We start from the raw sequence: 72,089 nt of genomic DNA, 5'->3' as shown, positions 1-72,089 counted from the left end.
CAAAGCCCTAAAAACAATTACAGGCTGCACAAATACATCACCTACAGACCATTTACACCATGAAACAAAAGTCCTCAAAGTCAAGGACCACCTCGACATGAGAGGCACACAAACACTTGCTGCAGCCACCACAAACACATCACACCCGCTACACTACATAGCAGAACACCCACACACACAAAGAAACATTAAAACTACACCCAAAGACCTTTATTACACACAGATACTCTCTTCTCTTCCTCCACAACCACCAAATACCAGCCTCCGGAAACATATTCATAATCATATCACTCACCGCTCCATTAACACACTGAAAGACAACACACTGCTGCATGCCAGACCCCCTGATATCCACCCTTCTGAATCCTCTCTCCCACGTAAGGACAGAATCCACTTGGCCAGACTGCGATGCGGTCACCACCCAGCACTTCTAAGCTACCAGAAGAGGCTGGACGACCGTGTTGTGAACAGCTGCCCAGGATGTAACACTTCACCCCATACCATACAACACATAATGGAAGACTGCATTATACACAATCATGCACGCAAACAACACAACATTCACTCTATAAAGGATTTGTGGGAAAACCCAGTTTCGGCTGTGGCCTTCCTTGGGGAGACGGGACTGCTCGGACAGACAGTCTAGGGAACGACAACAACAACAACTACCAGTATTGGCACATCATACCTCTCACCAATTCTGATGGCAAGGAAGAAACCACCCTGTAAAACAGTGGTTTAAATATGTCTGGAAAATTGGGACATCAGAGGTAGGTACAGGCTAGCGAGATCGATAATGTCATGCAGCATTGAGCTTTGTGGTGAACAGATATGTTTTGCTCTTCTCAGCAAATCCCCCTTTTTTTTTTCCTTATGCACAACTATGTTCATCATTAAGCAATGGACTTGAAGAAAGACCAACTGGCAAGTATTACTGCCTTGGTAATAGGAGGAAAGTCCAACAAAAATTTCAGTTATCATCTGCACTCTACGGCATTTTGTGTAGAGGTGGACCAAGCATTACTGTGACATTGGTGGTGCTGACCCACAGCTCTCAAGAAAAAGGCCAGGTGTTCATAAAACTACACCCAGGCCCTTGAAACTCCTGCAGCGCCAAGGTAACAGGGAACTTTGCATTTCTGCTATAGAATTAAAACACAAGAACCCTCATCTGCTGGCCAATGTGTCTCAGGACTGTGCAGCACTGCTTCCACAATGACCTTGGGCATAAGCACTGCACACCTAGAAGAAAACCAATTATTACAACCAGGCAAAAGAAGAATCAAATTAGTTTTTACCTGAAATACCTTGCCTAGGATCAAGATAAGTGGAAGAAACTGTTATGGTCTGATGAAGCCACCTTTACCATCACTAGCAATTGAGGAGGGAAAATACGGATATGCAGTGGTCTAGATTCCTCCTCCCCCAGATACAGCAACGGGACTGTCAAACACCCTGACTCAGTCATGGTCAAGGGTGCTTTGGGGTATTTTGGTCTTGGAAAGCTAGTGGTTTCCCCAAGGAATGTTACAGTCAACAAGGAGAGGTACCTGGAGCTCTTGCCAGACCATCTTGAGGACTGCTTTGACATCTGTCAATGTGAAGTGTACCAGCAGGATGGGGCACCAGCTCACATGGCAAAACTGGTAACGGATTGGCTGGATTTTATGGGAATTGAATATATAAAAGATTGGCCAGGCAACAGTCCTGACCTTTCTCCAATACAAAATTTGTGGGCTATGATAAAAACCCAGTGAGCCAAAACTTGTTGCTGCCCTTCAAAACATCTGGGCTAACTTCTCTCTTTCTCTGTTCCCCATCACCTCAGGTCTTGCCTGAAGAATAAGGGAGGGTACACAAAATACAGTCGAACCTCGAAAGCCCGGACCCTCGTATGACCGGTCGAAATGAACAAAGGGCGGACTTTTCAAGCAAAGTTCCCTATTTGTCCGGTAGGTGGCAGCGACAGCCGTACACATGTACTCAAACCCAGCCCAGTCAAGCCGCCACCAGGGCTGCCGTTTCGTAGAATTTTGTACCAAAAACGTAGTAAAATAGCGGCATGTGGCAACTGCACAAGGACATGAGGAATTTTTTTCTACATATCAGCGGGCTGTTAAAAACATTCAAAAACTCAAACTTTTGTTTAAAAATCATAGAACTAGTTATCAAATAATAAATGGTACATAAAAATATGACTTTTATTGGTAATTGTGTTACTTATAAAATGTTATACCCCAAAAGATACATTTTTACCGTGTAGAAAAAAAATCTACGCTAAAGTTTCAGCTTTCTTTTAGCGATAATAATATAAAAAAAAAATTATATCTTACTGAATATGTTAGGGCATGGGGGCCTTATATACATTCAAGAATAAAAAAAACTAGAACCACCATTTTGTCAAAGTTTGACAAGTATATCTTGCTATGAAAGTCTGCACACGCCTGAGAAAAATGTATGCCCCGGTATGGCAACACTCCCAATCTACATGGCAGTGTAGAAAACGCGGCAACTCTGGCCGCCACCGCTGTCCCGCGTGCATGCCTTCCGATATTTACAGTGTACGTAATAAAAAATACAGTACAGTACACTGTATATACAGTACATTTACATGCCTGTATTACAGTTATTATTACAGAATTATTAGTATTATAGCATTATTATTACAGTATTGTTATTATTACAGTGTTAGAATATTATTCTTATGTGTTTCTATGCCATATCATACATTACCTATACGTATACTGCTATGAAAATCTACGGGTGTTAGGGCAATATTTTCGATAACCGGACGTTTGGCATGACCGGACCACCCTTCCCCCCAATTAGTCTGGGCTTTCGAGGTTCGACTGTACTAAAAGTTAGAGAATACCCAACACGGTCTATTTTTGTTGTTTTGTGCACAAATATGATGTGACAGGGGTAGAAAATGATGCATGCCAATTCTGATGGTGCTAACTGTACACAAAAAGCTACCACCATACCATACAATATATCCACATTGAAACACGTTCATATCCAGACTACAAAACAAGCTTTTCAAGACATACCATCAAAACCCCACAGGAATCACCAAAGAAAATTCCCTTTCAAGCAAGAACCATACTAGTATGCTTGTGTTCAGGACATCACCTAGCTCTATGACAGTAACAGCACAAAATAGGCCTGGCCACATAATCAAACTCCCGTAGATTCAACCATCACACAGAGGACACTGAGCACCTAATCCTGCACTGCCCAACACTATTTCTTGACAACACAAAATTTCTTCCCTGAGTGACCTATAGGCCTGTCTAGTGGCTGGTTACCTGGGAATTGAGTCTCCTGCAAGAGACCTGGGTCAACAGATTGATTAATTGATCCCATGTATGTCATAGCAGGCAACCAACTGGTACAGAGTGAGGAGACTAGGGTTTCCCTACTCTATTTTTCTCCAACAAAAAATAATATTGCCGTTGTTGATGTTGTTATAGACTTTAGTTTACCAGCACTTCTATCCTTTTGGACAATTTCATGTCACTCTCATGCATTATCTTATGTTTCATACATTAGTTTAGTTAGTCAAGGGCATTTACTGTTTGATTAATAGTTCTGTTTTCTATGGGAAGATATAGAGATAATAGAGGTATTTGTGTTTTGTTGTAGAGACATTGCTGTGTAAGAGAGTAAATGTCAAAGTAGGTAGTTGTTGCAAGGTGTTGTGCAGCTTAGACAGTCAAACAGTATATACAGTATGTGTGATTTTTAGGCATGCTAGTACCATTTCAATGCATTGGTTAAGTTAATGTGAAAGATAGTCACAGGTATTTATGAGGTTTAATTGTTTTAAGGTGATCTGGAATTGTTTCCAGCATCCTTGCCACATGTTCAACATTGCCAATCAAAGAATTGGATAATAGTATGTTAAGGTCTATGGAGTGGAGGCATCAAAAGGTGGTTAGATGCTACCTTTCAAGCCACATTTTTAGTTTCTTCATTGTTGGGGATGCCTGTTTGTTATTGCATCCAGCAAAAGGATACAAATTTGAAGTAGCTAGTGATTTGGATGATGCATGAATAGATTTTGTGGACTAGTGAGTGGGAGGATTTGAGGGTCAAAATTGCTTTTATAGAACTTTGTGAATCTGATAGGATTATACAGGATGCAGGGGGTCCTATACAATCCAGTGAGGATGGTGAAGGAGTCCAGCAGCGAGATGATTGGAAGGGGGGGGGTTAGTTCAAGATCTTATCTTATGTGGGGACACTACTGCATAACCTGCCCCATGGTTTGAGTGAGAGCCAATGGTGTATATGTTAATATGTGTTGAATACATATTATATGGATATTTGTTGAATTCTTGATAAGTAGCTGAGGTTTCAATGGTGCAGGAAACTGGATTAGTAGAGAGTGCTCTTGATGTGGTCTCTAATAATGAAAAGCATTATGTAAATGTCATATCATGAATAACAGTTTGTGCATGCACAGGCATGCTTTCCCAAAACACAGGAGGGTCCATTAAACTCAATTAAATGTGAATTAATAAAGGTTTTGGCTATATCCTAAGTTGCATAACAATAATACAGGTAAACGTCGACTTACGATGGCATTAGGTTTCGATAGAGACATCGTAAGACGATCTCATCGTAAGTCGATCCCCACTCTGTTCCGTGGTCACTGTACCTAGCCTACCTGTATATTAACCACCAGAGATACTGAATATAGCCTATTAAACATGTACAGTAGTTTATTTAATTATTTTTATCCTTTTTACCATATTCAAACACTATAATATGTATTTTCAGTACGGAACTTAAATCTCGCGGGCAGCAGCCAATGCCAGCCGGACGACGTGACGTAATAATACTCGCATCATAAAATATAGTCACCGCTTATATCGATCGTTCTCTCTTTCACCCGCGAATTTTGAAAACCACAGAGAATGGGATTTAGGGCACATTTGAGAGAATGTAAAAACACAGGGGCGACTACAATAAATATAATCAAGACGCCGATATGGCAGCGTCGCGAATCCACTTGCTCCTCATGACGCCTACGTGTGCGGCACCGTATGGAAGGGGTTAAATTATCATATCGTCGTCGTCGTCGTCGTCATCGTAAAGTCGAACAATCGTAAGTCGCGGCCATCGTAAGTCGACGTTTACCTGTACTGTACAGTCGGTAGCATAAACGCAATTTGATCCAATGTGTGTAGTTTAAGTCATACAATATTCAACTTTTCTTTAAAATCTTGAATAGTGTTTGCACACACGGTTTCCTTATCTAATTTATTCCAGGAATTCAGCACTCTATGTGGGAAGCTATTTCTTTTTATCTCTTCTATAGTTATCCTTTTTTAGTTTCTTTTCATGTCCTCTTGTTTTTCAATTGTCCCATTTTAATAAATCATCCCTATCTCTTGTTCATACAAGTGTGTTCCAAAGACATGTGAGGGTCCATTAAACTTTGCTAAATGTGATTTAAGAAAGATTTTAGCTACATTTTAAGCTATATAATAATTGCACTGTATCGTCAACAGCATAAATACTCTTCAATTCCATATGAGTAGTACAAGAAGTGACATTAAATTTACCTAGTTGTATCTTACAGAAAGGGGAGCTATGCTCGTGGTGTCATGTCTTTGTATTTCACAGTGTCTACCTTGCTCTGAAATTTGAGTATAGTTTTTGCACACACTATTGTTTTATCCAGTTTGTTCCAGATATCCACCACTCTGTGTGGAAAACTGTTTTTTTTCCGGGTCTCTTCTATAACTATCCTTTTTGAGTTTCTTTTCACATCCCCTTGTACTTTTCTTTTCCCAATTTAGTAAGTCCTCTCTATCAAGGACTTCTGTGCCTTTCATGATTCTGTAAATGGTCAGCAGGTCACCTCTTTCTCTTCTTTGCTTGCATGTGTGTGTGTTCCCAAGACAAATGAGGGTCTGTTAAACTCAAATATGAATTAATAAAGATTTTAAATGACAATGTAAACACTTCTCAGGATTCCCCCTAAGTGGCAGCACAGGTATATGAATACAAAACTCATGATTTTTGCCCGTTAATGTGAAAAATTGTGTAAATAGAAAATTTTCCCTCCAATAATAGGCCACATTGAAGTGTAAACACATTAACAGTCAGCCTGTCAGTTTTTCTCCCTATCTTGGCATTGATTTTACTTTCTCATCTTATTAATGGAGGGTGATGGAGTAACATCATTTGACCACTTTGGTAGTGAAGAAATTGATACTGCTTACATCTATGGGGAAATATTTAAAACTGACCAAAGAAATTACTAGTTATAATTGAGGGTAAATCCATTATTCATCCTGCAGGCTTTTATTGCTATATGGAGTACTTTGCATAGATTATGAGGAAAATTCAGTAAATCCGGAGAAGAGTATCATTATCATTTCCTGATTTCAAATGGCCCTTAACTACTAAAATCTATGGAACATAAGTTTGTTTGTTTGCTTTTTATTTTGCAATTGTATACACAGATATAAAAATACACTGTATAAAAATTGTTGAGATTAAATGCAATTCAAAATTTCAGCAACTAAAAATTATACAATAAGCTTTTTCTAGATCCAAAGATATATGCCAGCCAATGCTTCTGGCAATAAACAAGCCACATGTTCACTTCTATTAGGCCACATGTTCACTTCTATTGATAAGTAAATTCTATGATTTTTTAGACTTTCATCAGATTCCTAGGTTAGCTTATTTGTATTTTTAATGTGTGAATATGCTACCTGTTGGAGGGAAGAGGGCTACTTTACTGTCAGGCAATGTTGTGGCAGATCTTCTGCTACAGCAAATAAATGTGGTGTACTATGGCAGTGATTTTCTTGATTTATCATAAATACTTATACAGGTGTAAATATAAAATGAAAAAATAAAATAAAATGAGCTGCTGAATAAATAAAACTACCCTGTTTACCTAATGATGACATGTGGATTAGGTAAATTTCTTGGTATTTTTTCAGAAGTGCATATCTACATGATATAGCATTAGAAAATTAAATATTAATTATGATTGAATGAAATATTCAATCCCTTAGATGTCCAGTGTGCACATGTACAAATGCACACATTAGCTATAGTACGTCAGATCATGACCTGTCCAGAGAACTCCCATGGGACCTCCTATTGTGTTGGACCTCACCGTGGTCATCTGGCCGAGTGCAGGACACTTGTGTCTACCATTGCCAACTGCAAGTCGTCATATGACCAATATAATTTTAATTTCTGTGTTCCATTCTAAACTATGCATACTGTGTGTCCATACTCAGTTCATGTTTTCTACATTGTAGAAATAGATTAAGCAATAGATAGTATAGAATAAATTATATATATATCTTTTTCATTTGGCAACAGCCACCATTTAAATCTATATGTATATAGCACCATTGGTAACTGCCAGTATTTTCCTTGTGAAATTATTTGGGATGTTGTTAAGTTTTGACAGAGATTAAAGAAACAAACCACAACTTTGTTTTTTCAACACCTCCAAATCCAATGTAGACTATAAATAAATCTACACACCCCACAGTCCAATTGGATACTAAAATTGGCCATCAACATCCTTGATGACTACAACCCTGATGACCAATAGGATTACAGGTATACTACTACTAAATGCAAGTTAGACTAGAATAAACAAATCTATCATACTTTAATTTCTTCAACCACCACATCTATCAAAACAAAGATGGTATCTCAAACAGACCCCATGGCTCCGTTCATAAGAGTATCGTTTTTAGGAATATTTTCTGTTATTGATTTCTGCCAAGAAAACCATATGTGGATGTATTATACTATACAAAATTGGTAATTTTCTAATTCTACTTCACACTGGTCTGTACTTCTGAAAACTTACCAAGTTCTTTTTTCTGTCACCACCTTCAGCTTCGAAAATAGTCATGTGATAGAGTATTACATTATTATTGTTGAGTCTATCATATCTTGCTTCAAAACAGGATATGATAGGTACTGTCACAACATACTACAGTAGCCCATTCCACTAATTTACTATTACTAATATACTAAAATAAGTAAACAAAATTGAACGCGAACTGGACGCATCAGATTCATGGGTGATATGGCTACATTCCGGGGCGATAAGTTCAATTATGAAGTGCTAAACAATATTAAGCTTCCCATGTCCGGGAGAAAATAGGTTGATAAACTTGTTTATGTAACTTAAAATTATGTTTAGAGATTCCTTACCTTAATATTTTTACTCGGAAAACTATGTTGCCGAGTTTGACAACCAAATTTCCGTTTAAATCGCTGAAAATTTGTTTCTATTTCAAGAATTAGCCTTACACTTGCAAAACAACAAGATAATTTGAATATCTTTCGCATGCACTAAGCATTAAAATTGAACCAAATAAAAGCTAGTGGGCCGCAACATATGGCCATGAAAACAATACATGGTCGATGGTGGCGCTGCGCGTGGATTCGGGGGTACCTAAATATAGAACTGGGCACATTTGTGACATTACCACTGGACAGGTAATGGGTAACCGAAGAATCTGTGTATATATACTGTGTATGTGTATATACATATACATGTATGCAGTAACAGGGACTGCTCAAATGAAATTAAAATTGGTAACGTATTGACGGAAGTTGCAAATGCATCCCAGATTTTTTGGTAACGCACTACCTGTCTGGCAGTAATGTGCCCAGCCCTGCTAATATTATCATACTAATACTGGAACACTATTGTGACATATGGCATCTTGTTACCTTGATATCATGAGCAAGCATCGTTTTCTTTGCGTTCCCTGGAGGTCTCCATGCCTGACAGCCTTTTGGTCCCGTATAAGTCCGCGTAATCTGACTAAGCTCTTCAAGTGGTTGGGCAACATGCTCTTCTAACATTACCTCCATATCTTTATAAATTGCTTTTCTGGTATCTTCAATTGCACCTGCACGTATCGTATCCAGTGCTTTCCCATTGGATTTGGCAAATGTTGGATAACACTTGGCCAAAGTCGAGTATTTGCAAGTACCCAATATTTTTTCTGTTGCTTGGTTTAATGACAATTTTAATCCTTTTAATCTTGGACCTTCATCTGGACCAGATGATAGTCCTATATCTTCGTTACTCATCGTGACACAAGAAAATTATACGAAGAGTAATAATTCTTTACCCACTCCTCCCGTTCGAAGAAATTTGAATTGTTTACTTTTTCTCTGGTCTATTACATCAAAACAGATGAAAAGAGCTAACTTTAGCATTTTGTTTTCGGCTTCAAAGAGTTCGCAGTTTACAAATGTAATGTGTGTGGGAAATGCTTAGGAAGGGGTGTGGTCATATATAGGCGGGTTACATTTGGTAGGGCCATAAAATGAGGGGCGAAAACCGTTATCTTAATAGAAAATTAGATAATGTGTATCATATCCGTCTGTTCTCTCCTGCCACCCTTTCAGTGTTTTTTTTTTCCTAAACCTCTATTTACACTTAATCTTAAGCTTAAAAACATAAAATTACGATAAGAAAATAGAAAGCGAAAGATGAGGTAGTCCTATTTTTAAATAGAAATGATATTAGTAAACAACGGGTGCCCCGGTCTTTTCTCTCCTGTCTTTCCTTTCAGAATGTGTCTGTCCTAAATCCCTCTCTACCCCTTGCATTAAACTAAAAGATATTCCTTAAACCCGTGTAAAGGAATAACAGAAGTGTTATCCCTATATTTTTTCTCCTGGTTTCCACTCAGGACTTTTTCCTTTAATCCTCTCTCGACCCCATAGCCAGCCCATATATTCATAAAGCTAAATAAATTTTGAAATAGCAAGCGCAAATTGTGACGAGCACTCGCCTTTGGCGTATCTAATGACGATGATTTAGACTTATAATGTCTGCCGGCTATTAAATTTCTACTTGCATTGCTGATGTTTCTCTCCTGACAGTTGGAGAATTCCCTATGTGAAAAAACGATACCAAGAACACCCCTACAGCCCTGAAGACCAATCAAGCAGAATTCTTTCATGGTTGGAGATCACCTAAGAATGCTGGTCGTTTTTAACTTCTTTCCGTTATTCTTGGTAATTCCCAAGAGCATTTATAAGGCGTTGTTTTTATTCGCTTTGAACAAGTTTCTCAATTCGCTGGTGAAAGTCTAAAGACGCAGAGTCTTTTATTGGCTAGCGATTAAATAATGAATTCGCGCGATAAAGCTTAACATGTTCTACATTACCGCTCGCATCTACCGTTTCACTGGCGAGTGGCGAATAGATGGCTAGTCCAGACGACGACGGGAGTGTGTGGAGGTGTTTTTGCTCTGCTACTGGGAAAATTGTCCAGTTTTCTTTTTTTTTATGATGGCACCAACACTAACTCGACTGTAAGGGAATTGAATACTCTCACCTTCCTTAAGATTATGGAAAACTGCCTCATCACATGGAACATTAAATTAAAAGAATATTCAAATAAGCCATTGCGTGATGCACAAATGCTCAACGACTTTGCCCAAGATCTAAGGAATAAGGGCAGCACAATTTAGTTTTCGAAATTACCAGATGAGAGCTATGCAACCAAGAATGAAATATATATATATATATATATATATATATATATATATATATATATATATATATATATATATATATATATATATATTCGAGAAGCAAATTGAATGAAAAAAATTCACATTACGCTTCAAGAGCATTAAGCACACCTGTTGGAACTTACAATAACAAGGTAAAATAAAGCAAGAAAAGTGGAATAAGCCCAGCATCTTGTATGTCGCAAGGCTGTGCTAGCATGATAAAGCGGATTCATTTATACGGCAAATCGAAGGGACTGATAAGAGTCCCCTATGGCTAACAAGCGAAGAGTGATCTTTAGTTTGGTCCGGGATGGAATAGCAGGTTGCATCAAGTGTCCTTTTTTATTTACTTATCTATTTATTTATTTATTGTATAAAAGTGTGTATCTTCATCCATAGCTCCTTTTTTTCGCACGTTAACTTCAGTACATTCCGGTATGCAGTTGAGTCCTCTAATGCCATTTCCTTCAGGGAATTGTCTGAAACCCCCCGAGCCTGCCATACACTTATTTTTCTTGGCTGTTTTCTCATAACAGAATCACGCATTGTGGCTTGGGGCACCCTTGCACAAGGGACAACAGCATCTCGAAGCACATTCTCCTGCAATGCCATGACGTCTGGGATTGCTCAAGAACGCTAGCGAATTCAGTTTTTTTTTTCCAGCATCGTGTAAACGGTTTACCTCTTGCGTCTTTGACAGCTTGAAATTAGCTCTAGGAGGGCGGCAAGACATAAGAAGCTAGCGTCTAGCGTCAAAAGCAGCGCCGCGTAAACAGGACTATACGAAGCTGGACTGCTTAATTTGTAATTTCCGAAATTCAATATACTTGTACAATTCTTTACAAATGTGATTTTTTGTGGTATTGTGAATTTGTGAACTACTAATGTTAAACAAATGCTAATAACTTATGGAACCTATAAACTCTCGCCAAGCTTTATTGCATAAGAGGTCGTACCTAAAAGGTGAAGAAATGTATCTAGTTTATTTATCTTCAGAATATATATTGTTATAGGGGTTTATCTGCAAAACCGTAGCAGTTTGTTGATAATATATTTCCGCCGGCAGTAAATGTATATGAAAATAACCAATATTTCAACATTTGGTAAAATTATACAATCATTTTACATCTACATGCTTTCTTCTTACAAAAACTATCACGGTTTGTGGCAACATTAATTTCACAAATATAAATAATATTTATGGACACATACAATGGTTATTTAATCATATTGATTATTGTGTCAAAAAATGCTACGTGACTTAAGGGGATACTACAGTAGTGGTGTGTTCCCACACCATAAACCACCTAACTTTAACCCTTAACCCTAACCAAAATATTTTTTTTATTGAAATATAGTTATCCAAGTACCTGGAGTGATAGGGTATCAGAATGTATATGATTATGGGGGATGAATTTGTGAACAAACAAACAAACAGACAGACAGACAGAGGCTACTACTTTATTATAGTAGATAAGGGGACCTCATGAATCCCAAAACATCAGAAATAGGATGGGGGCAGATCACAAGGGATTGAAAGCTTAGTCTTAAAGATGTGGAAAACCAAATTATTGAAAGTGTTGGTCTTGTTGGTGCATTACTTAACCGTTTACTCGGCAGCTATACAATAGACCATAATTTCTTCAATTTTCTCAAAGCTATTCAATAGATTCAACTGGCGAAGATTCCCGAAACTGCTTACGAAGTGTAGACAGTTTTCCAGAGTTGAAAAATAACGTTTTTGTTGCCTAAATTCAAGATTAATAGCAAAAATATTTCGTGGGAATGGTCTGTAATACTTTTATATTTACTCTGGAGTTTTGAAAAAGTGTCTCCCTTTGTCACTCTGGCCTTGAAATGACATGACGAAGAGAATGGCAAACTACAATAAACATATCTGCAGAACACGCAAAGAGAATAGAAGATGAAGACTGCAAATTGCTACAGTAATATCTAGACAAAATATGTGATTGGAGCCCAGTGCGGGAAATGGACTTTCATGCTAAGAATACAAAGTATTTGGAAATGGGCAGAAGTATATATATAAATATATAAATATATATACATATATATATATATATGTATATATATATACATATATATATATTTATACATGTATATATATGTATATATATATATGTATATATATATACATATATATATACATATATATATATACATATATATATATATATATATAAATATATATATATATAAATATATATATATATATATATCAACGATTGAAATTAAGCGAAACAGAAACAAAAAAACAACAAGATGTGCGACTGTTGGTTATGGATGTGTCGTCCGATAAATACATGATCTATATTATGAGTGTTGACGTACACAAAGAACCTTTTCACATGTGAGAAAGAACACAAATTTTAGTAACCAGATTGATCCTAAGATTGTGCGAAAAAATATATATATGACGAAAGATAAGAAGTATTGGAGGTGTCATCATGATCACACTATCGTGTACGATAAAGGAAGTAGATTTTATTCATTCATTTATTAATCGTAATTATTTCTATGTATTTATTTACTCATTTATTTGTTGTATTGATTTATTTTTATTTTATTTTATTTTTCTGAGACTGTAGGCATTGTTTCAAAGAGACCAAGAAACAATTTTCCATATATTGTGTCAACTCCTAACAGGCGTAGTCCATAAAGAAACGGAACCCGTCGAGTGTAGACCCTTTTCTATATATCACAATTAGCTCATACACAAACAACCTATGGATAATGCTGTGACCTGACACACACACACACACTTTACTCCCCGCCCACAAGAGTTGGAGTAACGACCCGCAGCGAAACTGAAATTACTTCTGCCCTGAGCGGGAGTCCATCTCGGACCGCTGATTTAGTAGGTTGCGAACGCTACCACTGCGCCGTCGGGCCACGTACAGTTTATGATTGTATATGTGTATATTTATCTAGTTCTACCTAGTCGCAGGAATCTTAACTCCTGTTTTCCAGTGTATGTGAGTGCGTCAGTGTGATTCACCATAGTCTTGGATCACGTGTTGGACTCGTGATCGACAGCTATTTCTCTCCCGTAAGAGAGCTCAGAGCTCACATATGACCGATCTATGGATAATGCTGTGACCTTACACGCACACACACCCTCAACTCCCCGTCCACGAGAGTTGGAGTAACTATTGATTAAGACACTTGCTACCTTGGACAGGCAACCAAATCCTTCCCTGTCGTTGGTGATAATGTATGCATCTTCAACACTTTTCCACATCTTCTTTTCTAGTCCTCTATGTAAGATTTCCACATTGTTCCAATCACGCAGGTGGCAGCATTTTTCTAAAGGATGAATCAGGGAGTTAGAACCTCTGTGGACTATCAGGTCATTCTTATACAAAGGAGATGAAAACAGCAACTGACTTGAAAGGTTGTGTAAGTGGAAACAGTTAAGAATCATTGATTTAATTTAAGTGTATGAGCTCTAGATGCCGAGAAATAAGTTAAATAGGAGTTAGATTCCATATCTGGGCGTTTTTTAAGTGTGTAAGGGTTAATATGATGTAATGTAACGCAATGTGTATTTTAGAACTTTGTTTGATAGATCCAAACAGAAACGATAAGCATCTCAGTGACACAGAAATATTGTAATTTTGTAATAAGCACATTTCGAAAAAAAGAAAGAGAAAATAATTAAAAATTAAGAATTATTCATCCCAGTTTTAAATACTCTAGGTCCCCCAAAATTGCAACTGAATTTGAAGATGACAAACATTTCATTTTAGAATGCCCGTTCATTTCACGCACATGACATATATAGTAGTATGTCATGTGTATGAAATGAACGGGCACTCTAATAGTAATATGCAGAGCAGGGTGCGTTCTTCGGTGCGTTCCGCTTTAGTATGGCAGCGGGTAGCGCTCCCAAATTATTAAAGCTTAAGAGACAGGTTTATACCGAAATAAAAGTCCGGTAGGCTACATACTATACCAAAGAAAAATCTCGTAGGCCACATACTATACCGGCACCTGTATTGCTTTAATAGTTTAGGAGCGCGCCCAGCTCTAGTAATGTGCATGATAAGCCACTGTTTTATAATTATCTTCCGGATAATCTGCCTGACGGTTGCATAAAACAAAGGGCGATATAAACAATTTTATCGCCCTTTTAACTATTTTATTATTATTATTATTATTATTTCGCATACGACCTAGATATGGACCAAAAGGGGCGGGGGAAGGGTTATTCTTTAGTAGGAAATTCGAAGTTTTCTTGTTTTTGTAGTAGATAACGAAGTCCACCCGGTCGACAAATGGTACGACCAAGCTCCAGTCCTCCCCAATTCAGGCCAAAACATCAAATTATTCTACAAATCCCACATGACTACAGAGTACAAAACAGAAGAGAAAATCATCAGGCAAATCATCAAACGTCATGTCAAACCTGCCAATCCTGTCGACCGGGTGGACTTCGTCATCTACTACAAAAACAAGAAAACTTCGAATTTCCTACTAAAGAATAACCCTTCCCCCGCTCCTTCTGAGTTGCAACGCAGCCATCTAGTGTATGAATTCTCCTGTAAACAAGGGAACTGTGAGTCCCTTCATTCTTCATACATAGGATACTGCACTACTAAACTCTCTAGAAGAATTACATTACACTTACAAAATGGTACACCTAAGACACACACAGAATCTCACCACAACACTATTCTTACCAGACAGACCATGGCTGAAAACACTAAAATCATAGGACAGGCTCAAGATACAAGACGGCTACAGATCCTCGAGGCCCTCCTCATTCAAGCCAACATGCCCACCTTAAACCTTCAGTCACAGGAATTCATGGTCATACCGTCCGCCAGGAGAGATGTGCTTCGCCCGAAGCCTAATACGCGACTGATGACCTCTACTCCCTGACGCATCGTTCCAAGCCTCTGATTGGCTGACCCATATACGGCGTTCTGTTCTCCCATTGGTTCCCTCACACCACAATTTCCTATTGGTTCTCTTTATGTTCACTATGATCCTCTCCTTTACTATATAAGTCTATGTATTCTGACCTTTTGTCATTGATTTTGAAAATGTACATAGTGTACGAAACGTCAAGCTCCAGTAAAACGCTACTCTTCTCCCTTCTGAGTTTGAATCATGTCCTTTGGACCTGCGATAGCAAACTTACCTCCTGAAGCCAAGTCTATAGTTAGACGTATTGAAACTCTACACAAGAAGATCATCAATGCATCAATTGCTATTTTCTTCAATGAAACCTGTCTACAGGAAAACCTGCTGCCGAAATATACAAATATATATATATATATACATATATATATATATATATATATATATATATATATATGTTGGTACATTGTGACAAGTTGATGAAGGTGGAAAAAGAAGTAACGGGTCTAGTTCAGAGTTCCTGAGTTTATTCCTGACCGGTTTCGCTCTATGCTAATTTAGAGCGAAACCGGTCAGGAACAAACTCAGGAACTCGGAACTAGACCCGTGACTTCTTTTTCCACCTTCATCGTATATATATATGTATATATATATATATATATATGTATATGTATATATGTATATATATATATATTACAATTAATCACAGTGAACGTGTGACTAAAAGATTTTGCAGAAACCACAGTGAAATCAAAAGATAATATAAATTTGAGTTAAAGTTTGCATAAACTAGGTAATTCATCATTAATAGATAAATCAAACAACACCATGACACTCTACCATAATATCTTGTTGCACCCAAATGTCTCAGAGGGGTTTTTGGTCACATACATGTCATCTTTATCTATTTTTCAATTTATCTATTTTGTTATAATTTTATGTATGCAGTATGTGCATTTCTAACGCTTTTGTATATGTATATATATATATATATATATATATGCATATATATATATATATATATATATATATATATATATATATATATATATATATATATATATATATATATATATATATGGGCACGACAGACATCGAAGTGGATAGATGTTGATGGGACCTTCCCCATTTTCTTGCTTCTGTATTTGTATTGTCTTCTATTGTTCTTCCTTATATTCTGAAGATGCCTTAATAGACGAAAGCGTTTAGTATTCCGGTCTTTTGATTTCCCTGTGGTTTCTGAAAAAAATGTATATATATATATATATATATATATATATATATATCTATATATATATATATATATATATATATATATATATATATATATATATGCTGTATATATGACCCACGCTAACAAACCCTAGACGTCGGTAATTACCTGCGAGTCGGACCAATAGAGAGTTTATGCACAATTTAATAATTCAGAGATTAGTCGAAAATAAATATTGTGAGTAGACATTTGTTTACACCACCCCCCACTGTGTTGACCGACGTTTCTAAGGCGACTGGAGAATGTGTGTGGATGATTATTTTATGTAAGGAAGGGAGGGGCGGGGGATGTGGGGTAGGGGAGAGTCAGTGTGTGAATGATATTTTGACGCAGACCGAAGGGATTTCTCCCTGTCTTCTCTTTTCCTGCATGAGCGGACGGAGAGAGGGGCCGCCGATTAAGTGAAGCGGCCTTGCTGTGGATGTGCTGTCTCGCTACATTGCTTCTGACCTAGGATAGTTAGCGGATGCAGGGATGACCCGTCATCCACGAGGAGCCGAGATGGGGGATGTGGTGGAGGGAAGTGAAATGGGTAGGAATAGCTACGTGCCTCTGCCTTGGCTACCTCCCTCATAAAGGGGGCGGGGGAAACTCTTGGTATATAAATAGATAGATAGAAGATGAAAAGTATAGTTATTTCGCTGCGGGGCTCTTCCTCAACTTCATATAATTTCGGGTGACGTCATATATATATATATATATATATATATATATATATATATATATATATATATATATATATATATATATATATATATATATATATAATGTGGATCCGAAGTCAGAGAAGAGATTTGAATTGGGAGGGGGAAAAACCGTTGGGAAAGTAGTCTATTCGTACGCTGCCAAACATCTCCCTTCTAGAACGTTCTCTTCCCATGTCATTTAGAAAGAGAAACACGAGGTTTCTGTCATTACACAGATTAGGAGTCGAGCAAAAGCCATCGGAAAACTTCAACAGCGATCCGCACAGTTCCTAAAATTTCAAACAAACATTGCTATGACGTCACACTTGATGGCGCAGTGGTAGAGTTCTTGTCAAATATTGTGAATTTGAAAAGCTATAGGACAATTTCGCTTACAGTATTCTAGACTTCACTAAGGACAATTCAACAATGTGTATAATATTCGTATAGGTTTAACTTCTCTTAGTTCATCATTCAACTTCTCAACATATGACGCAAAGTTAATATGACATTTGGAGATTCGAAAAATGAAAATTTGTAAACGAAGTAATTTCTACTCAAACGAAGTTACTTGAATCGTGTATGCGTGACCGGGGATTTACTCGATTGGTTATTTCTAATTCTGCATTGGATTTTTTTCTTTAATGTCACACCAGACTGTTTGAAATAATCTGCAAACTCCAGTAAGTGTCACTTTAACTCACTCAATTCATCTTCGTTCATTGGTTCGTCTTCATTCACTCAACGCCTTATCTTCAATCCCGTTTATTCTCTTAATATTGAATGGATCATTTTTGGTTAGGTAATATCACTTAAGCGTTTAAAACACGATTATCTTTTATCTCTTCAGCCTTGTTCCAATACCATTTATAAGGAAGGGGAAAATATATCAAGTCTTACGATCTGCCAATGACTGGTAGCAGTTATTTCGTGCTGTGTACCTCCCCGTATTGTCATACACTAGGAGACAATAAATCTAGGTCCAGTTGCTCCCCGTCGCGTATAGAATAGGGACGTGTAGGCCTACTTGCTCCGACCATATCCGTCCGCGGCCCCGTGTCCAGCTCCCATCAGGCAGACGAACATGACCTTAATGTATCTCCCCAGAGCTCCTGTTTTCCCCAGGTCACTCTGCTCTTCCTCTTGAGTGTTAGTGCTGTCGTCCTTGTTCTTGGAAGCCATTCTTCTACAATTAAGTTCCAACTCGAGAAAGGCGTGTCAGCTTCGGCCTACGTGTACAATGAGGTCTCTGTCAAATCTACTGCCCAGTGCGCCATAAAGTGTAAAGGTGGGTCACGCGCGCGCGCGCACACACACACACACACACACACACACACACACACACACACACACACACACACACACACACACACACACACACACACACACACACACACACACACACACACACACACACACACACACACACACACACACACACACACACACACACACACCTTGTTATTAGGGACAAGGGGGATTTATTTTGTCCACACCTGACTGATAAAGTATTACTGGCTAGACAGTTAATACTGGCTCGCGACTCAGGGAAATGATGATGTACGCGTGTGGTTGATGACGACTAATGGTAGCTATTCCTCACTAAATATGCAACGACACCAGTAATTCAAAATCCAGAGCATTTTTATGACACATGGCGAACAATTAATAGGATAAAAGTTTGTGATGAACAACTGTCGAAACCATTCTCTTCGAGTGATATTTTAATAATTTAAGGATGCATCTTTCACCCTCTACTCCAGCTTGTCGTTTGTTTATGATGTCGAAGTTTCTAAAGTGCTGCACATTCACAACCTACACATACACTTCTAGTTTCACTTTTGCAAGTCATATGTACGGGTTTGTTTCTGAAAATCAAACTTTGCCCCAAATCAGACCTGATGTTATCCTTAACTTTAGAAAGGAGTGATACATAGCACCTTTACACACTGCATGAACTATGTATGGGAAACAGGTGCACCGAACAATAAGGCACTGGAGAGAAAGGAAGATCCACATAACATATATGGGATGAAAAAAAAAAAAAAAAAAAGGAAGGGAGGTGAAACAAAGAAGAAATGAAAACGAGGACGATTCTTAGAATCTTAGACCGTGTTTTTGCTAACCGAATCTCTTCCTAATATCCTCTTTTCTTCCTCCATGCCCACGACGTTACTAGTTTCGGCGAATTGCCAGGAACTTCTTGAATCAGGATTCACAACCGACGGCATTTATGCCATCGATCTGCAAGGTCTCGTCTTTCAGGTAAAAACTGACACAGCATTTTCAGAAATTTGTAAAGGTATATGGATAATTATCAGGCAAATGAGTACATGAAAATAACAATAATGATTATGATAATAGTGTTGATAATGTATTGATAATGATTGCATTAATGATAACAATAATGATAATGAAAATGATAAGTGATAATAGTAATAATAATAATAATAATAATAATAATAATAATAATAATAATAATGATAATAATGATAATAATGATAATAATGATAATATTGATAATATTGATAATAATGATAATATTAATAATGATAATAATGTTAATAATGATAATAATGATAACAATGATAACAATGATAAAAATGATAACAATGATAACAATTATAACAATGATGACGATAATGATGATAGCAATAATGATAATAATAATAATAATAATAATAATAATAATAATAATAATATTGATAATGATAATAGTAATAATAGTGATGATAATAAAATATATATATATAATAAAAGTTATAACGTTTCTTCTCAATGAAACATAATCCATCTGCTTATTTATTTACTCTTTACTTATATTGGCATGTATAATTTTGTATGTGTTTATATTTTGGTAGGTGCGTATATCTGTATTTTCATTTGTGTAACAGCACCCCACGGAGGTCATAATATAATTGATGTGACTTTTCCTAGTTTCTTATTTCTGTATATATGCTACCTTTACTGATTTTCCTGTATACTCTGAAGATGCCTTAATAGACGAAAACATTTAGTATATCGTTCTTTTGATTTCCTCGTGGTTTCTGAAAAATATGTATGTACGTACTGTATGTATGTATGTACGTATGTATGTGTTTTGTGTGTGTGTATGTTTGTAACAATAATAATAATAATAATAATAATAATAATAATAATAATAATAATAATAATAATAATGATAATAATAATAATAATAATAATAATAATATACGGTTTATTGGGTATTGCAACATTACTGCTGAAAATATATAGCCTACAGAATTAAAAAATTATAAAACTATGACAGTAAAATGATGTTACAAGCATTAAAATACAAAACAAATCAGTGAGCTAAGGAATAGCTGTGTTGTACAACATTGTTATTTCTTGTTGAGTCCACAAATTTCGGTATGAGGTTCTTCTTATCTTCTTATACCGGTCGGTGCGGACTATGATCAACTTGATGGTACTGTGGTGCCGCACCTGTCGCCGTGGTGTTGGTACTGCAGGGAGTAGCAGGTCCCGGTGTCGAAGACATTTCACTAGGGTGACCGCAAATGACCTTAGACGCTGAAGGTAACGGTCAGCAAGTGTTGGAAGTCCGAGTGTGGTGAGAGCGTGCCGATAGGTGATGTATTCATTGCCAAGGATTGTGCGACATACTCGTTTCTGCATTTTCTCCAGCTGTCGCTACTGCGTGACTGTAAGTGAGGAGCCCCAGGAAGGTGACGCATACATCAACTTGGGTAAAATGAAGGAGGTGTAGATGATTTTGATATTTTCAGCCTGTGCCCCTAATGATCTCAGGCGACGCAGCATATACGGCTTGTAGGAGGCTGCCCTGACGGTGTTGGCGTTGTTCTCCTTCCAAGTCAACTTACTGTCGATGGTTATCCCCAGTAGCTTAGTTGACTGGACCACCCGTAGGGGTTGGCTTTCAATTGTCAGCAGGGGGGTGGGCGAGAGCACGTCATTGGAGGTGTGGAAGTGCATTACCATAGTTTTCTTGTGGTTAATGGTGACTGCTGTGCACTGTCCATGTGTGTAGCCTGTACAGCGTGTCCTGCGGTGGGTTATAGTCCAGGTCAGTGTTGGACACAGGGATCCCCACCGTGCAGTCATCAACATATTCCCACCTGTGTGTTGTGCCTCACAGGGCATCTTCGATGAGTATTAGGGAACACTATGGCCCCATTCTTGTTCCCTGTGGTACCCCACAGGACAGGTGCTGGACTGCAGAGACGTGTCCCTGATATCTAACAGCTTGACATCGGTCCATCAGGAAGTCAGATAGCCAAGCCACCAAGGAGGTAGGAAGGCAAAGGTGGATGGCTTTGGTGATGATAGTGGTGTGATCAACAAGGTCGAAGGCTTTCTTGAAGTCAATGAACGCCACTGCAAGTGAAGTCTTGTGCTGTTCGAGATTTTTATAGAGAAAGTCAAAAGCTAATAAGATAGTGAGTGGTGGAGGATGTTTTCACGTTACCAAATTGTTGGGATCAATGAATTTACTGGTTTTTGAGTATGCTCACTCGAAGTCAAAATCCTCACAAATAAGACTAGGAATGGGAGTGATAGTAATGGGTCTGAGATCACTAAAGGACTGGGGTTTGGAAGTTTTGGGGATGGGAGTATGTCTTCCAATCCGTGGGACATTTACTCTGATTAAGTGCGGCATTGATTATTGAACAGATCGGGATGGCAAGTTCACGAGCAAATTCACGTTAAAGTTTGATGTGTAAGTCTACGGGTGTAGAGGAACGATTTGGCTTAATGCTGCCGGGCTTTTTGGAAACCTGAAAAACATGAACTGTCAGGGGGTGGGGGGCGAGGAAAGCAGGGAGGAGAGAAAGGTCAATCCTGGGCATCGTTTAACAGATGGATGCAAAGTGGTCGTCTATTTGCTCAGCCGCACGGTCAGGTGATAGTTGTGATAGGAGTGGGATGTCAGATGCCTGCCACATACCGCACAAACTTTTAACCCTGTTTTAAACTACAGGCTGCTGTTCTGCTGAAAGTGCTTGATCTTACTGGGGTAGTACATTTTCTTGGCTCTTTTGTGTGTTTGTTTGTGTGTGTGTGTGAGTGTATGTGTATGTATAGGTGTAGAAAACACTGTGACCGATAATGTCGCATGTAACTATTGAATAAAGTGACGTCCACGTTCTGCCAGGTATACTGCGAGCTCTCTGGCAGCGACGCCGGGTGCAAGATCTAAGAATATAAGGTCTAACCACTTCCGACCGAATTTCGAGGGAGTTGGCGCAGCGGGCCCGTGAACGTCACCTGGCTGTTCAAAGTGGGGTTAGCGGGTCCTATAGCTGTCAGTTGAAGTTGGTCCGTCGTTCGAAAATGACGTCGCCTTCGCTCGCACCGCTCCACTCAATTAGTTATATTCTGACAAATATTATATAAAATATATATATAAATATATATAAAATATTATAGTTCCTGTCTATATATATGAATATATAATATATATGATATATAATATATATATATAATATATAAAATATTATAGTTCCTGTCTTCCTTGGCGTTTCACAGTTTTCTTCAGTGTATCACAAAGAGAAAATGGACGCATCCAAATGACGTCAGAAGCTGCGCAGAACTGCTCCAGCGGTTAGACCTGTTTACTTAGACCTTGGCCGGATGGACGGTGCTGATGCGCCGAGCCCCAGCCGACGTCCACATCAACTTCAACCGAAAATGGGACGACTACAAGAACGGATTCGGGAACCTGTCCTCAGAGTTCTGGCTCGGTCAGTTACACCTTCAGCCCGCTGGGAACGACCATGGGATGTGTTTGAATTTTTGCTGGTCGTCACGTATAATTTCGTTAGATTCTTAAGTTATAAAATATCTATGTATGATTGATTTTCGACTGCGAGTCTGCAATTTAAACACATACTGGTACTACACATGACAGTGAACTGCATGGTCATTAAAGTCACCATTTCAGAGGTGAAAGATTTTTTTTCCTTGACCGCTTAACCATTAAACATTTTTTTATAATATTTTAATCCCCTCCGCCCTCCCGCACAAATTCCCTCGGACACCCATGGGAACGATCCCTTGGTTGAATAAAGTTCGTAAAGATCGCTACTTTGTGCTAAGTGCCTTTGGTGTGATGAGAGTATTGTCATTGTTATCATTATCATTATTGTCATTGTTATTATTATCATCATCATCATCATTATTATTATTATTATTGTTGTTGTTTTGTTATTATTAGTATTAGTATTATTGTTATTATTACTATCAGCAGCAGCAGCATCATAAATCATACATTATGGCCAAAGGGTGAAGGAAGTGGCCGAGTCCAAGGGCACATTCACCCACATTCAACCATTGACCCTCTCAGCATATCATGGCCGTCTCTGTTACCCGCCACATTGTTCGGGTCAAAACCAATGCAGCGAGACACAGCACCACAATAGCAGGACCCAACAGCTGATGCTGGTCCAACCCCACAGTTTCATTATATGATACCCCCCCACCCCCACCTTCCTCTCCCTCTCAATGCATTCCAAAATTCTGCAGAGCAGCCAGGAACATCCCTCCACATATCTCGCTATACCTATCATTATAACACCCTTGTTATCAATATGATTATATCATTATTACTTTTATCGCTATATGAATTTATGCTGGTGTGTCCACACCAGGGCTGGAGAAGATGCACCTTCTGACGAAGTCTCGTGCTGTCGAGATGCAAATTGATGCCGAGGACTTTGAGGGTGCCACCAGGAGCTACCGCTATTCGTCCTTCACCATCGCTGACGAGGCCGACAACTACCGGTTGAACTACGTCAGCTACCTCGGAGTAATAAGTAAGTACCTGCTTTAATCACCGATATATATCTGACATACAGCTTTACACCCATCTTACATTAAATCAGGCCAAAGTTTTTCCCTTTTCTTACTCATGTGTGGAGCTGATTTATCATTTTCCTTATTTCGTCAAATGTGCAGTTCTTTATATTTCACCGTTTTCTTTCCCTGTGTCTGTTTCACCCAGAATATCTAATAAATGACAACCCACACGGTTTTAGATATAGACAGCCTACCATGACTGATCTAGTAGTTTTTCAAAACAGTTGTCTCAAACTACGACCTATTAATCAGCATAGGTTTAATCAATCTTAACTTTGAAAGGACTTCTTATGTTGTTTCACACGCGATACTGCTAACTAAACTGACTTTGCATATCACATAATCAAGACTAGTATTGGCCAATCGTAAACAGCGAAAATATGTTACTAGTGGAGTTCCTCAGGGTTCCCTTATTTGGGCCTCTTTTGTTCGTAGCATGTACTCGTACCAGCACCATACATCATAGAATAAATTCTATTACATCTAAATTTGCTCGCCGTATTAGGTTGTATAAAATAACAAATTATCACTCGCATAGGTTTAAAATTTGAGAAAAAAATAGATGGTCTATTGCGGTGATCTGAAGAATGACGTATGTCAGTTTATAGTTGTGTGCACAGATTAAGAAAAAATGAATTACAAATTGATTGAGTTATTTGGAAAAAAATGGGGAGTGTAAAATATCTTGCTGTAATCATCTGTAACGACCAAAGTATTGTATTTTTGCCCCAGAAAGAATAAATGAGGTTCTACGACTGATAACACGATATTTCGACCTCAAACATTTAATTATCATCAACCAAATACACAAACCAATAATACGCCCACGTTTGGAATATGCTGTTTCCCATATAATCGCCAAATCTCATTAAAGATATTAATCGATTGAAAAAAGCGGCAAGTACTAAAGCTGAAACCAAAAATCAGAAACAAATCATACGAAAACCGCTTAAGACATTCGCATTTATTTCTCATACAAAAACAGTCTCAGGAATTGGCCAAAATTAATGTAGGCTTTCTAGATATTAAAGGGAATCTATTATATGATAACTGAGAAACATGTCACACTAAATGCTAACAACATAAGAAATAATGGACGCAATTTGATCTAGAATTAGCGACAAAGTAGCAATCACAAACTCAGTTAATGGCATATACTTCTTGGAGAGGCGACGGAATGTAGTACAGTTTGAATATCTAACATTTATATGAACACTTAAAAATTATGCTATAATGTTTACCAAATGGTAATTACAGTTGTTTGTTTACTTGCTCCTCTGTGTGTTTATTTACTTATTTATTCATTCATGAATCTGTTTGAATGTTTATTCATTAATTTATTTATCTATATAATAATTTATTATCTATTCATTTATATATTTATTTATCTATTTATCATTTGTCTATTTGTTTATATATTTATCTGTTTGTGTTTATTTACTTATTTGTACATTTGTATATTTATTAGTTACTTTATCAATTAATTCATCATGTATCTATTACTTCTCTCGTTGCAGCGGAGTGCCTGTACAGGGCTAAGGGATCAAGTTTATTTACTTATTTGTACATTTATATATTTATTAGTTACTTTATTAATTAATTCATTCATGTATCTATTACTTTTCTCGTTGCAGAGGAGTGCCTGTACAGGGCTAAGGGATCAAGTTTCACCTCTATGGATAGAGACAACGACCAAAGTTCAACCTCGAACTGTGCATCAGATTACAAGGGTGGTTGGTGGCACCGGGAATGTCATAGTGTAAGTACAATAGTTTGCCATATCACCCACCCACCCCATACTATGTGCCACTGTTTGCTGTCACGCTCATGTTTACATACAACTCCATGATGAATGGTGTAGAAAGACCTTGGTGCTGTTATCTCAAGTGATCTCAAACCAAGCAAACAGTGATCGAAGGTTATAAAAAGTGCAAATAAAGTGATTGGACTTATAGGTAGTGCTTTTGAGTTTAGCACTGAAGAAATCATTCCTAATATTTACAATGCTTTAGTCAGAAATAACCTAGAATACTGTGTACAGTGCTAGTCATCAAATTACAAAAAAGATATACAGAAGTTAGAAAGAGTGTAGTGTAGAGTAACAAAGTTCATTCTTTGGTTGCTGAACAAACCGTACGAAGAGCGCTTAAGTGAACTAAATTTGTTTAGTCTTTCGAAACGGAGATTGAGAGATCTAATTAACGTATTCAAAATTGCCAAAGGGATTGAAAACATGGATGTGGAAAAATATTTTTAAAATGACACCTCCAACACAACTGGGAGTAATGGATGCAAAAATGTAGGAAATTTATTTATTTCAAACAAACGTGGCAAAATACTCTTCCTTCAATCACGCCGTTAATATATGGAAAAGCCTACCATCAACGTCATCGATTGTTCCACTGTAGAGGTATTCAAAAAACGTCTCGACATTTACTTAGACACAAATTCCCGATTAGAATTATCTGCTTCTATATAGATTTAGGGGGAAAAGAAGAAAGAAAGAAAGAAAGAGAGAAAGAAAGAAACGTTATGTACCGAAACAGCCATGTAAAACCAATAGGTCGAAGATTGATTGATAAAAGAAATGTTCATTTTTCGTAAATATTCATAATTCGTGTTGCATTATTGATATTGATCTGCATGATGAAAAAACAAATGAAAATTCATTTTATTGTGAGGACTCGTTTAAATTTGAGCTTAATAAACCCAAAAAGTCACCAGTTAAATGTTCAGCTAGTAAATGTTTTGTTTAATTTTCCCAGGGTTCTTGGCTTGTACTTTACAAATATACCACTGCATCATTTATTTCCAGGTGAAAATAATCGATTATTAATCATTTATTGGCCGCAGGAGGAACCGAAGTAATCGATTACACACACACACACACACACACACACACACACACACACACACACACACACACACACACACACACACACACACACACACACACACACACACACACACACACACACACACACACACGCACGCACGCACACACACACACACGCACACACGCACACACACACACACACACACGCACTCACGCACACACACACACACACGCACACACACACACACACACACACACACACACACACGCACTGGTCGAAGTGACAGCAAAGTTTGGAACTCCATGAAATATTCAAATTTCGTCGATCTCAACGACGAAGGAGTACCTTTGTTGTATTAGTAGGGAAGGGGAAAGCTCGTGGTGTAGTGCGAAGGTGAAGAAAAAGGAGAAAGGGAGGGATTACCGAGGAAAATGGAAGGAAATGAAGAAGGAAACGAACGGGCTCCCCCGGACGTCAGAAGAAATGTCAACAAGAGGGCTGCAGACGACGCAGGTGAAGTCGAAAATATCAGTAAAGGCACTTACTTCTTACTTACTTCTTACTTCAGCTCCCAGTAGTAGGCGTTATGCCTGTCAGTGGTCCCAGCATGTTCCTCCATTTGGCTCTATCATGGAAGGCCCCTTCCTCCCTCAGAGTTTCGATGTTGGGCAAGTCATGTCTGCTGAGGGCTTCTTCAACATTTTCTTTCCATCTCTTTCTCGGTCTTCCTCTTGGCCTTCTTTCGCCCGGCATCCACTCCCAGCATCCCCTTGCAATTCTTTCTTCATCCATTCTTTCTAAATGTCCTAACCATCTTAACTGGGCAGCATCTATTTTGCTTAGCATGGAACAGACGCCAATGCTTTTCCTTATGTCTTCATTTTTTAATTTATCTCTCCTCGTCTTTCCAACTATGGCTCTTAATGGTCTCATTTCCGCTGCCTGAATCCTGCTTATGTCTACTTTTGTCATTACCCAACTTTCTGAGCCGTATGTTAGGGTAGGAGACAAGACAGTATTGAAAATGATTCTTTTCACTTCTAAAGGTACATGTTTTTCTTTTATTATTGGCCAGAGAGCTCTAACATTTGCACTAAATTTATTTATTCTTTCTGAAATATCTCTCTTATTTCCACCCTCCTTAGTGACTACACTTCCAAGATATTTGAAGATGTTTGTATTTTTTACCATCTTATTTCCTATGGTGATGCTAAACTCGTGTTCCTCTCTTCTGCTAACGGTCAGTATCTCTGTCTTTTCTACATTCATTTTCATGCCTTTCCTTATAAAGCACTCATTCCACCTTTTTATGTCTTCTTCAATCTCTTCCCTATCTGTGCTCCATTCAGCTATATCATCTGCATAAGCCATTATTCTGTTCTTATAATTTTCTTCTTTACCTTCTTTAAAATCCTCTATTACAGTTTCCATATATGCTATAAAAAGCAGAGGGGATAACACACTTCCTTGTTTAACCCCTGTTTCTACAGGGAACCACTTTTCTGCCCCCTTTGATGTTCTAACACTGCATACACAGGGGTAATACAAACTTTTTATAGCTTTCTTTAGATGTCCCTTGATACCATACCTCTCCTCTATACATTTCCATACCTTTTCTCGAGGTATTGAATCAAAAGCTTTCTGTAAATCAATGAAAGCGATGTATAGGCTTTGGTTATATTCCCATGCCTTCTCTATTATCATCCTTAGTCCAAAAGTTAAATCCGTTACTGATCTATTACTTCTATAACCATGCTGCTCTTCTCCTAATGAAGGTTCTACTAGGTCTCTTACTCTTCTCTCAATTATTCTCTCGTATAGCTTTGTGATGTGGGGTATTAGGGAAATCCCTCTATAGTTGTTACAATTTCCAGCATCACCCTTACCTTTGAAAATTGGGACTATTAGGGTTTTACCCCACTCCTCTGGTATTCTTCCTTCTCTATAGATCTTATTTATGAGCTTCAATATATTTTGCTGTACTACATTTCCCCCTTCCTTTATTAGCTCTATTGATATTTCATCTACTCCTGGTGTTTTGGAATTCTTCATTTCTCTCAATGCCCATTCAATTTCTTTTTGTGTGATTTCATCATGTTCTCCATCTAAATCTTCCTCCGCCTCTTGCCATTGTTCCTCATTTCCTGCATTTAGGAGCTCCTGGAAGTATTCTGTCCATCTGTTGTCTATCTCATCCTGATCTGTAAGAACATTCCCCTCTAGGTCTTTAATGTTATATTGTTTTGCCTTGCCTTTTCTATATGACTTTGCTATACCATATAGTAACTTTTTCCCTTTCTGCAAATCCTCTGTCAATCTCTCTCCCAGTTCTTTCCATGTCTCTGTCTTTGCTCGATATTTTGCAAGATTTGTTTCTTTCCTTGCCAGTACATATTCTGCTCGGCTTTCCGGTGTTCGTCTTCTTAGCCACTTTCTTAACTTTAAAGTTTTGTTTTTTACTGCCTGTTTGACCTCCTCATTCCACCAAGGTGTGTGTCTTCTCCTATTTCCTCCGATCCATTCTACCCCTAAAGTTTCTTCTGCTACTTCACTGATTGCTTCTTTCAAAATGTCCCATCTTTCTTTTTCCTCATCATTTTGCTTCTCTAATTTTTGTGTAAGTTTAGTTTTATAAGCATTCTTTTTATCTTCCTCTTGCAAACTTTTTGTTTTAAATATTTTTCTTTTTCTACATTGCCGTGGTTTTACCTTACCAATCTTAAGATCAGCCACCAGTAACCTGTGATCTGAATCTAAACTCACTCCTGGTATTACCTTTATATTGGTGAATATTCTTCTGTCTGAACATATTATGTAATCGATAATTGATTTTTGATCAAACTGTCCTGTATTTTGATTCCATCTATATCTAGTGAATTTATGTTCCTCTTTATGTTGATAAAAGCCATTCATTATTTTCAAACCGTTCCTCATGCAGTAATCTATCAGTTTTTCTCCTTCCGAGTTTCTCGTCCCTTCGCCAAATGTCCCTATTATACTTTCTATTCCTTCTCTTTCCTTTCCTACTCTAGCATTAAAATCACCAATCAAAAGTCCTATATCGCCATCTAGAATCTCATATTCTTCCTCTAAAAGATCCAGGAAATTTTCTTTTTCTTCTTCAGGACATCCCTGTTGTGGTGCATACACTTGATATATATTGTACTTTCTTCCTTTTATTCGTATTGTACACTTCATTAATCTTTCATTGATCAATTTCACCTCTTGAATATACTGCGTCAGTCTTGGTCCCACTATCATAGCTACCCCGTGCCTTCTCCCTCTCTCTTCTGATCCACAGTACATTAAGGTATATCCCCCTCCGAGGTCTCTTCCTTCATCTTTTCCCCAATGTCTTGTCTCTGCCATTCCTATAATGTCTATCTTTCTTTCATTCATCATCTCCAAGATTTCTTCCTCTTTGTCTCTATATGTTGCGATGTTAATAGTTGCAAGTCTTACTTTGTGGAGTGTCTTGTGCGAATTTCCTTTACGTTTCCGATTTCGTTTACCAAAGCGCCGTCTGGATTCCGAGGCTGGTCGTGGAGTTTCACGAGCAGAAGACTTTTTACATCACCGGCTAGCTAGGCCTGTCGTAGCAACCCTTCTCCTTTCTCATCCGGGCTTGGGACCGGCAATGGCAAGGCACTAAAATTAGAAATATTGATAAGAACATCACAATAGAAAGTGAAGATAATAATTTCCATGGACTTAGTGTGGGAGGGGATGCCAACCTCCCACGATATGAAAATCTCTAGAGAAAAACTAGAGAAAATGATCGAACACTGGGAGGTTAGGTTCAGCCAACTTACACGGATTACGCAAAGAGTTGATAAATTGGAAGAACTAAAGAAGGAGAACCAAAACCTAAATAAAGAAATAGAAGAATTAAAAAGACAGTTAAAAGAAGTAAAAGATGAGAATGAGGAATTAAAGAATAATAATAAAGAGAATAAAGAGTCCATAGCAAAAGAAGTACAGGGTTGGAAAAAAGTCCAAGAGAACAACAAAATTGTATTTAGAGATATAGTGACACAACAGATGAAAGAACAAACTAAGGACACAGTTATTAAAGTGATGAGAGAGAAGGAGAATATAGTAAGAGACTTAGCGGACAAAAAGAAATGTATAATTATATTAGGGATGGAAGAGAAGCATAATCCAAATAGGACTACATGAGTAAAAGAGGAGAAGGGAAAGATAAACAAGATATTAGAAGTAGTTTAAGAGGATGAACAAGAAACAGAGAAAGAAATTGAAGAAATATATAGAATAGGGAAATACAATACAGATAAGACCAGACCAATTAAGTTTAAAACATTCAGGTCACAAACGACAGCAGAGAATGTCTTATCAAAACAGGGTACCTAACAAAAAGTGATCAGTATAATCAGGTATGAATAAAAAGAGAGATGAAGAAAGAGGAAGGAGAGGAAGATAAAACAAAAAGAATAGAAGCTAAGGAAAAAAAAACAAGAACAGAACAGAGTCAGACAAAGAGAAATTCTATTGGAGAGTAGTGGATATGAAAGTGAGGAAATGGTTCATAGCAGAGAAAAACGGAAGGAAAACAGAAAACACGATGGAAGTAGCAGAAAATTAAAAGTGTCTTACACAAATATAGATGGCTTAATAACAGGCTTCAACGAACTGAATGATTACCTGAAGGAAAAAGAACCGGACATAATGGGAATTGTAGAGACAAAATTGAAAGGTCCACTATCACCCAACAGTGTAGGACATGGTGCATATAATTATTGGATTAGAAACAGAGAGGTAAAACAAGGGGGTGGAGTTATGTTCCTGACTAAGAAGGATATAAATGTGAGGAATGTCACATATGGAAAGAATAGAGTAGAGATGATTATGATGGCAGTGGAAGACAGGGATTGGAAGAGCAGGAAGTTTGTAGTAAGTTATGTGCCTCCTAAAACGGCTACATGGGAAGAGAGAGAACACAAAAATATGTTAGAAGACACAAAGATAACACTAAATAAGATAATGGAAGATAGAGGAAGAATAGTTATAATGGGTGACTTTAATTGTAAAGAAATCTGCTAGGAAGAGATGACAGCAAAGGGTGGAGACGACCAATGGGGAAATGTACTACTTGATATGATTAGAGAACATACAATGACGCAATGGATACAAGTGAATACTAGGTATAGAAATGAAAAAAAACGATCAAGACTGGACCTAATAATCACATCAGAACCCGAAATAGTGGACAAGATTGAATATAAGACACCAATTGGTAAAAGTGACCACATATTGGTTGAACTGGAACTAAATGAAAAATACATGGAAAAACCGAACAATGTAGTAAGGGAAGATTGATGTATGGATTTTTTTTTTTTTTTTTTTTTTTTATAAGAGAATTTTTTCTAAAAGCAGACTGGGAAAGGATACACAAGGAGGAAACAACAGTAGAAGAGAAATGGAATATTTTGACAAAATTTATAAAAGAGTGGAAAAGTATGTTCTAAGACAAAAACAAGAAAAAGGATATGTAAAGTGTTGGTACAACAAAAGATACAGCGAGTTAAAAGACAAAATGGAAGAAAAAAGACCTGAAAAATGGAAATATATACTAGTTATAGAAATCAATATGTACAAGTGTGCAGAGAAGAAAAGAGAAAATACGAAAAAGATGTCATAGAAAAATTTAAAGATCAACGAAAACTATTTTATATATTTGTAAACAAACAAAAAAACAAGAATTAGAGAAACTACGACAAGGAGGAGTTGAATACACAGAGGAAATAGAAATGGCAGAAATTATGAACAAGCATTATAAATCGGTGTTTACGAGGGAGAACATGCAACTTAAGAATATCGAGTGGGAGGAGAAAGTCCCTATGAAAGAGATAGAAGTAACAAGGAATGAAATAATGAATCACCTGAGTAATCTCGATGTCAGAAAATTGTATGGACCAGATGAAATGGCAAACTGGATATTGAGAGAATGCAGGAATGAACTAACAGACAAAATACATAGTCTAATAAGCAGTTCATTGAAAGAAGGAAAAGTTCCAGAAGATTGGAAAAGAGCAAATATAGTACCAATATATAAAGGGGGAAACAAGGAAGACCCTACTAACTATAGACCGGTCTTTCTTACAAGTACGATAGCTAAAATTTGTGAAAGAATTATCAAAATTAGATGGGTAAGGCATTTGGAAAAAACAACGTACTAAATCCAAGGCAATTTGGATTTAGACAAGGACGATCATGCATCACAAACTTAATGTGCTTCTATTCAAGGCTAATAGATGTAATACAAGAAAGAGATGGATGGGCTGATTGTGCATTTCTAGACCTGAAAAAAGCTTTTGATAAGGTGCCACATAAGAAGTTGCTAAAGAAATTAGAAACTGCAGGAGGAATACAGGGCAAACTGCTGAAGTGGATGGAAGACTTCTTGCATGAAAGAAAAATGAGAGTGGTGATAAAAGACAAACATTCTAATTAGGATGAAGTGATTAGTGGAGTTCCACAAGGAACAGTTCTGGCCCCAATAATGTTTGCTATATATATTAATGATATGGATGAAGGAATTGAAATTTATATTGATTTTTTTTTTTTTTTTTTTTTTTGCGGACAATGCAAAAATGTTGAAAAAGTGAACACTTCAGAATATTGTGAGTCGCTGCAGAGTGATCTCAATAAAGTATGGGAATGGAGTTGGAAGTGGGAGATGGAATTCAATATTAAGAAGTGTAGTATAATGGAATTCGGAAGCAAAAAAGAATAGTGGGATGATATAAATTGGGAGAGGAAGAAATTAAAAAAGAGAATGAGATGGACCTGGGAATCATTATTATGTATAATATATCCCCTGAGAAACATATAGAAGTTTTTTTTTTTTTTTTTTTTTTTTTGAGAAACGAGAAATATAAAAGCTGGGGGAGAAAAAATGCTACGCCCCTTTTTAAGGAAAATAAAATATCAAAATCATACAGGGTATTGATGTTCTCGCAAGTCATCTATATAGGCGATTTGTGCTGGTGTTAAATTTCCGTTCAAAACACCCTTTTTATATTTTTTAATTCTTTTTTTTTTTCCTTTAATTAATAACTTTTTTTTTTTTTTTTTTTTTTGCTTGCTTTTCTTGTTTCAAAACTTTGCGAATCGTTAAAGCTTTTGCTTTGGCCTCTCTCCGTTCCTTTCTAGCCTCCTTCTTCTTTATTCGTTCTTTTTCTTCTTCTTCTTCGAGTTCTTCTTCTTCGAGTTCTTCTTCTTCGAGTTCTTCTTCTTCTTCTTCGAGTTCTTCTTCTTCTTCTTCTTCGAGTTCTTCTTCTTCTTCGAGTTCTTCTTCTTCTTCTTCAAGTTCTTCTTCTTCTTCGAGTTCTTCTTCTTCTTCGAGTTCTTCTTCTTCTTCTTCTTCGAGTTCTTCTTCTTCGAGTTCTTCTTCTTCTTCTTCTTCGAGTTCTTCTTCTTCTTCTTCGAGTTCTTCTTCTTCGAGTTCTTCTTCTTCTTCTTCTTCTTCTTCGAGTTCTTCTTCTTCTTCTTCTTCGAGTTCTTCTTCTTCTTCGAGTTCTTCTTCTTCTTCTTCAAGTTCTTCTTCTTCTTCTTCTTCGAGTTCTTCTTCTTCTTCAAGTTCTTCTTCTTCTTCTTCGAGTTCTTCTTCTTCTTCTTCTTCTTCTTCTTCTTCTTCGAGTTCTTCTTCTTCGTTCTTCTTCGAGTTCTTCTTCTTCTTCTTCTTCTTCTTCTTCTTCTTCTTCTTCGAGTTCCTCGAGTTTTTCTTTTTCGAGTTCTTCTTCTTCTTCGAGTTCTTCTTCTTCTTCTTCCTCGAGTTCTACTTCTTCTTCTTCTTGTAACATAACGAACTTTCTTGCTTGTTTTGAAGTGTTCCTGAGGTTTTAAATGACGTAAAGGAAAATAACGTGTTAAATCCGACTAAATTCTTTAGAAAGCGATTCGATAAAGGGGACGTTCCGTTATATAAAGCCTCAAGATCGCCGTTGAGTTTCGTCGCTAAAAACATTGGTGTTTGTCCCACATTACAACATATGGTTCTACGTTCTTTTTCCCATAGTAACGCTTGACAAAACTTACATCTGAATGTTCCAATTTCACCGATCGAATGAAGTGGAACCCCTTTCTTATCAGTCTCTCGTAAAGATCCTATGTAAACCGTGGATAACCTCTCTAACGACTCCACAAATATTTGTTTATTTCTTATTGAGTTTGTTACGTTGTTCTCGCAAGTCATCTATATAGGCGGTTTGTGCTGATGTTAAACCCCCATTTAAAATACCCCCTTTGGATTTTTTTCATTCCTTTTTTCCCCTAAGCAATAACTTTTTTTTAGCTTACTTTTCTTGTTTCAAAACTTTGCGAACCGTTAAAGCTTTTGCTTTAGCCTCTCTCCGTTCCTTTCTGGCCTCCTTCTTCCTTGTTCGTTCCTCTTCCTCGGCTTTTTTACGGTCCTCTTTTTGAATACGAACCATTTCAATTTTCTTTAGTCGTTCTTTCTTGTCTTCAATACGTTTCTTAATCATTAAATCTTTCGCTTCTTGAATTACGTTGACGTTTTCTTCCACTTTCGTGTCAGTGCTTTTACTAATTTGATCTCTTACTTTTTTAATAACGTACTTGTTAACTCGATCTATTCGCCTCTGGGCTTTAAAAGTTCTTTCAAGATAATACTTTTGATAATCTGTGTGATCCGATTTACCACCCTTTTTCGTAAAACTTTTGTACCCTGCGAAGTAATGCTTTTCAAACGCACACAAACTCTCTTGTGAAATTTCCCCATCAAATGCTTCGAGAGACTCAAAAATTTCGTCGCTATATTTGTAGTTTTTATCTTCTTTCAATCTCTTACTAAATGTTAATAGTTTTCGATGGAACAATTTTATTGATTCTCTCACTGAAAATGTATTGGTATTGCCGTATAAACTTGGAAAACTCGAAGCATGTTCACGCCTCAATTCACACATTTGTTTTTTGTTTTCGTTCAGAAAAGCTTTGGTCAATTTTTTTTTTTTCTGCGTAATCCATTTCCAAAAATGACGATTTCTCTGCACCTTTAACCTCGATAACTCGGGCATCTTTAACGCGGGTAAAGAAGCGTCCTAAACACAGAACGCGAATATACACTTATGCCCGCCAGGCGTCCGGGCGATGTAACCAATTTGCCCCAAGCGCCGCTGGCCGCAGGAAAAGAAAATTTTCGGAAGACAAATATTTTTATTTAGTATAATATATAATCTAATAAGAACAAACAAAATGGCATTTACATACCTGGACGAAGAAATTGTGAGGAAAATACTAGTCACTTTGATAAGACTGGAGTATGCAGCAACGACGTGGTCACCCAAAAAAAAAAAAAAAAAAAAAAAAAAAAAAAAAAAAAAAAAAAAAAAAAAAGTATAACAAAACTTGAAAGAATACAAAGACCAATTACGAAATTGGCACCAGCGCTTTCATAAATATCTTATGAGGAGAGGCTGGCATAACTTGAGCTACAGACATTAGAGCAAAGAGAGAGAGGAGATTTGATAACTATTTATAGAATCATGAAAGGTACAGAAACTATTGATAGAGAGGAATGGGATAGTAAAATTACAAGAGGACACGGAAAGAAAATCAAGAAAGACAGTTTAGAAGAGACCTAAAAAAGAACAGCTTTCTCCACAGATGAATAGACGTTTGGAACAAGTTAGATGAAAATGTGGTGTGTGCTAAAACGATACACGAATTTAGAAACGGCCTAGATAAAACGAGATATGAAGACTGGACACCACGAGCATAGCTCCCCTTCCCGTAGAATACAACTAGGTAAACTAGGTAAATACACACACACGCGCGCGCTCCCACAATCCGGATCCTGGTATCCTGTTTTTCATCCTCACTACAAGTTATCAGATTGATACCCACCTCCGTTGCCGCCAACGTTATGGAACAGGGCGGAGAGGGTCTGCTCCACAGAGGCGTCGCTGAAAGAGGAAAGAAGCAGGTTGAGGAGGGTATTCCGGGCTAACGGCTACCCGAATCAAGTAGTGAAAAGGTGGACGGCGCCGCAGAGAAGAAAAATAGACCGGGGCGAGACACGAACAGCCACAACCAGGATAACGGTCCCTTACGTGAGGGGTGTTTCAGAGGTCGCAGCGAGGATATTGAATAAAAACGGGGTGACCATCACGCACAGACCCAGTAACACGCTACATGGAGCTCTCACCCGGGTCAAGGATAAGGTGAGCAAATTGAACCAGCCCGGGGCGGTGTACAACGTCAGTTGCTCCGATTGCACAGCGCGCTATGTGGGTGAAACAGGAAAACAGGCTAGTACAAGACTACAAGAGCACCAAAGGGCAGTAAATAGAAAAGACCAGAGTTCGGCGGTGTACAAACATACTGAACAGCACCAACACGAGTTCGACTGGCAGGGCGCAAAGGTACTCTACAACAACAACAGGAAAGGAGGCAGACTGTTCTTGGAGGCGTGGGCCACTAACGAAGACAGCATAAATAGGTCCATAACACTCAACCCCATATATGCAGGGGCAAGAGAGAGGTGGAAAAGTATCACGAACAACGGCGGGGGGTAAATGTCCTCCCCCCTTCTCTCCCCCCCTCCACCACCACGCGCTCTCGCCCGGCGCAGGTTACCGCGTCCCCCTTCTCTCCCCTCCTCCCTCCACCACCACGCGCTCTCGCCCGGCGCAGGTTGCCGCGTCCCTCCTGTGGGCACGGCTACTCGTATATTTAGACCATGTGATTTCTGTATTCCATCGTATCCCCTGAGGACGGGTCCCGGACAGGACTCCAAATATCGGGAATAAATTACCTACTTCTGGGTCTGGTGTTTTCTACGTTTCCACCATTATGATTCCCGGACTCCAGCTTTTTTTCGCACACACACACACACACACACACACACACACACACACACACACACACACACACACACCACACACACACACACACACACACACACATATACATATATATATATATATATTTATATATATATGCATGCTCGCTATTTTGCAAAAAAGTCTGATAACCATCATACTAAAATACTACAAAAAAAAAAAAAAAAAAAAATTATGTCCCATCCCCTGTATAATGTAGATAATACTTGTACTGCAAAACTATCTCCGAACTTTGGAATATATTGGCTAAATATTGTGTGATCTACTTCCAGGTCCATCTGAACGGCGTATACTACGGTGGGCCACATGAATCCAATGCTGATGGAGTCAACATTTATTGTTTTCGGGGCCATTACTACTCCTTAAAGTACGCCTCCATCAAGGTCAGACCCCAATAGACACAAGTCCTTCTCTTCGTCCTCCTACTGGCCACTGGAAGTGTTGAAATTCTGTGTGATTCTGTGGTTCAATCCCGACTTCTTCCGCCCTGTGGAGACGTGGCAGATAATCGCAGCTGCGGTGGATGTCAGGATCGTTTTAGGCGTTTCCCACATACGAAATCAGACTCACATGTGATTCAATGTGAATGTATGGGGTTTCGTGACTTTTTGTTTAGTCACTGGGGAGAATGGGCATTGGTATGCTGTCCCCTTGTCACTTTGTGTAAGCTGGTTTATACACACACACACACGCACACACACACACACACACGTACACACACACGCACGTACACACACAAAAAAGAAAATTCAATAAAGTAATAATATGAATTATGTAGTATGAAGCTACCCACAATGAAGGAGCGAAGAGAGTCGACATAATAGTTATACAACATTTAGAAATCGTCGGAGAGTCTCAGTCTATGCTCCTACATGGCACGTTAAAATGTCAGGAAACATAAGAGATGATATACTTTAATTTAATACACAACATAATTTAAATGTATGTCGGAGCAGAGACAGTACCAATGCCGCACTCCTATCTTACGCCCCATGTCAGCTGACAGAAATCAGAGAGGAATCGCGATCATTATGCAAATGTGTATATGACAGTATTTCAGGCCGATGGGCCTGGTGTCAAATGAGACTATTTATCTCCTTGATGTATTTTTATTTCATGTGTTGCACTTGTATATTTAATATTTGAATAGAGTGGCTGTGCACGCGGAAGGCTGGACCAAATAACTTAATACAGACCTTACTAATGATCGTTGGACTTAAACTGACGGCTAAACTTGAGACTCAGCTGAACACTGGAAAACTGAACTCTCTCCTGCTTGTTAGCTTCAAGGAAATCTATGGAGGGCTAAAGCTCTTCCTTTAGGGATGGACCTAGTTGTCTTTAGCATTTATGATTGGCCATTGTTACATATATAAGTATCCTATATATATAAGGGTTGAATATAGATTTTACTTTGGTTGAAAAGACGTCAATTATGCAACGGACGAGGATCCAGCGTTACGTAATGCATAGAGATATGTTGGGTTGACGTCTTAATATCCCACTTGAATAATTTTAGCTCTGTAAGATGCAGTAGTTTTGTGTATAACCCTATAAGCATTAACGTGAATTTAGTATTGTGTTTCTGTGTTAATGTAATACCAATTATGTATTAGTTCCATGCATTACAAAACATACTTCCCGCGGGACGCTAAGCGTGAGTACCCGAAATGTTTAGGCTGTCTTGGCCAATCAGGTTCAATCTCCATAGACGCTAATCCTAAGGGCCAATCGAGGTGATTTTTGTAGGAGGAATAATCGCTCTGGGGTGTATTGAACTGCTGGTTTTAGAAGCGGAGTGCCATGTAGAGGATGTGTAGCTTCGGGCAGGATAGTCGGCTGATGCAAGTCCTCTGTACTCACCTGTTTGTACGTAATCTAATCAACTCAGCTAGTAAATAATTTGGATGATATGTGATGCGGGAAGCCTGGACAGTGAATCTCTTGATAATTATTTCTCTTCCAGCCGCGTTTAAAAGATTAACAAACCTAGAAATATTATGTCATTATTGTGGCGAAATTGCATGTATGAATGTTGCATAGTGTGCCTGGATGGTTGGTATCCGTGTAAGTGATGCGTGATGTCGGAGAGTCGAAGCTTAAGCAAGGGTGTGTGTAGCGGGGGGATGCCGGGGGTGGTCCCGGCAGCACTCACGTCAAAGATGAGACAAATCCGTGTACGTTTCTCGCTGTGTAGGTGAACAGTTGCCAGATGTCGCTAGCCATTTATAGAATCGTCCTGTTTTCAAAAAAGGATGTGTTTGTTGGATAATCATTTCACTTTGTGTAACAATTAGACTCTATAGGTAACGTTTATTCTAGTTCTAGTTAGGTATATAATTTCAAATATGATAATGATGCCATAAGATAGCGCTGTGCAGGAATTTGCAAACAGAAGTACGTGTATCTGCAAACATATAGTCACGTGCTGGGAGGTTGGTACGATGCATTGCATGTAGCTAGATAATGTAGGCCCTTGTGGACACTTAGTTGTAAGCCGAGGTATTTAATATATACTATAATAAGGAGCAATGTGCCTCTGTGTATACTTCTTTCTGTGTGTGGTTATGTGCGTAATGTCTGTCAATTAAGATACGCCGGAAAAACGATCTTCTAGAAAAAGTGAAGATGAAAATAGTGTGATTCAAAACTTAAACATTAAAAAAGACTAGGTAATAAAATCTTATATGTCATTTGACAGTGACTTGGATGCGCTTTTGGTTTAAAATATAACAATTGAAAATGTTATATCAAAAGTAATCGCCTAAGCAACGAAATAATAAATTTATTTCGAAAAAATGTGCATTTTAATTTATTAATAAATAGTTAAAGGAGATCGAAATCGAATAACAAGAGAAATCAGAATCCCGTGATTTTCAGGGGCGTTTACACTAATATTTCATAATCTTCCTAAATAATAAATAAAAATGTAACTGTATTCTAAAATAAAGGCAATTACCTAGAGAACATTTATTTGAATGCCTCATGCTAAATTGTTTTCATTGATTATTAGTTAGTATATATTTGTGATTGATTTGAAATAAGTTAGGTATAGGAAATGAAACAGTAATATGGAAACATCAATGTATTTTAGCATTTGGTAGATTTTTTAATATGTTTAAGGCTAAATTCCTTTTCCTTTTTGTTATCTTGCCTTTCAGTAAGGCAGCTTTGCCTCTTGGTTGGCCAAACTGACGCCTAGCAATGGTCGTTGGCTGACAAGGAATTTTTCTCTTTGCCGCCCCCGATGCCTTAAAAATAGTGCAGCCTGCAGTCCGAAGGAAAGTATTAACCTGCGCAGGATTTCTGCAGGATTTCAGCCTCTGTTCAAATACCGCAAAGGAGCTGAGCATGCAGGTGCTTTTAGTTCTTTTTAATTCTCTATTGATCATGCTTGTGAACTCATCAATGCTGGTGTCAATTGATTGATTTTCATTTGTTGTCTGTGCGGAGGTCTCGATAACGACAGCTACATCTCCTTGCTCATCGTCACGTGCAGCTGGTTCTTTATTAACATGAGATACTGCATTAACAGGTGTATCAGCAAATAAGCCATCGAAAAAATTCAATGTCGGCATCGGTTTGTCGCCGTATATCACCTTATACAAGACTTCTTTTTCAGCAACAGTGCAGGCGTATAGTTGTGGAAGGCGAACTGCGCTGTACTGCGACGCTGCTAATTGATGTTTGCAAACGCTTCCTGTGTTTCCACAGAGGCAGCTGCACATGCCGATTGAGAGGTCCACATTGTAACAAATGCCCTCTTGTGAAGCTGACTTAACAGTATAAACTGTTCCTCCAGCATGAGTGACAGCGCACATTGGAATGGTGCTGGTGGAAGGTTTGCAAGAACTGTCCTTTTTGAGGAGGACATCTGACAACCGTAGACGAAGGTAATTGTTGTAAACGTCAGCCATTACCAACAGCAGCTGGGCACCGTTGTGTGCCTTGTTCCTGTACACAATTAGGAAATAATCATTACAATTATGAATTTTTGTTAATTAAAAGAATTCCTATTATTAAAAATTTACATTAAAATTACGCTCAAATCTAAGGCTAAAGTAAGTGGGTTGCATACATCAAACATCTAAAATCAAGTATTTAAAGTTGCTGCAATCCAAAATCAGGAGTAAAATTTAATAGGTATAAAACGCCAAGGTTGCAATATTTTCAGGAATTAATATGTGTTTTTACATTGAAAGTACTATTCTGCAACTTTTTAATTAACTTTTTTATTAATCATCACCATCACACTTTGTTTGCATTGATTTGATAGGTGTTAGTTGATTATGTTTTTTTTCTGTCTATTAGCTCAAAATAAATGTATTATTAATCAATTTCAATATTAATAAATTAAAATTGCGGTAAACTGAGGTAGATGATGACTAGGCTACCATCTCGCTATTTAGCAATTTCCTTCCATAAAAAGCAACTGCTATAAAATGTCTTGGCATTACAATACCTGTTGAGCACGATGTCCTTAATCACCATCATCATGCTTTCACACATATTGTTGGTGTTGTGACCCCGTAGTAGAAAGCCACATCTCCATGGTAGGCTCCACTCTTCCCTGCGTTCTACTGCTGATCTAAAGTACCTGAAACAAGTACAATTCTTAAGATACTACAACTTAATAGTTAATTTATGTTATTATATCACATATTATTGTGTAACCATATTAGATATTTGGTATGTGCATTATAATTTACATGAGTTTGTAAGTAGTTACTAACTCGGTACATTTGACGTTATTTTGCGAGAGTTCTGAGTTTAGAAACTCTAACCATATTTCTTCGAAAGAACATATGGACTCTGCGTACACCAGCTTCTTGAGAACAGAAATCAGGGGTTTTCGATGTTCGTTGGCGACTTTATTTCTGGAATTCCATAACCAGCGCCATGCGGCCTGCAGGACATGGAACACGCAGAGAAACAACTTGCTCTGAGGCCACATCTCGTGCAATGCTCCTCGCTCAGCGTCACTGTCATCCGTCATGAAGCACTCAGGGTGCAGCTTGCCGTTGAACGCGACGTCACTCAGCATAGCTTGAAGACTGAAACCTGCAAAACATTCAAGTGGAAATAAAGACAAATATAAAGCTACCTATTTGAATGAAAAAATCTTAATCAGCAGATTACTTCTAGTTACATATGTGTTGGTATAATTTAAATTGCAATTTTTGTTATGTGACGTACCTCTGAGGTAATCTTCTTTAGTTTGGGTTGATGATAAGATGACCCCGAGGGGAAGACCCCCAGCTGCGCTCGAGCAGACAAGGATAGTAAGTGAACAGTTGGTCTTGTCCACGTGACTAGTCGCGTCCACAAACACCACCTCGCATGCTGATTGCATTTCCTTGTGGATCCTATACATAAAATCGGTGACGAGAACTGCAACGTATCCGCCAGGAGTCTCTGCAAAATTGATGAGATGCTGCGGCATTTTGTTCTTGGTTCGCTGCATGGCATCCAAGACGGACATGTCATCGAAATTACCGTGGTTCTCTGCCGTCCATCTTGCCCTCAGACTGACTACAGCGTCTAATGTGGGATTCACTCTTCTATCTGCCAGCAGAGCGATGTCACTTTCAAAATCATTCTTCAGCTGGTGATGGCGTCGAGCTTGGGCACCTAGCATGCCTTTAAAATATTGGTTCACATTGTTAGTTATATATTTAGTAGATATAAGTACGCACTTTTTATGAAATTAAGACGCGCTGCTCTACAAGTGCCTAGATACAGTATGATAAAAAATAAAACATAATTGAACTAATCTTGTGGTACGATGGTCTTTTAGTCTTTTTCTTTTTGCTGATTTCAATAGCAATGGTACGAGATAAGAAGCTTATTCGATAGGTATGCTGCATAATTTGTAAAAATAGTTACACGCATCACCGACATGAAAATAAAATATAAAGTTCTCTTACCTACTGCAAGAATTGTTCACGATTTTTTTTTTTATCTCTCTGTACCAACTGCACACATGTACAGTGAGTCATGAAAATTGTTTTACACTTGCGGTGGTACTACTTCATTTTGTTGCGGTTTTATACTAAATTTATTAGCTGTTTTGCGTAAAAATGATACGGGATAAGAAGCATAATCCATCTTCTATCCATCCCTATTGTTGTTACATGATCCATCGTTGTAAGAGCGCCACCAGCACCATTCCAATGTGCGCTGTCACTCATGCTGGAGGAACAGTTTATACTGTTAAGTCAGCTTCACAAGAGGGCATTTGTTACAATGTGGACCTCTCAATCGGCATGTGCAGCTGCCTCTGTGGAAACACAGGAAGCGTTTGCAAACATCAATTAGCAGCGTCGCAGTACAGCGCAGTTCGCCTTCCACAACTATACGCCTGCACTGTTGCTGAAAAAGAAGTCTTGTATAAGGTGATATACGGCGACAAACCGATGCCGACATTGAATTTTTTCGATGGCTTATTTGCTGATACACCTGTTAATGCAGTATCTCATGTTAATAAAGAACCAGCTGCACGTGACGATGAGCAAGGAGATGTAGCTGTCGTTATCGAGACCTCCGCACAGACAACAAATGAAAATCAATCAATTGACACCAGCATTGATGAGTTCACAAGCATGATCAATAGAGAATTAAAAAGAACTAAAAGCACCTGCATGCTCAGCTCCTTTGCGGTATTTGAACAGAGGCTGAAATCCTGCAGAAATCCTGCGCAGGTTAATACTTTCCTTCGGACTGCAGGCTGCACTATTTTTAAGGCATCGGGGGCGGCAAAGAGAAAAATTCCTTGTCAGCCAACGACCATTGCTAGGCGTCAGTTTGGCCAACCAAGAGGCAAAGCTGCCTTACTGAAAGGCAAGATAACAAAAAGGAAAAGGAATTTAGCCTTAAACATATTAAAAAATCTACCAAATGCTAAAATACATTGATGTTTCCATATTACTGTTTCATTTCCTATACCTAACTTATTTCAAATCAATCACAAATATATACTAACTAATAATCAATGAAAACAATTTAGCATGAGGCATTCAAATAAATGTTCTCTAGGTAATTGCCTTTATTTTAGAATACAGTTACATTTTTATTTATTATTTAGGAAGATTATGAAATATTAGTGTAAACGCCCCTGAAAATCACGGGATTCTGATTTCTCTTGTTATTCGATTTCGATCTCCTTTAACTATTTATTAATAAATTAAAATGCACATTTTTTCGAAATAAATTTATTATTTCGTTGCTTAGGCGATTACTTTTGATATAACATTTTCAATTGTTATATTTTAAACCAAAAGCGCATCCAAGTCACTGTCAAATGACATATAAGATTTTATTACCTAGTCTTTTTTAATGTTTAAGTTTTGAATCACACTATTTTCATCTTCACTTTTTCTAGAAGATCGTTTTTCCGGCGTATCTTAATTGACAGACATTACGCACATAACCACACACAGAAAGAAGTATACACAGAGGCACATTGCTCCTTATTATAGTATATATTAAATACCTCGGCTTACAACTAAGTGTCCACAAGGGCCTACATTATCTAGCTACATGCAATGCATCGTACCAACCTCCCAGCACGTGACTATATGTTTGCAGATACACGTACTTCTGTTTGCAAATTCCTGCACAGCGCTATCTTATGGCATCATTATCATATTTGAAATTATATACCTAACTAGAACTAGAATAAACGTTACCTATAGAGTCTAATTGTTACACAAAGTGAAATGATTATCCAACAAACACATCCTTTTTTGAAAACAGGACGATTCTATAAATGGCTAGCGACATCTGGCAACTGTTCACCTACACAGCGAGAAACGTACACGGATTTGTCTCATCTTTGACGTGAGTGCGTCCCGGCATCGCCTGCCATACCCTCGCATAGAGAGAGTAAGCCTAGCATTGGTGTTGAACACACGTGTAAAATCCTCATGTTCGCTAAGCAGAATAAACAAGAGAAGACTGAACTCCTGCCTTTCCCTGATCCGGACAATTGTAGGCGTGAACTTGTCTTTAACTCGTGATTCCATGATCACGGCCCACGAGAAAGAGAAAAAGGTGAGTTAATGTACACGCGAATACGTAACATTATTATTATTATTACTGTAATTATTATTATTATTATCATTATTATTTCTTAATTGTTACTCAATTGTATGTCCTTGGTTATAACCATCTTGTTGATCCTATTAACTGAAATAAATAATGTTAAACTTTCCAATTGTGTTTTTTTTTTCGCGATACAAACAAATGGAATGGCAACCTGCTTTCTGGTACTGTGATCTGAGCAACCCAAAGATATAGGGTCTTGTGAAATATTCATACAATCTTAGAACTTCCTATATGTTACGGGTCAGAAGTGTGAGATTCGTAACACCATCTACATTTCTTTGTATAATATTTTAGCCAATAGCACAGGCCCTGAAAGTCACCGACACGGCCATTTGAAGCACTGGGCATCTTTGCTGAAATGAGTCTCTTTCGTTCGGGGGTCACTGATGTCATGCCATATATTCACTCCCCCCCCCCCCCCCCGTGATAGGAGCCCGTGTTGAAGCGCTTACCCCGACAGAACAATAAATACTTAGTCTTTGAATTGTATTGTCTCGTTTAAATAACGGTACAGACACTAGCATTGAAAAATAGCGAAAAAAATTTTTTTTGTCGGAAATGGGCATTTCTCGTGTGTTTTGAGATTAAAAAAAAGTTTGGGTGCCTGTAATTTTGCGCCCAAACTTTCCGCTACCACTGTACATGCAGACATTAGATTCGAATTTCTTCTGTCAAAGAATATGTAAAACTAAGTAGAATTCCTCAGGTTCGATGATACTGTATTCATCAGTTTGCCTGATGGAAGAATGAGAATGTTTTATATAGTGGATAAAATATGTGATGGCTGTAGACATTTATTATCAACCCCCCCCCACACACACACACATGCACAAACACACGCACGCAAAAGAATGTGTGCATATGATATTTGTGTTTATGTATGCATGTATTTTCAAACAATATGAAGATTAATAATTCTTTATCCACTCCTCCCGTTCGAAGAAATTTGAATTGTTTACTTTTTCTCTGGTCTAATACATCAAAACAGAGAAAAAGAGCTAACTTTAGCATTTTGTTTTCGGCTTCAAAGAATTCGCAGTTTACAATTGTAATGTGTTTGGGAAATGCTTAGAATAGGGCGTGGTCACATACAGACGGCTTATATTAGGCAAGGTCTAAATATACAGGTCAGACCGTTTAAATTATTGTGCGCAGCTTCTGACGTCATTAGGCTGGGTCCGATTTCTCTTTGTGAAACACTGAAGAAAACTGTGAAACGCCAAGGAAGACAGGAACTATAATATTTTATATATTATATATATATAATATATATATTCATATATATAGACAGGAACTATAATATTTTATATATATTTATATATATATTTCATGTAATATTTGTCAGAATATAACTAATTGCGTGGAGCGGTGCGAGCGAAGACAACGACGGACCAGCTTCAACTGACAGCTATAGGACCCGCCAACCCCACTTTGAACAGCCAGGTGATGTTCACGGGCCCGCTGCGCCAACTCCCTCGAAATTCGGTCGGAAGTGGTTAGCCCTTATCCTTAGATCTTGTTATTAGGTAGGGCCCTAAAGTGAGGGACGAAAACCGTGATCTTAATAGAAAATTAGATCATGTGTATCGTATCCGTCTATTCTCTCCTGCCATCCTTTTCAAGGTTTTATCTTCCCTAAACCTCTATCTACACTTTATCTTAAGCTTAAAAAACAAAATTACTATTTAAAAATAGAAAGCGAAAGAAGTAGTAGTCCTCTTTTTAATTAGAAATAATAATAATAGTTCAACAAACAACGGGTGCCCCCGTCCTTTCTCTCATGTCTTTCCTTTCAGAATTGTGTCTGTCCTAAATCCCTTTCTGCCCGTTGCCTTAAACTAAAAGATATTCCTTAAACTCGTATAAAGAAATAACAGAAGTGTTATCCCTATATTTTTTCTCCTGATTTCCACTCAAGGCTTTTTCCTTTAATCCTCTCACGACCCCATAGCCAGCCCATATATTCATAAAGTTAACGAAATTTTGAAATAGCAAGTGTAAATTGGGCCGGGCACTCGCCTTTGGCGTATTTAATGACGATTATTTAGAATATAATGCCTGCCGGCTATTAAATTTCTACTTGCATGTTTGATGTTTCTCTCCTGACAGTTGGATTTCAATGACAACCATACAGCCCTGAAGGCCAATCAAGTTTTCGAAATTACCAAATGAGAGCTATGCAACGAAGAATGAATTAAATCATAATGAAAAACGTATATGTATATATATATATATATATATATATATATATATATATATATATATATATATATATATATATATATATATATATATATTACAAAGGATTACAAGGGCGGATGCGAAAAAAAAATCATATTAACAATAAAACAATAAACAAAAACTATAATAATGTAAATAACAAACAAAATACATAAATAAATGCACAGGTATAGCCAAACAACAAACAAACAGGTAAACAGCAAACAACAATAAATCGACACACAACCAACAATAAATGAAAATCAGACAGACAAATGACGACAAAACAAAAACAAACATAAAATTAATTATAAGCATTACAGCATCTTGCTTAGGTGTTTATCTAAATGATTCTTAAAGCTTCGAACTGAACTACATTGCACTACCTGTGCAGGAAATTTATTCCATTCATTAACTACACGGTTGGCAAAGTTGTTTCTACCTACTTCCAAGTTGAATCTACTTCCTGACAGTTTGAGACCATTATTTATTGTCTTATTCGCATTCAGTGTAAAAATTTCGTCACTTTTGATGCTGTCAATTCCCTTTAGAATCTTAAAGACCTGTATCAAGTCACCCCTGAGTCTTCGCTTATTTCTTTTAGTAAAAATAGATTCATATGTATGATTTATTTCTGATATTTGGAATCAGTTTTGTGGCTTACCATTGTACTTTTTTCCAATCTGTCAATGTCTTTAATGAGATTCGGTGACCATACGGAAACAGCACATTCCAAAAGTGGACGAACTAACGATTTAATGATATATGGACTTTTGAGGTCAAAAGATCGCGCAATCAGTCCTAGAATCTTGTTTGCTTTCTCAGAGGCTGAAATACACTGCTTAGAGGATTTGAGATCGTTATTGATGGTTACGCCGAGATCCTTATAATTATTCACTTATGTTAACGATTTCCCAAATAACTTGTAATCGTACTTAATGTTATTTTTACCTATGTGCATCACCTTGCATTTATTTGTGTTAAATTTCATTAGCCACTTTTCAGACCATTGCTGTAATTTATCTAAATCTTCTTGAATATGTAATTGGTTTGAGTGATCATTTGCCACTCCGCACAGTTTTGTATCATCAGCAAATTTGGAAACAGTAGATTTTAGTCCATGGTCTATATAATTTATATATACTATGAATAGAAGTGGTCCAAGAACGGAACCCTGAGGAACTCCACTTGTAACATTTTTCCATCTAGAAGTTTTTCCATTTAAAACAACTCTCTGTTTTCGACCATTCAACCAATTACTAGTCCAACCTAATAGGCTACCACTTATTCCGTGTAAAGCTAATTTAGTAAGTAGTCTTTCGTGTGGGACGGTATCAAAAGCTTTTGCAAAGTCTAGATATATTAAATATATATTGTTTCTTTTGTCATAATTCGAGATAACTGTGTTGTAGAATTCGAGTAAGTTAGTCACGCAAGAACGTTTCCGTCTGAAACCATGCTGACTATCATTTATCAAACGGTTACTTTCTAAATGATGTTCGATAGCATCTCTGATGATAGTTTCCATTATTTTTCCTACGATTGAAGTCAAACTTATAGGCCTATAGTTATTTGGCTTCTTTTTGTCACCTTTTTTGAATATGGGAGTAACGTTAGCTAGCTTCCATTCTCTTGAGACATCTCCGGATATGATGGATTTCTTGAAAATAATTTCTAATGGAACAACAATCTCATTTTTCATTTCCTTTAAGATTCTTGGATGCCAACCGTCAGGCCCTTGTGTTTTATTAACTTTGAGTTTATCTATACACCTTTTAATTTTTTCTTTTGTTATATTTACCGTAGTGAGTAAGTTTACCCTAGACTTTTCACAGGTTTCAGTTTGGAATTCACTTTGAGGTGTTTCGTTTACGAATACCGAGCTAAAATAATTGTTTAAGATATTACACATTCCTTCATTTGAATATTCAAGTTGACTGTCAGCAGATAATAATGGACCAATGTGATTCCTAACAACCTTTTTATCTCTAATGTAACTATAGAATTCTTTGGGGTTCTCTTTGGATTTATCAGCGATATTCATTTCGTATTGTCGTTTTCTTTTTCTTATTGTCTTTTTTAAATCTCTCTGTATTGATACGTAACTTTCATAGTCATTAGATGCACCCGAGCACATATATTTCTTATAAGCCTGTCTTTTTAGCAATACTTTATATATATATATGATATAATATATTATATATATAATATATATATACATGTTTATATATATATATATATATATATATATATATAAATATATGCAAGGTTGACCACGAAGAAAAACTATTAAAGCAGAGCGCTTTCATGTATTCACATCTTCAGTGTTTTTCCTGCATATATATATATATATATATACATATATATATATACAAGAATATATATATATATATATATATATATATATATATTTCGAGAAAGAAATTGAATGAAACATATGTTCACATTACGCTTATATTTCTTATAAGCCTGTCTCTCTTTAGCAATACTTTTTTCATATATATATATATACTTATATATATACATATACATATATATATATATGCAAGGTTTACCACGAAGAAAAACTATTAAAGCAGAGCGCTTTCGTGTATTCACATTTTCAGGAACACACGCTCCCAGTGTTTTTCCTGCATATATATGTATATATATATATATATATATATATATATATATATATATGTATGTATATATATATATATATATATATATATATATATTTCGAGAAAGAAATTGAATGAAACATATGTTCACATTACGCTTCAGGAGCATTAAGCACACCTGTTGGAAGGAACTTACAATAACAAGGTAAAATAAAGCAAGCAAAGGTAATAAACCTAGCATTTTATATGTCTCAAGGCTTTACTAGTATGAAGAAGCGGATTCATTTGTACGGCAAATCGAAGGGGCAGATAGGAGTCCCCTATGACCAACAAGCGAGTGATCATTAGTTTGGTCCGGGATGGAACAACAGGCCGCATCAAGTGTCCTTTTTTATTTCTATTTATTGTAATTATTTATTTATTTATTTGTTTATTTATTTGTTTATTTATCTATTTTTGTATAAAAGTATGTATCTTTATCCACAGCTCTTTTTTTTTTTTTTTTTTTGGCAATACTAGTTCCTTCAGGAGATTGTCTGAGACACCCTGAGCCTGCCTCCTGCCTTCCTACTTCCGTACCCATACACTTATTTTTCTTGGCTGTTTTCTCATAACAGAATCGCGCATTGTGGCTTGGGGCACCCTTGCACAAGGGACAACAGCGACTCGAAGCACATTCTTCTGCAATGCTATGACGTCTGGGATTGCGCGAAAACGCTGGCAAATTCGTTTTTTTTTTTTTTTTCAGCATCGTGTAAATGGTTTACTGCTTGCGTCTTTGCCAGTCTGAAATTCGTTCTGGGAGGGCGGCAAGACAAAAGCTAGCGTCTAGCGTCAAAAGCAGCGCCGTGTAAACAGGCCTATACGAAGTTGAACTGTTTACTTAGTTTGTAATTTCCGAAATTCAATATACTTGTACAATTCTTTACAAATGCGATTTTTTGTGGTATTATGAATTTGTCAACCGCTAATGTTAAACAAATGTTAATCAATTGTGAAACCTATAAACTCTCGCCAAGCTTTATTGCATAAAATGTCGAACCCTTTACCCCTACTGAGAAGACTGCCGATCTTTCACAAATGCATATAAAATGTGTCTACATACATAGGTTTTAATTAAAATAGATGACTACATGTGTAACCATATAAGGAATTATACATTTTATTCAAATGCATCCGAAATCACGCATGCCATCACATATTCTATTTACTAATAACAAAACATTCTTCCATCAGACAAAAAAGAAAAAAAAAAAGTGATAAATACAGTATCATCGAACCTAAGGAATTCTACTTGGTTTTGGAAATCCTTTGACAGAAGAAAGTCGAATCGAATTTCTGCACGTACAGAGGTAGCGGAAAGTTTGGGCGCAAAATTAGAGACGCCTAAACTTTTTGCTAAACTCAAAACACACGAGAAATACCAATATCCGACCATTTTTGTTTTCGCTATTTTTCAATGTTAGCGTTTGTACCGTTATTTAGACGAGACAATACGCACCACTTGGCAACTGTGTTAAGTCGCTCCCGGGACCACGTGGTGTCAGTTTGTAAACATCTCTCACGTGGACTAGTTGATTTTTTGCGGTGGTCTCTGTTTTTGTGTCACGATATCTCCGTGATGGGAAGTGGTAAAGAGCTATTATAACACTCTATAAGGAGGATTATAAGTGTAAAGATATAGCCACTCATGTGGGAATCGGAGTGCGGGAAGTGCAAAAGTGGACCAAGAAATTTCGAGACGAAGGAAGTGACGCCATTCCTACCCCCAAGCCTCGCTCTGGCCGCCCAAGGAATATATCAAATCGTACTTCTATGGTTATTAGGAGGGACTTGGATAAAGATCCAACACTCACAGCTCAAAAAGTGAAGGAAAATAACCCTGCACTGCTGCAGGACGTGTCTGTAAAATATATTTCTGATCACTTAGCCTCCGCCGCTGTTTTTTCGTGCAAGAAAATCAGCGTTCTTTGAGTACGCACCCTTTTACGGCTGATGACAGCTCATCAGCGAGGATGTGGAGCAGCAGAGCGCTTTCTCGAGAGGTTTGTTTGGGCCCGTACCACCCGATCTGGAAGAAAGCACCCTGAAGCATTGTCCTTGGACCACGCCTGAGATGACGGACCGAATTTACATTTTCGTGGAATTAGGCCCACACACGAGGACAATTCTTTCCTTCTTCGTCCAACGATCGGACCGGGGTAAGTTTTGTCGGGGTAAACGTTTCAACACGGGTTCTTATCAAGAAGGGGGTGGGAGCGAATATATAGCATGGCATCAGTGACCCCCGAACGAAAGAGGCTCTATTCAGCAAAGAGGCCCAGTGCTTCAAGTGGGCATGTCGGGAACTTTTAGGGCCTGTGCTATTGGCCAAAATAGTATACAAAGAAATGTAGATGATGCTACGAATCTCACTCACACTTCTGACCCGTAACATATAGGAAGTTCTAAGATTGTATGAATGGTTCCCAAGACCCTATGTCTGGGTTGCTCAGTTCACAATATCAACAAGCAGGCCGCCATTCCATTTGTTTGTATCGTGAAAATGGAAAAAAGAAACACAATTGGAAAGTTTAACATTATTTATTTAAGTTAATAGGATTAACAAGATGATTATAACCAAGGACATACAATTGGGTAATAATTCTAAAGAAAACAACAACATAATTTCTAGGTTTGTTTAATATCTTTAACGGGGCTGCAAGAGAAATAATTACCAAGAGATTCACTGTCTAGGCTTCCCGCGTCACTGCCATATTTTTCACACATTATCCAAATGATTTACTAGCTGAGTTAATTAGATTGCATACAAACAGAAGAGTACAGAGGACTTACATCAGCCGGCGATCCTGCCCGAAGCTACACATCCTCTACATGGCACTCCGCTTCTAAAACTAACTGTCCGACACACCCTAGAGCGCTTATTCCTCCTACAAAAATCACCTCTGATTGGCCCTTAGGATTAGCATCTATGGAAATTGAACCTGATTGGCCAAGACAGCCTGAACGTTTCGGGTACTCACACTTGAAGTGTGTTGTGTAATGCATGGAACTAATACATAATTGGTATCACATTAACACAGAAACACAAGACTAAGTTCACTTTCATGCTTACAGGATTATACACAAAACTAATGCATCTTACAGAGCTAAAATTATTCAAACGGGATATTAAGGCGTCAACCCAACCTCTACGCGTTACGTAACGCTTTATCCTCGTCCGTTGCATAATTGACGCCTTTTCATCCAAAGTAATATCTATATTCAAACCTTACATAGATAGGATACTCATATATGTAACAAAGGCCGATCATAAATGCTAAAGACAACTAGGTCCATCCCTAAAGGAAGAGCTTTAGCCCTCCATAGATTTCCTTGAAGCTAACAAGCAGGAGAGAGTTCAGTTTTCCAGTGTTCAGCTGAGTCTCAAGTTTAGCCGTCAGTTTAAGTCCAATAGTCATCAGTGAGGTCTGTATAAAGTTATTTGGTCCAGCCTCCCGTGTACACAGCCACTCTATTCAAATATGAAATATACAAGTGCAACACATGAAATAAAGATACATCAAGGAGATAAATAGTCTCATTTGACACCAGGCCCATCGGCCTGAAATACTGTCATATACACATTTGCATAATGATCGCGATTCCTCTCTGATTTCTGTCAGCTGACATGGGGCGTAAGATAGGAGTGCGGCATTGGTACTGTCTCTGCTCCGATGTACATTGAAATTATGTTGCGCATAAGTCCGTTATGATATACACCTTGTTTCGTCGAATTGATAAAGTATATCATCTCTTATGTTTCCTGACATTTTAACGTGCCATGTAGGAGCATAGACTGAGACTCTCCGACGATTTCTAAATGTTGTATAACTATTATGTCGACTCTCTTCGCTCCTTCATTGTGGGTAGCTTCATACTACATAATTCATATTATTACTTTATTGAATTTTCTTTTTTGTGTGTGTACGTGCGTGTGTGTGTACGTGTGTGTGTGTGTGTGTGCGTGTGTGTGTGTGTGTGTGTGTGTGTGTGTGTGTGTGTGTGTGTGTGTGTGTGTGTGTGTGTGTGTGTCTGTGTGTGTGTTTGTGTGTAAACCAGCTTACACAAAGTGATAAGGGGACAGCATACCAATACCCATTTTCCCCAGTGACTAAACAAAAAGTCACGAAACCCCATACATTAACATTGAATCACATGTGAGTCTGATTTCGTATGTGGGAAACGCCTAAAACGATCCTGACATCCACCGCAGCTGCGATTATCTGCCACGTCTCCACAGGGCGGAAGAAGTCGGGATTGAACCACAGAATCACACAGAATTTCAACACTTAGCCAGGAGGAGGACGAAGAGAAGGTCTTGTGTCTACTGGGGTCTGACCTTGATGGAGGCGTACTTCAAGGAGTAGTAATGGCCCCGAAAACAATAAATGTTGACTCCATCAGCATGGGATTCATGTGGCCCACCGTAGTATACGCCGTTCAGATGGAGCTGGAAGTAGATCACACAATATACAGCCATATTCCAAAGTTCGGAGATAGTTTTGCAGTACAAGTATTATCTACATCATACAGGGGATGGAACATAAATGATATAATATATATTTATATATTTGCAGTATTTTAGTATGATGGTTATCAGACTTTTTTTGCAAAATAGCGAGCATATATATATATATATATATATGTATATATATATATATATGTATATATATATATATATATATATGTGTGTGTGTGTGTGTGTGTGTGTGTGTGTGTGTGTGTGTGTGTGTGTGTGTGTGTGTGTGTGTGTGTGTGTGTGTGTGTGTGTGCGCGAAAAAAAGCTGGAGTCCGGGAACCATAATGGTGGAAATGTAGAAACCACCAGACCCAGAAGTAGGTAAAATATTCCCGACGTTTCGAGTCCTGTCCGGGACCCGTCCTCAACGGATATAATAGAATACAAAAATCACATGGTCTAAATATACGAGTCGCCGTGCCCACAGGAGGGACGCGGCAACCTGCGCCGGGCGAGACCGTGTGGTGGTGAAGGGGGGGAGAGAAGGGGGACGCGATAACCTACGCCGGGCGCGAGCGCGTGGTGGTGGAGGGGGGGGAGAGAAGGGGGAAGGTCATTTACCCCCTGCCGTTGTTCGTGATACTTTTCCACCTCTCTCTTGCCCTGCATATATGGGGTTGAGTGTTATAGAACTATTTATGCTGTCTTCGTTAGTGGCCCACGCCTCTAAGAACAGTCTTCCTCCTTTCCTGCTGTTGTTGTAGAGTACCTTTGCGCCCTGCCAGTCGAATTCGTGTTGGTGTTGTTTAGTATGTTTGTACACCGCCGACTCTGGTCATTTCTATTTACTACCCTTTGGTGCTCTTGTAGTCTTGTACTAGCCTGTTTTCCTGTTGCACCCACATAGCGCGCTGTGCAATCGGAGCAACTGACGTTGTACACCGCCCCGGGGTGGTTCAATTTGCTCACCTTATCCTTGACCCGGGTAAGAGCTCCATGTAGCGTGTTACTGGGTCTATGCGCGATGGTCACACCGTTTTTATTCAATATCCTCACTGCGACCTCTGAAACACCCCTCACCTAAGTGACCGTTATACTGGTTGTGGCTGTTCGTGTCTCGCCCCGGTCTATTTTTCTTCTCTGCGGCGCCGTCCATCTTTTCCCTACTTGATTCGGGTAGCCGTTAGCCCAGAATACCCTCCTCAACCTGCTTCTTTCCTCTTTCAGCGACGCCTCTGTGGAGCAGACCCTCTCCGCCCTGTTCCATAACGTTGGCGGCAACGGAGGTGGGTATCAATCTGATAACTTGTAGTGAGGATGAAAAACAGGATACCAGGATCCGGATTGTGGGAGCGCGCGCGTGTGTGTGTATTTACCTAGTTTACCTAGTTGTATTCTACGGGAAGGGGAGCTATGCTCGTGGTGTCCAGTCTTCATATCTCGTTTTATCTAGACTGATTTTAAATTCGTGTATCGTTTTTGCACACACCACATTTTCATCTAACTTGTTCCAAACGTTTATTACCCTGTGGGGAAAGCTGTTCTTTTTCAGGTCTCTTCTATAACTGTCTTTCTTAATTTTCTTTCCGTGTCCTCTTGTAATTCTACCATCCCATTTTATTAGATCCTCTCTATCAATAGTTTCTATGCCTTTCATGATTCTATAAATAGTTATCAAGTCTCCTGTCTCTCTTCTTTGCTCTAATGTCTGTAGCTAAAATTTTGCTATTCTCTCCTCATATGATAGTTCTGAGAGTATTGGTGCCAATTTCGTAATTGCTCTTTGTATTCTTTCAAGTTTTGTTATACTTTTTTTTTTTTTTTTTTTTTACTTGGTGACCACGTCGTCGCTGCATACTCCAGTCTTGGTCTTATCAAAGTGACTAGTATTTTCCTCACAATTTCTTCGTCCAGGTATGTAAATACCATTTTGATTGTTATCAAATTATAAGTTTCTCCAAAAATTTTGTTTATATGTTTCTCAGAGGACATATTATACATAATAATGACTCCCAGGTCCTTCTCATTTTCTACTTTTTTAATTTCTTCCTCTCCCAATTTATATGATCCCAGTATTCTTTTTTTCTTTTTCTTTGCTTCTTCCAAATTCCATTATACTACACTTCTTAATATTGAATTCCATCTCCCACTTTCTACTCCATTCCCATACTTTATTGAGATCACTTTGCAGCGACTCACAATCTTCTGCAGTGTTCACTTTTTCAACAATTTTGCATTGTCCGCAAAGAAGCTCACATAACTTTCAATTCCTCTATCCATATCACTAATATATATAGCAAACATTATTGGGGCCAGGACTGTTCCTTGTGGAACTCCACTAATCACTTCATCCCAATTAGAGTGTTTGTCTCTTAACACCACTCTCATTTTTCTTTCATGCAAGAAGTCTTCCATCCACTTCAGCAGTTTGCCCTGTATTCCTCCTGCAGTTTCTACTTTCTTGAGCAATTTCTTATGTGGCACCTTATCAAAAACTTTTTAAAGGTCTAGAAATGCACAATCAGCCCATCCATCTCTTTCTAGTATTACATCTATTAGCCTTGAATAGAAGCACATTAGGTTTGTGATGCATGATCGTCCTTGTCTAAATCCAAATTGCCTTGGATTTAGTACTTTTTTTTTCAAATGCCTTACTCATCTAATTTTGACCATTCTTTCACAAATTTTAACTATCGTACTTGTAAGAGAGACCGGTCTTTAGTTAGTAGGGTCTTCCTTGTTTCCCCCTTTATATATTGGTACTATATTTGCTCTTTTCCAATCTTCTGGAACTTTTCCTTCTTTCAATGAACTGCTTATTAGACTATGTATTTTGTCTGTTAGTTCATTCCTGCATTCTCTCAAAATCCAGTTTGTCATTTCATCTGGTTCATGTGATTTTCTGACATCGAGATTACTCAAGTGATTCATTATTTCATTCCTTGTTACTTCTATCTCTTTCTCCTCCCACTCGATATCTCTAAGTTATATGTTCTCCCTCGTAAACATCGATTTAAAATGCTTGTTCATAATTTCTGCCATTTCTATTTCCTCTGTGTATTCAACTCCTCCTTTTCGTAGTTTCTCTAATTCTTGTTTGTTTTTCAGTTTGTTGTTTACAAATCTGTTAAATAGATTTGGTTGATCTTTACATTTTTCTATGACATCTTTTTCATGTTTTCTCTTTTCTTCTCTGCACAATTGTACATGTTCATTTCTATAGCAAGTATATATTTTCTATTTTTTAGTCTTTTTTTTCATTTTATCAAAGCTTTATCCCTTTTGTCTTTTAACTCCCTATATTTTTTGTTGTACCAACACTTTACATATAATTTTCCTTGTTTTTGTCTTGGAACATACTTTTCCACACCTTCTTTATAATTTTTGGCCAAGATATTCCATTTCTTTTCTACTGTTATTTCCTCCTTGTGTATCCTTTCCCAGTCTGATTTTTGAGAGAATTCTCTTATTTTATCAAAATTTGTTTTTCCATACATCAATCTTCCCTTTCTATATTGTTCGTTTTTTGTTTTGTTTTTTCTATGTGTTTTTCCTCATTTAGTTCCAGTTCAACAAATATGTGGTCACTTTTACTTATTGGTGTCATATATTCAATCTTGTCGACTATTTCGGATTCTGATGTGATTATTAGGTCCAGTCTCGACGGTTCTTCCTCATTTCTATACCTAGTATTCTCTTGTATCCATTGCGTCACTGTAACTATGTTCTATAATCATATCAAGTAGTACATTTCCCCATAGGTCTTCTCCACCCTTTCCTGTCATCTCTTCCCAGCAGATTTCTTTACAATTAAAGTCACCCATTATAACTATTCTTCCTCCATCTTCCATTATCTTATTTAGTGTTATCCTTGTGTCTTCTAACATATTTTTGTGTTCTCTCTCTTCCCATGAAGCCGTTTTAAGATTCACATAATTTACTACAAACTTTCTGCTCTGCTCCCTGTCTTCCACTTTCATCATAATCATCTCTATTCTTTCCATATGTGACATTCCTCACACTTATATCCTTCTTAGTCAGGAACATAACTCCACCCCCTTGTTTTACCTCTCTGTTTCTAATCCAATAATTATATGCACCATGTCCTACACTGTTGGGTGATAGTGGACCTTTCAATTTTGTCTCTACAATTCCCATTATGTCCGGTTCTTTTTCCTTCAGGTAATCATTCAGTTCGTTGAAGCCTGTTATTAAGCCATCTATATTTGTGTAGGACACTTTTAAATTTTTTCTGCTACTTCCATCGTGTTTTCTGTTTTCCTTCCGCTTTTCTCTGCTGTGAATCATTTCCTCACTTTCATATCCACTACTCTCCAATAGAAATTCCCTTTGTCTAACTCTGTTCTTTTCTCGTTTTTTTCCCTTAGCTTCTAGTCTTTTTGTTTTCTAATCCTCTCTTTCCTCTTTATTAATTTCTCTTTTTGTCCATACCTGTTTATACTGATCACTTTTTGTTAGTTTCCCTGTTTTTGGTAAGATATTCTCTGCTGTCGTTTATGACCTAAATTTGATCTTAATTGGTCTGGTCTTATCTGTATTGTATTTCCCTATTCTATATGTTTCTTCAATTTCTTTCCCTGTTTCTTGTTCATCCTCTTGAACTACATCTAATATCTTGTTTACCTTTTCCCTCCCTCTTTTACTCTTGTAGTCCTATTTGGATTATGCTTCTCTTCCATCCCTAATATAATTATAAATTACTTTTTGTCCGCTGTCTCTTACCATATTCTCCTTCTCTCTCATCACGTTAATAAATGTGTCCTTAGTTTGTTCTTTCATCTGTTGTGTCACTATATCTCTAAATACAATTTTGTTGTTCTCCTGGACTTTTCTCCAACCCTGTGCTTCTTTTGCTATGGACCCTTTATTCTCTTTATTATTATTCTTTAATTCCTCATTTTCATCTTTTACTTTTTTTAACTGTCTTTTTAATTCTTCTATTTCTTTATTTAGGTTTTGGTTCTCCTTCTTTAGTTCTTCCAATTTATCAACTCTTTGCGTATTCCGTGTAAGTTGGCTGAAACTAACCTCCCTCATTAAATCCATGGAAATTATTATCTTCACTTTCTATTGTGATGTTCTTATCTATATTTCTAATTTTAGTGCCTTTACTGATATTTTCGACTTCACCTGCGTCGTCTGCAGCCCTCTTGTTGACATTTCTTCTGACGTCCGGGGGAGCCCGTTCGTTTCCTTCTTCATTTCCTTCCATTTTCCTCGGTAATCCCTCCCTTTCTCCTTTTTCTTCACCTTCGCACTACACCACGAGCTTTCCCCTTCCCTACTAATACAACAAAGGTACTCCTTCGTCGTTGAGATCGACGAAATTTGAATATTTCATGGAGTTCCAAACATTGCTGTCACTTCGACCGGTGCGTGTGTGTGTGTGCGTGTGTGTGTGTGTGTGTGTGTGTGCGTGTGTGTGTGTGTGTGCGTGTGTGTGTGTGTGTGTGTGTGTGTGTGTGTGTGTGTGTGTGTGTGTGTGTGTGTGTGTGTGTGTGTGTGTGTGTGTAATCGATTACTTCGGTTCCTCCTGCGGCCAATAAATGATTAATAATCGATTATTTTCACCTGGAAATAAATGATGCAGTGGTATATTTGTAAAGTACAAGCCATACATTTATGTTTTTTAGTGTATTCTCTGCAGGCCAAGAACCCTGGGAAAATTAAACAAAACATTTACTAGCTGAACATTTAACTGGTGACTTTTTGGGTTTATTAAGCTCAAATTTAAACGAGTCCTCACAATAAAATGAATTTTCATTTGTTTTTTCATCATGCAGATCAATATCAATAATGCAACACGAATTATGAATATTTACGAAAAATGAACATTTCTTTTATCAATCAATCTTCGACCTATTGGTTTTACATGGCTGTTTCGGTACCTAACGTTTCTTTCTTTCTCTCTTTCTTTCTTCTTTTCCCCCTAAATCTATATAGAAGCAGATAATTCTAATCGGGAATTTGTGTCTAAGTAAATGTCGAGACGTTTTTTGAATACCTCTACAGTGGAACAATCGATGACGTTGATGGTAGGCTTTTCCACATATTAACGGCGTGATTGAAGGAAGAGTATTTTGCCACGTTTGTTTGAAATAAATAAATTTCCTACATTTTTGCATCCATTACTCCCAGTTGTGTTGGAGGTGTCATTTTAAAAATATTTTTCCACATCCATGTTTTCAATCCCTTTGGCAGTTTTGAATACGTTAATTAGATCTCTCAATCTCCGTTTCGAAAGACTAAACAAATTTAGTTCACTTAAGCGCTCTTCGTACGGTTTGTTCAGCAACCAAAGAATGAACTTTGTTACTCTAGACTACACTCTTTCTAACTTCTGTATATCTTTTTTGTAATTTGATGACTAGCACTGTACACAGTATTCTAGGTTATTTCTGACTAAAGCATTGTAAATATTAGGAATGATTTCTTCAGTGCTAAACTCAAAAGCACTACCTATAAGTCCAATCACTTTATTTGCACTTCTTATAACCTTCGACCACTGTTTGCTTGGTTTGAGATCACTTGAGATAACAGCACCAAGGTCTTTCTACACCATTCATCATGTAGTTGTATGTAAACATGAGCGTGACAGCAAACAGTGGCACATAGTATGGGGTGGGTGGGTGATATGGCAAACTATTGTACTTACAGCATGACATTCCCGGTGCCACCAACCACCCTTGTAATTTGATGCACAGTTCGAGGTTGAACTTTGGTCGTTGTCTCTATCCATAGAGGTGAAACTTGATCCCTTAGCGCTGTACAGGCACTCCGCTGCAACGAGAAAAGTAATAGATACATGAATGAATTAATTAATAAAGTAACTAATACATACATACATACATATACCAAGGCTTTTTCCCTCTTTCAAGGGAGGTAGCCAAAAAGGGCAAAGCATAAAATCACTCCCACCCATTTCATCCCTAAATACACTCCACACCCCTCCCACCCTCCCTCTCATCTGAGCACCTCCTGGATGACGGGTCATCCCTGCACCTTGCCCACCGCCCTGGGTCAGAAGCAGTGTCGTAACTAATAAATATAGAAATGTATAGATAAGTAAATAAACTTGATCCCTTAGCCCTGCACAGGCACTCCGCTACAACGAGAAAAGTAATAGATACATGAATGAATTAATAAATAAAGTAACTAATAAATAGAGAAATGTACAAATAAGTAAATAAACTTGATCCCTTAGCCCTGCACAGGCACTCCGCTGCAACGAGAAAAGTAATAGATACATGAGTAACTTGATTAATAAAGTAACTAATAAATATATAAATGTACAAATAAGTAAATAAACTTTATCCCTTAGCCCTGTCCAGGCACTCCGCTGCAACGAGAAAAGTAATAGATACATGAATTAATTAATTAATAAAGTAACTAATAAATATATAAATGTACAAATAAGTAAATACAAACATTTAAATAAATAGATAAGTAGACAAATGGATAAATAAATAAATAAATGAATAGATAACAAATTATTAAATAGATAGATATATAAATGAATGAATAAATATTCAAACAGATTCATGAATAAATAAATAAATAATAAACACACAGAGGAGCAAGTAAACAAACAACTGTAATTACCATTTGGTAAACATTATATCATAATTTTTAAGTGTTCATATAAATGTTAGATATTCAAACTGTACTACATTCCGCCGCCTTAATACGGCGAGCAAATTTAGATGTAATAGAATTTATTCTATGATGTATGGCGCTGGTACGTGTACATGCTACGAACAAAAGAAGCCCAAAAAGGGAACCCTGAGGAACTCCACTAGTAACATATTTTCGCTGTTTACGATTGGCCAATACTAGTCTAGCTTATGTGACGTGCAAAGTAAGTTTAGTTAGCAGTATCGCGTGTGAAACAACATAAGAAGTCCTTTCAAAGTTTAGATTTATTAAACCTATGCTGATTAATAGGTCGTAGTTTGAGACAATTGTTTTGAAAAACTACTAGATCAGTCACGCTAGGCTGTCTTTATCTAAAACCGTGTGGATTGTCATTTATTAGATATTCTGGGTGAAACAGACACAGGGAAAGAAAACGGTGAAATATAAAGAACTGCACATTTGACGAAATAAGGAAAATGATAAATCAGCTCCACACATGAGTAAGAAAAGGGAAAAACTTTGGCCTGATTTAATGTAAGATGGGTGTAAAGCTGTATGTCAGATATATATATCGGTCATTAAAGCAGGTGCTTACTTATTGCTCCGAGATAGCTGACGTAGTTCAACCGGTAGTTGTCGGCCTCGTCAGCGATGGTGAAGGACGAATAGCGGTAGCTCCTGGTGGCACCCTCAAAGTCCTCGGCATCAATTTGCATCTCGACAGCACGGGACTTCGTCAGAAGGTGCATCTTCTCCAGCCCTGGTGTGGACACACCAGCATAAACTCATATATCGATAAAAGTAATAATGATATAATCATATTGATAACAAGGGTAAGTGTTATAACGATAGGTATAGCGAGATATGTGGAGGGATGTTCCTGGCTGCTCCGTAGAATTTTGGAGTGCATTAAGAGGGAGAGGAAGGTGTGTGTGTGTGGTGGGGGGTATCGTATAATGAAACTGTAGGGTTGGACCAGCATCAATGGTTGAATGTGGATGAATGTGCCCTTGGACTTGGCCACTCCCTCCACCCTATGGTCATAATGTATATATGATTTATGATGCTGCTGCTGATAGTAATGATAATGATAATACTAATACTAATAATAACAAAACAACAACAACAACAACAATAATAATAATGATAATAATTTTGTTGAAGGTGATGCTGTTTTCTGCATTAATAATTTTCTTGGAGATACTTTCTAAAGATCTCACTAATCGCCTCGTGCGTAGGTGGACATATTCTCCGATCCGGATTTCGGCTCAACTGAGACTTCTTCAGGGAGTGTGTCAAATGTTATCCAAGTGCGATATTTGACCACGCGAAATTATTTGACTAGAGGAGATCACATGATTGATTGAAAATTATGCATAAATTACCTCCTCATGCTTCTGGCCTACCCTGTGTTCTCATACTGGGTAGCGCTAATAAATCAAGTGCCTGTATATTCAAGTTGGGGTTTTTATCCTTGATATAAAGGGCCTCGATTATCTTTAACTTTCTCGGGTCCATGCAGGTTTCCAAGATTTTCGTGTTCTGTTCTAATTCTTCTCGTGTGATGTGGTATCCATGTGATGCCAAAGCATGGTTCCGGATCCGAGAATATGTCCACCTACGCACGAGTTTTACAAAGTGTACAGGTAGACCCTGCTACATGGCGATTAGTGAGATCTTTAGAAAGTATCTCCAAGAAAATTATTAATGCAGAAAACAGCATCACCTTCAACAAAATTTGTGTATTAGAAGACTTACTGCCTGTATATACTTTAAATAATAATAATGATAATAATAATAATAATAATAATAATAATAATAATAATAATAATAATAATAATAATAACAATGACACTAATAATAATAATAATAACAATGACAATACTCTGATCACACCAAAGGCACTTAGCACAAAGTAGCGATTTTTACAAACTTTATTCACCCGAGGGATCGTCTCCATAGGTGTCCAAGGGAATTTGTGCGTGTGGGGGGGGGGGGGGTTAAAAACATAATAAAAAGATGTTTAAGGGTTAAGCGGCCAAGGAAAAAAATCTTTCATCTCGGAAATGGTGACTTTAATGACCATGCAGTTCACTATCAATAGTACCAGTATGTATTTACATTGCAGACTCGCAGTCGAAAATCGATCATATATAGATATTTTATAACTTAAGAATTTAACGAAATTATGCGTGACGACCGGCAAAAATTCAAACACATCCATGGTCGTTCCCAGCGGAATGAAAGTGTAACTGACCGAGCCAGAACTCTGAGGAAAGGTTCCCGAATCCGTTCTTGTAGTCGTCCCATTTTCGGTTGAAGTTGATGTGGACGTCGGCTGGGGCTCGGCGCATCAGCACCGTCCACCCGGCGTCGCTGCCAGAGAGCTCGCAGTATACCTGGCAGAACGTGGACGTCACTTTATTCAATAGTTACATGCGACATTATCGGTCACAGTGTTTTCTACACCTACACACACACACACACACACATACACACACACACACACACACAAAAGCCAAGAAAATGTACTACCCCAGTAAGATCAAGCACTTACAGCAGAACAGCAGCCAGTAGTTTAACAGGGTTAAAAGTTTGTGCGGTATGCGGCAGGCATCTGACATCACACTCCTATCACAACTGTCACCTGACCGTGCGGCTGAGCAAATAGACGACCACTTTGCATCCATCTGTTAAACGATGCCCAGGATTAACCTCTCTCTCCTCCTTGCTTCCCCCCCCCGACAGTTAATGTTTTTCAGGTTGCCAAAGAGCCCGGCAGCATTAAGGCAAATCGTTCCTATACACCCGTAGACTTACCATCAAAATTCATCGTGAATTTGCTCGTGAACTTGCCATCCCGATCTGTTCAATAATCAATGCCTCACTTAATCAGAGTAAATGTCCCACGGATTGGAAGACAGGTTTCATTACTCCCATCCCCAAATCTTCCAATCCCCAATCCTTTAGTGATCTCAGACCCATTACTATCACTCCCATTCCTAGTCTTATTTATGAGGATTTTGTCTTCGAGTGAGCATACTCCAAAACCAGTAAATTCATTGATCCCAACAGTTTGGTAACGTGAAAACATCCTCCACCATTCATTATCTTATTAGCTTCTTTGACTTTCTCTATAAAAATCTCGAACAGCACAAGACTTCACTTACAGTGGCGTTCATTGACTTCAAGTAAGCCTTCGACCATGTTGATCACACCACTATCATCACCAAAGCCATCCACCTTGGCCTTCCTACCTCCTTGGTGCCTTGGCTATCTGACTTCCTGATGGACTGATATCAAGCTGTTAGATATCAGAGACACGTCTCCGCAGTCCAGCACCTGTCCTGTGGGGTACCACAGGGAACAAGGTTTGGACCATTGTGTTTCCTAATACTCATCGAAGATGCCCTGTGAGGCACATCGCACAGGTGGAAATATGTTGATGACTGCACGGTGGGGATCCCTGTGTCCAACACTGACCTGGACTTTAACCCACCGCAGGACACGCTGTACAGGCTACACACATGGACAGTGCACAGCAGTCACCATCAACCACAAGAAAACTATGGTAATGCACTTCCACAGCTCCAATGAGGTTCTCCCCCCCCCCTGCTGACAATTGAAAGCCAACCCCTACAGGTGGTCCAGTCAACTAAGCTGCTGGGAATAACCATCGACAGTAAGTTGACTTGGAAGGAGAACACCGCTAACACCGTCAGGGCAGCCTCCTACATTCCGTATATTCTTGTAGGTGGCCTGAGACCATTAGGGGCACAGGCTGAAAATATCAAAACCATCTACACTTCCTTCATTTTACCCAAGTTGATGTATGCGTCACCTTCCTGGGGCTCCTCACTTACAGTCACGCAGTAGCGATAGCTGGAGAAAGTGCAGAAATGAGCCTGTCGCACAATCCTTGGCAATGAATATATCACCTATCGGCACGCTCTCGCCACAATCGGACTTCTAACCCTTGCTGACCGTTACCTTCAGCGTCTGAGGTTGTTTGTGGCCACCCTAGCGAAATATCCTCGGCACCGGGACCTGCTACTCCCTGCAGCACCACCACCACGGCGACAGGTGCGGCACCACAGTACCATCAAGTCGATCATAGTCCGCACCGACCGGTATAAGATAAGAAGAACCTCATACCGACATTTGTGGACTTAATCAACAAGAAATAACAATGTTGTACAACACAGCTATTCCTTAGCTCACTGTTTTGTTTTGTATTTTAATACTTATAACATCATTTTACTGTCATGGTTTTAGTTTTTTAATTCTGTAGGCTGTATATTTTCAGTAGTAATGTTGCTATACCCAATAAACCGTATATCATTATTATTATTATTATTATTATTATTATTATTACAAACACACATGCACGCATACATACGTACATACATACATACAGTACGTACATACATATTTTTCAGAGTATACAGGAAAATCAGTAAAGGTAGCATATATACAGAAATAAGAAACTAGGAAAAGTCACATCAGTTATATTATGCACTCCGTGGGGTGCTGTTACACAAATGAAAATAAAGATTTACGCACTTACCAAAATATAATTACATACATTATGCATGCCAATAAAGAGTAAATAAATAGATGGATTATGCTTCATTGAGAAGAAACGTTATAATTTTTGTTATATATATATGTTATCATCACTATTATTACTATTATCATTATTATCATTTTTATTATTATCATTATTATCATTATTACTATTGCTATTTTCATCATTATTATTATTAATTATTATTATTATTATTATCATTATTATCATCATTATTCATTATCATCATCATCATCATTATTGTTATTATTATTATTATCACTGTTATCATTTTCATCATCATTATTATCATTAATGCAGTCATTATCAATACATTATCAACACTATTATTATTATCATAATCATTATTGTTATTTTCATGTACTTATTTGCCTGATAATTATCCATATACCTTTACAAATTTCTGAAAATGCTGTGTCAGTTTTTACCTGAAAGACGAGACCTTGCAGCTCGATGGCATAAATGCCGTCGGTTGTGAATCCTGATTCAAGAAGTTCCTGGCAATTCGCCGAAACTAGTAACGTCGTGGGCATGGAGGAAGAAAAGAGGATATTAGGAAGAGATTCGGTTAGCAAAAACGCGGTCTAAGATTCTAAAAATCGTCCTCGTTTTCATTTCTTCTTTGTTTCACCTCCCTTCCTTTTTTCATCCTATATATGTTATGTGGATCTTCCTTTCTCTCCAGTGCCTTATTGTTCGGTGCACCTTTTCCCCATATATAGTTCATGCAGGGTGTAAAGGTGTTATGTATTACTCCTTTCCATAGTTAAGGATAACATCAGGTCTGATTTGGGGCAAAGTTTGATTTTCAGAAAGAAACCAGTACATATGACATGCAAAAGTGAAATTAGAGGTGTATGTATATGTTGTGAATGTCCAGCACTCCAGAAACTTCGACATCATAAACAAACAACAAGCTGATGGATGGAGTAGAGGGTGAAAGATGCATCCTTAACTTATTGAAATATCACTCGAAGAGAATGGTTTCGACAGTTGTTTACCACAAATTTTTATCCTATTAATTGTTCGCCATGTGCCATAAGAATGCTCTGGATTATGAATTACTGATGTCGTTGCATATTTAGTGAGGAATAGCTACCATTAGTCGTCATCAACCACACGCGTACATCATCATTTCCGCACGCGTGAAGATCTCCTAGTATTCTAAACATAATATTTAAATTTAAATTGTATCACAAAGTTTCGTGTTCCATACGTTTTATCAAGCAAATTCAAGTACCGTTGGCTGAATTGACGTCGCGGGCCGGATCCGGCCGTACTTTGGTGACCCCTGATCTAGAGTCTAGACAGTAGTACTTCATCAGTCAGGTGTGGACAAAATAAATCCCCCTTGTCCCTAATAACAAGGTGTGTGTGTGTGTATTTACCTAGTTGTATTTTACGGGAAGGGGAGCTATGCTCGTGGGGTCCCGTCTTCATATCTCATTTTATCTAAACTATTTTTAAATTCATGTATTGTTTTTGCACACACCACTTTCTCATCTAACTTGTTCCAACTGTCTATTGCTCTGTGAGGAAAGCTGTTCTTTTTAAAATCTCTTCTATAGCTGTCTTTTTTTATTTTCTTTCCGTGTCCTCTTGTATTTCTGTCATCCCATTTTATCAGATTCTCTCTATCAGTAATTTCTATGCCTTTCATGATTCTGTAAATAGCTATCAAATCTCCTCTCTCTCTTCTTTGCTCTAGTGTCTGTAGTTTAAGTTTTTGTAGTCTCTCTTCATATGATAGTTTTGAGAGTGTTGGTGCCAGTTTAGTAATTGCTCTTTGTATTCTTTCAAGTTTTTTTATACATTTTTTTGTACTTGGTGACCATATCGTTGCTGCATATTCCAATCTTGGTCTTATCAGGGTGATTAGGATTTTCCTCACCATTTCTTCATCCAGGTATGTAAATGCCACTTTGATTGTTCTTATTAAATTATAAGTTTCTCCAAAAATCTTATTTATATGTTTCTCAGGTGACATATTATTCATAACAATGACTCCCAGGTCCCTCTCATTTTCTACTCTTTTTATTCCTTCTTCTCCCAAATTATATGATCCTGTTATTCTGTTTTTGCTTTTTCCAAATTCCATTATACTACACTTTTTTGTATTGAACTCCATCTCCCACTTCCTACTCCATTCTTGTACTTTATTTAGATCTCTCTGTAGTGATTCACAATCCTCTTCAGTTTTCACTCTTTTCAGTAATTTTGCATCATCTGCAAAGAAGCTCATATAGCTTTCAATTCCTTCATCCATATCATTAATATATATAGCAAACATTATTGGGGCCAGAACTGTTCCCTGCGGGACACCGCTTATTACTTCATTCCATTTTGAGTGCTGATCTCTTATCACTACTCTCATTTTTCTTTCTTGCAAAAAGTCTTCCATCCAATTTAGCAATTTACCTTGTATTCCTCCTTCATATTCTAATTTCTTAAGCAACTTCTTATGTGGTACTTTGTCAAAAGCTTTTTTTAGGTCTAGAAATGCACAATCAGCCCATCCATCTCTTTCTTGTATTATATCTATTAGTCTTGAATAGAAACATATTAAATTGGTGACGCATGATCGTCCTTGTCTGAATCCAAATTGCCTTGGATTTAGTACGTTGTTTTTTTCCAAGTATTTTACCCATCTACTTTTGATAATTCTTTCACATATTTTTGCTATTGTACTTGTTAGAGAGACTGGTCTATAGTTGGTAGGTTCTTCTTTATTTCCTCCTTTATATATAGGTACTATATTTGCTTTTTTCCAATCTTCTGGAACTTTTCCTTCTTTTAAGGAACTGCTTATTATGCTATGTATTTTGTCTGCCAGTTCATTCCTACATTCTTTCAGAATCCAGTTTGCTATTTCATCTGGCCCATGCGATTTTCTGACATCAAAATTACCCAAGTGTGTCAATATTTCATTCTTCGTTACTTCTATTTCTTCCATAGGGGGGACTTTTTCCTTCCACTCAATCTCTTCAGGTTGTATATTTTCCCTTGTAAACACTGATTTAAAATGTTTGTTCATAATTTCTGCCATTTCCATTTCCTCAGTGTATTCAACTCCTCCTTGTCTTAATTTCTCCAAGTCTTGTTTGTTTTTCAGTTTATTGTTTACAAATCTGTAGAATAGTTTTGGTTGATCTTTACACTTTTCTATAACATCTTTTTCATATTTTCTTTTTTCCTCTCTGCACTTTTGTACATATTCATTTCTATAACCAGTATATATTTTCCATTTTTCAGGTCTTCTGTCTTTTTTCCATCCGGTCCAGGCTTTGTCTCTTTTGTCTTTTAACTCCCTACAACTTTTGTTGTACCAGCATTTTACATATTCTTTTTCTTGTTTTTGTCTTGGGACATACTTTTCCACTCCTTCTTTGTAAATTTTTGTCAAAATATTCCATTTCTCTTCCACTGATGTTTCTTCTTTGTATATTTCTTCCCAGTTTTCTTGTTGGAAGAATTCTCTTATTTTATCAAAGTTTGTTTTTTCATACATCATTCTTCCTTTTCTATATTGTTCATTTCTTTTCATATATTTTTCTTCATTAAGTTCCAGTTCAATCAATATGTGGTCACTTTTACCTATTGGTGTTTTATATTCAATCTTGTCCACTATTCTAGGTTCAGATGTAATTATTAAGTCTAGCCTCGATGGTTCTTCTTCATTTCTATACCTAGTGTTCTCTTGTATCCATTGTGTCATTGAATGGTCAGTAATCATCTCAAGTAGAGCATTTCCCCATGAGTCATCACCACTCTTTACTGTCATTTCTTCCCAGCAGATTTCTTTGCAATTAAAGTCGCCCATCATAACTATTCTTCCTCCGTCTTCCATTATTTTAGTTAATGCTATCTTTGTGTCCTCTAACATACTTTTATGTTCACTCTCCTCCCATGAGGCTGTTTTCGGAGGCACATAATTGATCACAAATTTTCTGCTCTTCTTATCTCGGTCTTCCACTTCTATCATAATCATCTCTACTGTATTCTTTCCATATATGACACCTTTCACGTTTATATCCTTCTTTGTCAGGAACATAACTCCACCCCCTTGTTTTTTCTCTCTGTTTCTAATCCAATAATTGTATGTATCATGTCCTACACTGTTGGGTGGTAGTGGGCCTTTTAATTTTGTTTCTACAATTCCCATTATGTCCGGTTCTTTTTCTTTCAAATAATCATTCAGTTCATTCAATCCTGTTATCAATCCATCTATATTTGTGTAAGACACTCTTAGTTTTCTGCCACTTCCATTGTGTTCTCTGTTTCCCTTATGTTTTTCTTTAGTATGTCGAACTGCTTTATTTTCATGTTCACTACTCTCCAATAGAATCTCTCTTTCTCTGACTCCGTTCTTTCCTCGTTTTTTGCCTTAGCTTCAATTCTTTTCTGCTTTTCTGCCTCTCTTTCCTCCTTATTCATTTCTCTTTTTATCCATACC

At 37.7% G+C, this 72,089-nt stretch overlaps 4 protein-coding genes across 4 annotated transcripts in view; 1 reads left to right on the top strand and 3 right to left on the bottom strand.

Moving 5' to 3' along the window:
- Positions 1-9,184, bottom strand: part of LOC143021911 (uncharacterized) — a 12,981-nt gene extending 3,797 nt beyond the window's left edge. Inside the window, exon 1 of the mRNA XM_076179738.1 lies at positions 8,737-9,184. Within this exon, the coding sequence (XP_076035853.1) occupies positions 8,737-9,102 (366 nt within the window). The 5' untranslated portion in view covers positions 9,103-9,184. The remainder of the gene's footprint in view (positions 1-8,736) is intronic.
- Positions 9,185-23,031: 13,847 nt separating this feature from the next.
- LOC143022032 (ryncolin-1-like) lies at positions 23,032-38,360 on the top strand. Its single transcript, XM_076179967.1, has 4 exons — positions 23,032-23,128; positions 24,035-24,199; positions 25,877-26,001; positions 38,235-38,360. The coding sequence occupies exons 1-4, from the start codon at positions 23,032-23,034 to the stop codon at positions 38,358-38,360; spliced, it is 513 nt and encodes a 170-aa protein (XP_076036082.1).
- Positions 38,361-41,034: 2,674 nt separating this feature from the next.
- LOC143021808 (uncharacterized) lies at positions 41,035-42,978 on the bottom strand. Its single transcript, XM_076179544.1, has 3 exons — positions 42,696-42,978; positions 42,425-42,559; positions 41,035-41,916 (listed from the first exon to the last, which is right to left on the bottom strand). The coding sequence occupies exons 1-3, from the start codon at positions 42,956-42,958 to the stop codon at positions 41,043-41,045; spliced, it is 1,272 nt and encodes a 423-aa protein (XP_076035659.1). The 5' UTR covers positions 42,959-42,978; the 3' UTR covers positions 41,035-41,042.
- Positions 42,979-55,015: 12,037 nt separating this feature from the next.
- Positions 55,016-64,070, bottom strand: LOC143022116 (ryncolin-1-like). Its single transcript, XM_076180116.1, has 3 exons — positions 63,644-64,070; positions 62,069-62,193; positions 55,016-55,383 (listed from the first exon to the last, which is right to left on the bottom strand). Exons 1-3 carry the CDS (start codon positions 63,795-63,797, stop codon positions 55,258-55,260), a joined length of 405 nt encoding a protein of 134 aa, XP_076036231.1. The 5' UTR covers positions 63,798-64,070; the 3' UTR covers positions 55,016-55,257.
- Positions 64,071-72,089: the final 8,019 nt, after the last annotated feature.

The sequence above is a fragment of the Oratosquilla oratoria genome, chromosome 43 (genome assembly GCF_046742065.1).
Source record: "Oratosquilla oratoria isolate Oo_2021 chromosome 43, ASM4674206v1, whole genome shotgun sequence".
Taxonomy (NCBI): domain Eukaryota; kingdom Metazoa; phylum Arthropoda; class Malacostraca; order Stomatopoda; family Squillidae; genus Oratosquilla; species Oratosquilla oratoria.
The sequence above is the reverse complement of the archived record's forward strand: the minus strand, read 5'-3'. Positions and strand labels throughout refer to the sequence as shown.

What these genes read in the sequence shown, in the direction of transcription:
- LOC143022116 (XM_076180116.1), bottom strand. Translation starts at nt 63,797, where the DNA reads ATGCACCTTCTGACGAAGTCCCGTGCTGTCGAGATGCAAATTGATGCC. An exon ending in CAGCTATCTCGGAGCAATAA is followed by an intron (nt 62,194 to 63,643) that starts GTAAGCACCTGC and finishes TTCTCGTTGCAG; the next exon opens with CGGAGTGCCTGTACAGCGCT. An exon ending in GGCACCGGGAATGTCATGCT is followed by an intron (nt 55,384 to 62,068) that starts GTAAGTACAATA and finishes ATCTACTTCCAG; the next exon opens with CTCCATCTGAACGGCGTATA.
- LOC143021808 (XM_076179544.1), bottom strand. Translation starts at nt 42,958, where the DNA reads ATGACGGATGACAGTGACGCTGAGCGAGGAGCATTGCACGAGATGTGG. An exon ending in AATAACGTCAAATGTACCGA is followed by an intron (nt 42,560 to 42,695) that starts GTTAGTAACTAC and finishes TACTTGTTTCAG; the next exon opens with GTACTTTAGATCAGCAGTAG. An exon ending in AAGGACATCGTGCTCAACAG is followed by an intron (nt 41,917 to 42,424) that starts GTATTGTAATGC and finishes AATTGTGTACAG; the next exon opens with GAACAAGGCACACAACGGTG.
- LOC143022032 (XM_076179967.1), top strand. Translation starts at nt 23,032, where the DNA reads ATGCGCCGAGCCCCAGCCGACGTCCACATCAACTTCAACCGAAAATGG. An exon ending in GTCCTCAGAGTTCTGGCTCG is followed by an intron (nt 23,129 to 24,034) that starts GTCAGTTACACC and finishes TGTCCACACCAG; the next exon opens with GGCTGGAGAAGATGCACCTT. An exon ending in CAGCTACCTCGGAGTAATAA is followed by an intron (nt 24,200 to 25,876) that starts GTAAGTACCTGC and finishes TTCTCGTTGCAG; the next exon opens with AGGAGTGCCTGTACAGGGCT.